Source organism: Helianthus annuus, chromosome 9 (genome assembly GCF_002127325.2).
Source record: "Helianthus annuus cultivar XRQ/B chromosome 9, HanXRQr2.0-SUNRISE, whole genome shotgun sequence".
Classification (NCBI taxonomy): domain Eukaryota; kingdom Viridiplantae; phylum Streptophyta; class Magnoliopsida; order Asterales; family Asteraceae; genus Helianthus; species Helianthus annuus.
In genome coordinates, this window is record NC_035441.2 from 151,421,269 (window position 1) to 151,493,357 (window position 72,089).

A 72,089-nucleotide genomic window follows, 5' to 3' on the forward strand; every position below is an offset into this window, starting at 1 on the left:
TTTCCACGATAGCCACCCTGTTGTTGAGCGCCCTTGTTGTTTTCGGTTTTCCTTTGCTGTGCTGGGGCCTGAGTGGGGTTAGCATCCTTGCTTGGATTTCCTTCCCACTTACGTTTGTTGTCACTAGAAGTTCCGACGGTAGCATTGATCCTTTTGGGCAACCGGCCCTCTTCTACGGCCTGATCAGTAAGTTTGTGAGCAAGTCGAACAATCGGCTGAATGGTAGTGTGGTTGGCTGAAGTGACATGGCTTCGAATCTCTGGAGCCAAACCTTTGATATACAGTTCGATCCTTCGGTACATTGGTCGGGACATGTTCGGGCAGAGAGCAGCATAGTCATTGGACAACTTGGTGTAGGTTTCAATCTCTGACCCAACCATCTTGAGCTCATAGTACTCGTTCTCAAGCTTGTGGATGTCATCCCGGTGACAGTATTCATCCTTAATCATATCCTTGAAATCCTCCCATGCCGTAGCATTAGCAGTTTCCAACCCAAACATCTGAATCTGCGCCTTCCACCAAGAAAGCGCGCTTCCTTCAAGCGTAGCAGTAGCAAATTTCACCCAATTTGCAGGAGGACACTCGCAAACGGCAAAAACAGCTTCAATTTTCTCAATCCAATGCAGAAGACCTATGGCACCCTCAGTGCCGTTGAAAGGGAGAGGCTTGCAATCCATGAAAGTTTTGAAAGTACACACTGGTGGTTGCGCCGGTGCATGCTGACCTGTTCGTGAGAAGCGAAGCGTATAGGTTTAGAGGCGAAAAGTCGATGTGGCGGTAGGATCTAAACATCCTAAAACAACGAGCTTACCTATGGGGTGGGCTGCAAAAGCCGCAGCCACTGTGTTGAGCAGGTTAGTGAACTGAGCCTGCGTCATGTTAATGTTTCCTCTTCCGCGTCCACTCATTGTCTTCATAACCAGAAAACACAGTATGAGTGTGATGTCGTAGTGTAGCGAGAATGAGATAGAAGAGAGAGGTGTATCTATCTAGTTTAGGCACACTAGTACGTATATCATAACAGGAAACATAAAGCAAACAAGTAAACACTGGTCCGAGCTATGAGGTCAAATGTGTCGAGCCTTGCACTTGGAGTGTAGTGTCGTCGCGAGTCACGGGTTATAGTCTGGTTTTCTCCAAAAAGATTTTTCCCCCTTTTTAAAACCAAGTTCACTATAACCAATGGCTCTGATACCAATCTGTCACACCCCCAAAATCCACCTGCGGATAACACCCGCTTCGGGGGCGTGACCGACCAGGATCCAGCCACCAATTATACTGAATACTTATGTTGATAACAAAAGTAATACTTACTAATCATAAGCTTAGCAAATATTAAGTTCAGAGTTTAAAGTGTTAAGTTCAAAACAGTAATAAATAGCGGAAGCATAAGTAAGGTAGTTTAAAACAAAGTTCATGATTCAAAATAAGGTAACACCCAACACAAGGGTGAACAGACACTACACGTTCCCAAGCTGCAAGCTCCTTCGTCACTGGTTACCTGCAAAGCATGCAGTAAGGGGTCAACAATAATGCTGAGTGAGTTCACTAGTTGTCCAGTTTTAATTACCAAAAACTTTGTTTCACCGGTTAATTTATCCGTTTATACATGCCCTGGGGAGCTACCCCAAAAGTTAGCGACTAAACTGTTTTTCCAATACCGAACACTAGGTAACCGTTGCGTATCCGCAGGATGCCCCGATGTCAATGTTCTATCATCATTGACGAATATCTGAGTACATTAGTTCACGCCCGTCCCAGACCAGGGCACGGTGTGAGGCTGGTAAACACCTAAATAGCGCTATCAACTAATAACCCGTTCGCCTAACCCGGCGACTAATCGGTATTTGTAGTAGGGACTTGAGTGATAGAGTTTCGTTTAGTGCCGTTAGTTGCAATCCGTATAAACAGTAATTAACCAAAAGGTTTCCCAATACCCGGGAAGAAAAAGTAGGTTTTGTTCCCAATAACTAGGGAAGGTATGTAAATGGTATCCCCTTTTACCAGGGGATAGGGTTGTTAGTCTCGTGTCCCAAACCACCGGGACGCATGCTTTTAAGTTGTGAACTCACCTTGGGTTGCTCGGTAGGTTTAGGTTACTTGTCAATCACGTTGGTCACCACGTCCTAACATGGTTACCGGTATAGGTCAGGTTCGGTGCACAATCATTCACGTAAAACACATATAGGCACGTATCAAGCATATAAGTAAACAGTCATTGGGTTATTGGGCCGGCCTAAACATTTAAACAGTCAACCGCATCACATAGTCCATTTAACAGATAGTCCAAGTTAACACAGAATGGCCCAATAACCAAAATGGACAGCCCACTCGCAACCAGCTTGTCTCGAGTCGCAACCAGGTGGTCTCGGCTTGTCTCGTTATGGTTGCGAGTCGCAATCGTGGTCTCGAGTTGTCACGTGTTGGTTGCGAGTCGCAACCGTCGTAGTCTCGAGTCGAAATCTCGTGGTTTCGACTTGTCATGCTTTGGTTGCGAGTCGCAACCGTGTGGTTTCGAGTCGTAATGCCGTCGTTGCGAGTCGGAATGCTGTCGTTGCGAGTCGGAATGCTGTCGTTGCGAGTCGTAATCTGTCACTTTCATATACACGTGATGATGCAGAAAAGACAGTCCAAATTGTACATATGAAATCAGACCCATATTTGGAAACAGCCAATAGGGTTTCTACAAACACTTTTCCTAATTTTGACCATATACAACAATAGATCAAACATTACCATTTTAAAATCTTCAAACTATCTTCAACAAGTTCATCAAGTTCATAGTTTTTCTAGGGTTTTCATGCCAACATAATCACACATTTTGGACCGAAAATCACCTATTTCTAACAAGATTAATATGCAAGAACAAGTAAAACATACACTTAGTGGCATTAACATAACTCGGTTGGCCCTAAACATCCTTAAACCATTATTCCATAACCATTTAAGCATGTTAGCAAGTATCATACATAGGGTTTAACACACATAGTCAAAACTTCACAATCTTCCTAAAAATCATGCATAGTATTTCTAACCAAGCATAATATTTCTAGTTCATTTAACCCACATAAATCTTATACACAAAAGATACACAAAGATAACACTAACCGGTTATGAAAGGAGGAGCCGAAAACAAAGAAAAGAGAACCGAGAAGATGGAGTGTCCGAATTGGTCTTGACCGAGTTTCCTTGTCCGAGATCCTTGAGCTTGAACCGAAAGTTTGGAAGAGTTTGGATGTTGTTGGCTTGGGGTTTTTAGTTGAGAGAAAATAGAAGAGGTGTGTGTTTGTTTGGTGTAACAAATGAAGGAAATGAGGAGGAGGTGGGATATATATTCATAGGGTGTTTCGGGTTGGGCTTGGGGGTTTCGACCCAAACCGGTTACGGCCCAAAGGCCCACTCGCAACCGAGTGACCCACTCGCAACCGCCCGGTTGCGAGTCATGGTCTCGGGTCGTGGTTTCGGCTCTCATATTTACATATATAATACATACATACGTCACATATCCAGTAAAAATCACGTTTTCATTTACTAATATATATATATACACAAAATATTACAAGGTGATCGTTCGGAAAAACCTCGAGTGTCACATTTTAGGGTTAGAACTTCATAGTTACAATTTCTCTAGAGAGAGAGGCAGAGGATTCGATTGGTGGTGTGTCAACTTGTACCAGACGTTTTGCTTTCATAGTAATAGAACGTGTGCAAGTTGAAAGTGATTCGGTATTGTGTTCTTCGTATTTTCTGTTTCTCGTGTTTTAATCTTGAATCATCTTGTGATTGGATTCCGCACTCTCACAAGATTAGGTTTGATATCATTGAAAGATCCGGTTAAACGGGACTTACAAGTGGTATCAGAGCCTTTAGAACCTGTTTCTAGGCTCGGTTTGATATCAAAATATTCAAGATATTCGTTGTTTTTGGTTTGGTGTTCTTCGCGTTCTTCGGTGTTCTTCATTGTGTTCATCCGAATTTTATTGAAAATTCCTATATTTTGGATTTTGATTTGTTTTGAAAGTTGTTACTAGATAAACGATTTTTTTAAATCTTTTAAATATTCGGTATTATCTTTCCAAGCTTATCAAAATCCCAAATTTTCGAAATTGATATTTGACTTTGGAAAGTTTCAACTGGTCTCGGTCCCATCATCTCCACGATCTCGGGATTCTGGTTTTCCAACTTTCATTATCAGAAAGCTAATTCCAAGTCGCAACCTCCAAGGTCTCGACTCATCATTCTTGTGTCGCAACAAATCTGCAAGATCTCGAGTCCTCTTATTCAAGTCGCAACCGAATTCAAGTCGCTACCTGCATCTGTCATCACCTTCAGCAGGTTTCGAGTCCTTCTTCTCCACCGACAACGAGTCGCAACCGACATCAATTCTGAGGTCTCGACTCCAACTGTTATCACCATTGTCTCGACTCATCAAGTATCGATATCTTCACTGGTCTCGACACAACTCACTGCCGTTCTCGACTCATCAACATTCCAGTCGCAACCATTGTCTCGACTCGCACCGTATCCGACTCGTAATCTCGAGTCGCAACCGCGGTTTCTACTTGCAACTCAGTTTCGACATCATCTGCTGGTTATCATCGTTCACCATCTTCATCCTTCACGGTCTCGAGTACGAAAGCATATCCTTCACGGTCTCGAGTTCCCTTTGATCAACAGGTCTGCTTCCGACTCGCAACGTCTACATCTTTACATCTACCAACGTCTGACTCGCAATCATCTTTTGTGGTTTCGACATCACAGCATCTTGAGTCGCAACCGTCGTTCCGAGTTGCAACCGTCAAAACCTGCAACTCATCAACTCCGGTCTCGAGTCACTCTCTGACTCGCAACCACGGTTCCGAGTCCAGCCGTTTTGACTCGCAACCATTGATTTCGAGTTCCTGTCGCAATCTCAGCCTCTCGTTCCATCATCATCTCTGCAACTATCTTCTTCCCGTCTCCGACAAACTTTTCCGATCACTCACCTCTGATCGTACATCATTCACCACCTTTGTCCGCCGTCATCATTCTCTGTTCTTCGTTCATCTTCGTCTCCGTTCATACTCCAACCACCGTAGTCTCACAACCGTTCACCTTCATCGTCTTGCTCGTCTATAGATTTGGCGGTTACAGATTGATATTAGAGTTCCGTTGGGTCTTTTTTGTAACGAAGAAGAACAGTTGGTTCTTTTTGTTTGAATTAGTTTTTAATTTTAGTAATAATAATTATAATAATCATAACATAATCATTTAGTAATTATTACATGATCATTGATTTTTAATAATAATAATAATAAATAGTTTTCTTATATATTAATTAAAAAAAACAAAAAAAATAATAAATTATAAAAAAAAAGGTTGTTTGTTTGGTTGTGATAACGGTTTTGACAGATTGTTGAGGTACGGTTCAGAAATCGGGTTCATTCGCGTGCAAAGGGTTTCAGTTAGCGAGTGCACGGGATCTCGCTTTGAGATTGTGTTGAGGGAATAGTTAAAAGATCATATTTTTTGGGATCATATCTTAAAAATGTCTTCTAAAAGAGAGATGCTTGAGCAGAAATTCGAAGGATTCAGTTACTCATACGGTGAATCTATAGATGCAGTGATTGGCCGGTTTGTTGAACTGCTTTCTGAAATGGAGAAGGCAGAAATGGTGGTGTCTACTCGCATAAGCAACAGAAAGCTTCTGGAGGCTATAAAAGGGATTCCAGATCAGGCGAACTGTAGTTGGTTTATGAATGTTAATCAGATAATAGTGACAACCGACGGCAACTGTTACAAAATGAAGTCAGATGAGCTGATCTCCCTCATCAAATCCTATGGCAATGCTGACTCATCACAAAATTCAGCATTTATGTTTAACAAACCCATGGCTCAAGAAGTTACTCGTGATCGTGAAGAGATACTTTCTGTATTTTGCACTCCTGAGTGTAGAAAAAGAAATGAGGCATATCGATTACACAACGCTGAGTTAATTCAAGATTACAAAGATATTAAAAATAAAAACTTTACTTTGGCCAAAAATGAAAAACTTTACAAAGAAAAAATTGAGGCCCAAAGAAAAGATATCGTTCAGTTAAAAGAAGATCTCAGCGCCAAGAATTGTAATTTTTTAGATGCTCTAGCAGCAATTAGTGACTTGACCAAAGAACTAGAAGACTTAAAGGTCAAATATCAGGTAAATGAAATTAATATTAAAAAATTTGACACTTCTAGTAATTTGGTCAAGAACATTTGTGACATACAACTAGAGTACAAAGAAAAGAAAGGGGCTGGTTTGGGATACACTAAAACTCCTCCTCCATACAATCATAATTATACTTATATGCCTTTCATGGAAGAGGAGTTAATTAATGAGGGCAAGATGACTTACGGTCCAAAAACCGATAAGTCATCAATCAACAGCAAATTTGTTGATAATAAACGACCAGCTCCTTCAATGAATTTTGTCTCAAAAGGCACCGTTGATCCTAACAGTTCGGTTGCATGTGCAGATGAAATAAAAGACTCAAAGTGTGAAGATAGTCTTGGGGATGAACAAGCATCAGAGTCTGATTCATTTGAAAATTCAATAAATGAACCTAATCCAGACTCTATTTTGGCGTGTAGTATTTTTAACTCGGTTTTTAGCTCTGTGTTTAATTTTAGACCTAATGGTTTGGGCGAAAATGTTGATGCTTGTGTAACAGCGACTGAATCGGCAGATGAAACGAATGAGCCAGCTGAACCATCTGATTCCAAATGTGATTCATTTGAAGCAACTGATTCTGAGAAATTGGAATCAGTTGATTCTAGTGGATTCAGCTCAAAGGTGTCATGTGCAGAACCGTCTTGTGCTGAAAGTTCGTCAAATGTTTCAGCAGAAGTTTCTACTAAAGTTTCTGGTGTTTCATCTGACAAACCAGATCTCTCCGATTTTGTCAAAGTTGATGACATGAAGGATGACGAGAAGACTGATGTGAATAAGGCTCCAAGTACGCAAGCTGAACAATCTGAACCTTCTGTTAGTAATGAAAAGGTTCAGATTAAGCAACAAGAGCTGAAGCAAGCAAGTAAAGGACGCGGAAAGAAGAAGCCTAAACATCAAAGACAAGCAGGCTCTCCACAGTCCTCAACGGGCAGCAATAGTCCTCAAAAGGCCCGTGATGTGAGAAATGCTTTTGTTAAGCCAGTCAGTAATGGCAAATGTGATAAATATGCATTTGACTGTGCTAACAAAGCTTTCGGAAAGACTGGTGAGATTTCCGAACAAGACTTGCAGTCTAAGCAAAGCAAGAAGAATCAAAAGCAATCTCCACCACAGAAGACCTCTGCAAACGACAAGTACAGACATCCCAATTCATCATCGTTTGCAAGGAATGTGCAACAAAATCAAGCACAGAAAGGACCTGTTCGTCCTTCAGGGCCTGCAAGAGCTACACAAGCTGATCAGAATGCCTTCTACGTGAAGAGACAAACATGCTTCAATTGCGGCATTGCTGGTCACATTGCTCGGAACTGCACAAATCGTCCCTATGTACCTATTATATGCAAAATCGGAGGGTTACACCTAAGGATAACTACCATTCTAAGCCAATGAAGGTTTCTTCACCTAAGGCAATGAAGAGTGTGAATCCCAAGGTTAAACCTTCTGATGGAGATTGGAACGCTGCTAAAAACAAACGCAAAGCTGTTCAGGAACAAAAATCTGTTTTCAAAACTAACAAACCTGAACCAATTAAAGTTGCTCAACCAAAGGCAACAAACACGTTTGTTAAACCGAAACAGATTTGGAAACCCAAATCTAAAGCAGCAACGTCTCCAATCTTTGAGACAAAAGGGGACTTGTGTTTGAAAGAAGTGTCTTATTTTGATGCTTCAGGAAATCCCAGGACCACGATGGCCTGGGTACCAATGTCTTACTAATCTCCTTACTTTTCAGGAACAACCAAGGAGGAGCTGTTGACAATCTCTGGAATGTTGATAGCGGTTGTTCCAGAGATAAAAACGGGTAACATTTCACTGTTGCAAAAAGTTCAATTTTTTTTACAGATGATATGTTTCCTTTGGAGGAGATAAAAGGAGTAAGAAATGATCAGCAAAAGGTACCGTTTAAATTCAGTACTTTGATATGATTTTGATTAGTCTTCAATCTGATGATAGAACGGTTAAGCAAAAATATTTTTTTCTCTTTTTCTTAGTTTATAACTTTGTATATAAAGTGTCCTTTCTCTAGTAAATGGTAAATTTGCACAAAAAATCCAAGATTTATGCACAAATTTAGGGGGAGAGAGAGACATATATAGAGTTTAGGGGGAGAAAACTAAGAAAATACAAAAAGAGTTTACTGTAAATAGGAGAAAATGAGAAAAACACAAAAACATTAGAAAAATGAAAAAGCCAAAAAGAAAGATTGCATGATATGGGAAGTGAAATAAATGTTCGTGTTAAAGGGTTTGACTAACACATGTAAGGTGCCATAGCTGAAAAGACTAGGATCTACTGCGATATGTCGATAGGCTTGACGCTCAACATGATAAAAGATACTAAGTGATATAAACATAACGAACTATGTACCATGTGGGTAACATACCAACGGCGTATGATTTCATGGTCTTCAATCTTGCGTTGATAGATAGCCAACATCTGAGGTTTCGGGTCTTTATATTGTTGAATCATCCGGGGATATCTTGGTTGTCCTTCTGCTTAGAACTAAAATTGTACATGACCCCAGGAAAGAAAGTCACTTGGAATTAGCTCATTTCTATTTGAATGTCTATATGTTTTCCCGATACACACAATTTTGATCTGATTCTGAAATCTTATCTGAAAAAAGTCGTTTTCCTCCTCTGCTGCATCCAGATACATGCTGACCTGGAGGTGCTAGGCAACGACAGCTTCTGCTGCATCCAGATACATGCTGACCTAGCTGTACGTTGTCGCGCTGTAGATCTATACACCCGAAAGAGGCCCTCTAGTGCCCAAAAGAAACCCCAATAAACCAATATCAAATTGAGAAAAACTCATTTGATCTGTATATTATACCATCTATGCAAAAGATCTATTCTGTTCTCTTCTCAACCTACTCCCAGTTAAGATTTCAGAGATCTGTATTGGACTTGTGAAATATGTGGTAGGGAAGCTACACACATGATAGAGTGTGTTGTTTATATTTCCGGGATTTGATTAGTATTTATTTGGGTGTTCATTGTTAAGAAATCAAAACATGATAAAACAGATTATATGCAGACCTAGACACAGTCAGGATATCTTAAAGGATGACATCAGTATACTCACCTGCTACGATGAATCGTTGTGCTTACCTTGATCGCGGGGGTATGCCTTGGAATGGGACACACGGGTATAATAGTATAATATTACCTTAAGCATATCACGAAGTTGAAAAATTGAAAGTTGAACGTTAAAGTTTAAGTGGACAAACATATTGACAATCGCATAGACCAGTTTGATTAGGCTCGTGCTGAAAAGCGTTCCTTAGTCGGCCTGAGAACGAATTTTGATCCCATTGCAATTGTAATTGTACATTATGGTAGTTGTTTATATTTTGAGTTTTTATTTGTTTTAGTTCTCAAAAATTAAAAATTAAAAAATTAGAAAAATCCAAAAATAGTGTGTTTATTTATTTCTCTTAAAAATTAAAAATGTAACCGTTCTTGAAGATTTGACTGATTATCAAAGGTTAAAAGAATTTAAATTGTGAAATTTCATGTACCTAGTGTTCATGTGGTACTCTCCCTGTTGCATAAGAAATGTTTGCTTATGAGTTTGTGAGCATGTGCAGAACTTGATTTCAATCAAGAACAGGGGTTGATGAAGAATGAGATGCTGTTAGTTGCTGAAGAAGCCTACAGAATCACAACAACAAGATGTGCCTGAGTCAGAAGAACCGGATACGAGACGCCGTCTGACAGTGAAAGTACATTTGAAGAAGTACCGTGAACCTGCTTGAAAGACAAAGATTGAAGAAGAAAAGAGCTGCTGAGAATCCTCCTCTCACATTCTTTTTGACAAAGATATTTCAAGCAAATGCTGATCGAGATACTGATATAAAGCTAACCACAGAATCTGAAGAAAGAGAGCCAGTGCTGAGAGTTCAGAAGTCAAGAACTTCCACAACATCTGCAGCATAGCGACAACCATAGATTTCGTTGAAGACGTTGCTGAATTCAAGTTATGAAGACAATTTGATGGCATCAGTCTAGGGGGAGATTGTTAGGCCCTAAAGTGTGAGACTGACGCATCAAATTAATACAACGGACTATGGTTACGAACTGAGCTTTACCGGGTTAGTTTATATTAGGTTGTGGACCTTTACAGGTCACTTGGGCTAAGCTTTAGGCCATGTGGGCCAAGCAGGCCCAAGGGGAGCCCATGTGGGAAGTGGGCTTGCCTAGGTATATAAACAAGTTTTCTACTTGTTTTAGGGTTAGAACTTCATAGTTACAATTTCTCTAGAGAGAGAGGCAGAGGATTCGATTGGTGGTGTGTCAACTTGTACCAGACGTTTTGCTTTCATAGTAATAGAACGTGTGCAAGTTGAAAGTGATTCGGTATTGTGTTCTTCGTATTTTCTGTTTCTCGTGTTTTAATCTTGAATCATCTTGTGATTGGATTCCGCACTCTCACAAGATTAGGTTTGATATCATTGAAAGATCCGGTTAAACGGGACTTACACTGAATGACCTTTTAACGAACCCAAAAACATTATAAAAATTATATATTTTGCTCTCAAGAATATCGGATATTAATTTTGTGGAGTTTCGAAGAAAACAAGACTTTCCGGGTGATCGTACAACTAACCGGGAGCTTAACGGAGTTAGTTTGTGACCCAAGGTCCTTAATAGTTAACTATAGGGGTCCTTAATGCAACAAATAGAAGTTAAATGAACCTAATTTGGACCAGGGACCGAAAATGCAAAGTCTGAAAGTTGTTTTCCGGTTAAGAAGGAGCCACGCGGCCCGCGTAGACTCCTTAAGAGTCTTACGTGGCCCGCATGAAAGTGTCAGATGCAGAAAACATGCACAGTTGCAGGTTCAGTCAGTTCCACCGCCTTTGCATGCCTCAAATAAATACCAGGGTCTGAGCCAACAGTTTTTCATGCACCAGGGACACCTGGTAACATCTGGGATCAATGTAGGGGCATGTGGAGTGATCTTATGAAGTGAAAAATCCTATATAAGGGCCTTTTGTTTGCACTAGTTCACTTGCAGATTTGAAATCACTTCATATTTCTTTCTCTGGAGCTTCCTGGAGTTCAAGAAAGCTTCCTTCAGTTCTAAACTCGTGCTAAGGACACTAGTAAGTATTCTTAGCTTCCTAAGTTCAAGTTTTATTAGTTTAATGACCAAAAGTCAAAGCTATCGTAATTAAGCTTTGACTTAGTGATTAATCACTAATGGTCCAGCCATTATTCGTTTTAAAAGTGGCTGTGAGTTGGTAATTATGTGGGTAAGAAACCCTTAAAAGGGCACTTACTGATTTTCACTCTAACTTGGTCAATTGTCGGGTCAAACTTATTATTAAAAAGTCAACAGAATCCATTTTTGCAAATAAATTCAAAACTGATAATGTAGAAGTTATGGAACATGTTTAAACATTAAAATAACTTGGTAAATAATGTAAGAACATGTTTAGGCATGTTCAACCCGACAATTCTGAGTTTAGGCTCGGTTCGCAACCGAAAGTCGCAAAAGTAGACTTTTGCTTTGACTTTCAGTTCTGACCTGATTTAGCTTAGTTTAGATATGCCTTAGGGTTCCTTTAGGACCATATTACAAGTTAGTATAACCCTCTGAGATTATACTATATGGTTCCTATTAAATCTGATTCATATGCATGTTTCCGTTAATTGCTTAATAGTTGACCATTATGCCCTTTTGATATAAAAATTAGATTTTTGAAAATGTGAGAGGACAAAAACCTTTATTACTAATTTATAAGCATGTCCTAAAATTTTGACATCAGTTTATGGTCTAAATTAGGAGTTATGCTCAATATCGTAAATTGAAAGCTTTTTATTAAGAGTAAACTGCCATTTTGATCCCTGTGGTTTGCTCATTTTTGCCACTTTAGTCCAAAACTCAAACTTTTTGCATCTGGGTCCCTGTGGTTTCAGTTTTATTGCCATTTTGGTCCAAAAATGAAATCAGGTCATATTTGTCTTTTAAAATCCTGCTATTTTGTCCTTTTTCGCAAGGGCAAAATGATCATTTCTTTTTTATAAATAAATACCATATTTTATAAGACAAATATGACCTAATTTGCCCCTGAGGAAAATGAAAAAATTGCAAGATTTTATGAGACAAATATGACATGATTTCATTTTTGGACCAAAATGGCAATAAAACTGAAACCACAGGGACCCAGATACAAAAGGTTTGAGTTTTGGACTAAAGTGGCAAAAATGACCAAACCTCAGGGACCAAAATGGCAGTTTACTCTTTTATTAATTAAACGGCATTTTCGCCATAAAACCTATTTAAACCCAAATTTTGACACCAAACTTTCTACCCACTGATGTAATATAATATTTAGGGATTTTTGGAAATTTTTATTAAATTTTAAACTGATCATAACATAGGGTTCTTGCATCGACTCGGTAATTGACGGTTATGCCCTTTTTGCTAATAAAATGAGTTTCACACATCCTTTACACATCAAACCTTTTTCTACTGATTTTATACATTAAATAAGTTATATTAAATAGTAGAGGCTGATCGAAATCTCAGATTTTCTTAATCAACCCGAATACCGGCAAATACCGACTTTTATTCGATTTAGGCGCATAGTATGGTTTAAAACCATATTTGGCACCTAAGGCTTGTTATCTACTGATGTTATGAATAAATTTTTATACTTTAACAGTAAGTAAAAGTTTTGAACTTAGATTTCCAAATTTAGCCCTTTTAGCAAATGTGAAATGACCAAAATGCCCCTACGGTGCATAGTTTGGCCATAAATGATAAATTTCACATATATGCAATATCTTACTGATGTAACTTATAAAAATAAATATTTTTTACTGATCATTTTTGGCCTGAATCTCAGATTACTATTTAACCTCTTTTATAATCTTTAAAATGACCAAAATACCCCTATGGGGCTTAAATTGATTTTAAATTCGTTTTGGACATAATGGAAGGTATCCTACTGATATCATAACACATTTTAAGCATATTAACCTAGGGAACCTATTCATGACTCGTTGGTTACCCGTTATGCATTTTTCGCGTTCGGTACGGTTTATGTAACTAGTTTGCATGAATTAACCGAAACGAGTCAAACCTTATCATTTTCACTTCAAAATCCAAAATGTGTTTAGTTTACCCATATTATACAAGTCTTCATACTTGTCGGGTCTAAATCACATTCTAATTGGGTCTTCGCTTAATCTTGCGTTTTGAACCGTAAACCTTTCATTAAAACTAACCGGTCTAAGTTTAAACTTAAGTAAGACCCGTTAGGAATCTAATAGGTTATTAAAACCTTCGTTCTAGATTTAGGAGCCCAGTAAAAGCTATTTGCACTTGCTGATTGTTATACGGCTGAGATTAAATTATATTTTGCTCAGGTAAATACTTTTGACTTATTTTCCCTTATACGGGCTTGGGGTACGGTATTTAATAATACCGCTTGGTCGGGTATTGAGTCTTTAATCGAATAATGGTTAAATCATTGAGATAACCCATTTAATCTGTTTTTGTTTGTTTTAAGCCTTTGGGGGGTTAATGACGATGTCCTGGATATCCTCAGCTCATTCATTGAAATGGCCACGACTTAAGCACGGGGTGTAGGCATACACCTGCCGGTGCGTATGTAAAAAGATATACCCGCTTGTTGAGAATAACTCGTCGTGGGTTTATATTATGTGGTGTGTCTATTAATCTTTAACCCGGTACTTCTAACCCGGGCTACTGAATGTATGACAAACATATGATTCTTTTACAAGATTATTTTTAAATAATTATCCCAAGTTATAAAAGAATATTTGTGCCTTGTGCATTTAAATCAATTTTTCTTAAATATTTTCAAAAGAGTCGGTTAATTGTATTTACCAGTGTAAACTGACGTATTTTCCAATAAGGTTAAATGCAGGTACTAAGCGAAATGGGCTGGCTACTCCTAGTATCAAATAAAGGGTCTTGCAAGCTTTTGATGCTTAAACCTGTTGAACAATATTTCTTTTATTTTAGATCCTCCTGTGGATCCTTTTACAATCCGTTGTGTAATACTTTATGTTACTTTCGAATCGGTTTGTAATATTATTACTTTTAGACTTCCGCTGTGCATTGAACTGTGATAAATTGACTATGATTACTTTTAGACTTCCGCTGTGCATTGAACTGTGATAAATTGACTATGATGATGTCAACTACGTCACGATACTCCCCACCGGGCCCACCGGTAATACGTGGAAACATCGGGGAGTGACACGATCGATGATCACCCAAATACTGTCATGACCTGAAAAACTACGAGGAAGCTTAGTAATAAAATCCATAGCAATACTCTTCCATTTCCAGAAAGGAATTTTTGGTTGTCCGAATAAGCTAGAGGGACGTTGATGTTCAGCTTTGACCTTAGAGCAGGTGAGACACTTAGAAACGAAGATGGCAATATCTTTCTTCATGCCAGGCCACCAATAGGACGTACGCATGGTACATATTATCAGCACCAGGATGAATAGAATATCGAGACTTGTGTGCCTCCTTCATTAGAAGTTCTCGAAGGTCATCACGATTAGGAACCCAGACTTGATTGAGATAGTAAAATATACAATCGGATTTGGTTACAATACTTTCTTCATCACCACATTGCATCTCGTTGTAGAGGTTACCCTCATTAACTGATGAGTATTGAGCTTCTCGAATGTGGTTTCAAAGATAGTCGACCAGTTGGAAGCAACGAACACTTTTAACATGAGTTTTAAGACTAAGAGCGTCGGCCACTACATTCACTTTGCTTGGATGGTAGCGAATTTCGCAGTCGTAGTCGTTTAATAACTCTACCCAGCGACGCTGACGCATGTTGAGTTCTTTTTTATTGAAAATTTGTTGAAGGCTCTTATGGTCGGTGAAGACTACACACTTAGTACCATAAAGGTAGTGTCGCCATATCTTCAATGCAAAAACAACTGCACCAAGTTCAAGATCGTGCGTAGTGTAGTTCTTCTCATGAATTTTGAGTTGCCTCGACGCGTAAACAATAACCTTGTCCCGTCGCATAAGAACACAACCAAGTCCTTGGTTTGATGCATCGCAATACATGACGAATTCATTGTTACCATCATGAAGAGCAAGGATAGGAGCATCACAAAGCATGTCCTAGAGGGTTTGGAAAGACTCCTCTTGCTCGGGACCCCAAACAAAAGGTTTATCCTTTTGAGTCAAGGAAGTGAGAGGAACAACGATTTTAGAAAAGTTCGAAATGAAACGACTATAATAACCAGCTAGACCAAGAAAGGAACGAATTTCAGACGGAGACTTAGGTGCAATCCAATTCTTTACAGCTTCGACTTTCGCGGGGTCAACGTGAATACCAAGTTCGTTGATAGTGTGACCAAGAAATTGAACTTCTTTCAACCAAAATTCACACTTGGAGAATTTGGCGTAAAGTCGTTCAGTACACAAAAGCTGAAGGATAAGACGCAAGTGTCGCTCGTGCTCTTCTTGAGTCTTGGAGTAGATGAGGATATCGTCGATGAGGACGATCACAAAACGGTCGAGGTAAGGCTTGCACACACGGTCCATCAAATCCATAAAGACCGCAGGTGTGTTGGTTAAACCAAAAGGTATAACAACGAACTCGTAGTGACCATAACGTGTACGAAACGCGCTTTTGGGTATATCTTCTTCGAGGACTCGAAGTTGATGATAACCAGAATGGAGATCAATCTTCTTCGAGAATCTACCAAAGGTATGTGGTAGATTCTTATTTAGTGAGATTTTGGTGTTAAAGAATTCATGATACATTGTACGTCTAGCTTGAATTCCTAGAAATTAGGTGTTGTTTCATGTTACAATCGAGTTATCTTATTAAACAAAATATATAATAGAATAAACTGTAATTTGTCTCCCTGTGGTTTGATGGCGCTTATATAATGCCCCCTAAATGTAACACCCCGAAAATATAAAGTATATTATTTTCTTAAGTTAGCATTTAACTGGAATTATGTAACTAGGAAAAGATTTAACCTAGTTAATTAATATGCTTTATGATAATAGAATATGCAAGAGATGCCCAAACTAAATAACTCACTAAACCTAAGGGGCTAAAGTTCGACAAAGGAGAAGTAGAATGATTAAAAGGCTAAAACTAATAAAAATACACACACTTGTGTTGTGTGTGTTCTGGTCGACGAATAAGAGAGGGAGAACACCAAAACCTAATTTGAAGAATCTAGTTAAATCAAAGTTAAATCTAAATGTTTGGCTTGCATGTTTAAAATTTCAAGTCCCTAACATCATCCAAACCAAAGGTATGTGGTAGATTTCATATGGTGAGATTTTGGTGTTAAAGGATTCATGATAGATTGTAAGTCTAGTTTGAATTCCTAGAAATTGGGTGTTTCATGTTATAATAGAGTTATAACATATTTAGTTACTTGATTCTGTGAAGAAATTGGGTAATTTAGAGAATTAAGTATAAATTCATACATAATAGGATGTTATGAAGTGGGTTTTGGACAAAGATGTGAGAACCTCATTATAGTATGATTAATTGATAACTTGCTTTGATAAATTGAAGTTTGTGTTAATTTGATACCATAACATGTATGGGATATTTGGTTGTGAATGATGTGGTGATTATGTAGGAAAATTAAGCTAATATGATGACTTGTAGGTAATGCACACCAAATGTTTGATAATATGTAAGTGAGATCTAATTGCTTTTAACTCATGAAAACCTTGGTGAAATCATTAAGAATGTGAAAGTGATCCTTGATGAAAGGGCTATAAGTGATTATGTGTTCTAGTAATTACTTGGGTTAAAATTTAGGCAAGTCAAGTGAGGCTTTGGGAAGCCAAGTTGGGAAAGTGTTACGTTGTTATTAATTAACTTATTTTGATGTTACTAACTTGAAATACTAAATGAGTTTATTGGTGAATCTCATTTTGGGATAAGTGAAGAAAGTTATTTTTTAAACAAACCGTATACATGGAATGTAAAACCAAAGTATAAATGATCCACGGGTTCAAAGAAAAGGAGGTGTTGCCTAACGGAGTTAAAAGTGGTCATGGAACGTGGTGAAAATGAATAAGAACAATAAAGAAGGTGGTTGTCGTTCATGGATTATGAAAATCCACAAGGGCAAACCAAACGAGTCGTTTGTGGTTTAAAGGGGGCCATAAACTAATTAGCGGACATGTAAAACCAAGGCATAAATGACTCACGGGTTCGTAGAAATTGAGGTGTTGTCCAAGTTACCAACCATGAACTTTGAATGAGGTTGGGAAACGATAAGAAACTTTGATGAAAGAGTGTGGACGAATTAAGCGAAAGTGCTTAAATTCCCATAACGGGTTGTTTTGGATACAAGCCAAATTTAAAGATGATACAAGAATATGTAAGGATTTTCTCAAAGTATATAACCATAATCAAGGTTGTGGTTGGGGAAGAATGGGCAAAACTATGACCAGAAAATAGGAAGTATGGATAGAGATGCTAAAACGCCACCTAACGGGTCAGTTTGGGTAATAAACACCAAACCGAAGGAATGAAGTGAAAACTTGAAGAATTCGGGTTGGAGAAAGGGTTATTGGTTAAAATCATAATAAAAGAGTTCTAAACAAAAGAATTGGGTTAGGAATAATCCGGGTACATTTTAGGTGAAAAAGGCAAAATTTGGCCAAGAGTGGAAAAATTACTAGCTCTGAAACATTTTGGAAAAATGGTGTGACTGTGTCATGCGGGAGAGACAGTTGGCCCCTCCGCGATGCACGGGGCGCTGGTCAAACGTCGTGTCCAATTAGGCCACTTCGTTCCATGCGGGGGCTTTCTGAACCAGCGAAATCGTTTCGTTTCATGTTTTAACGCTTTGATTCAGTTTAAGTGTTTACTAAACGTTTGAATGAAAATATTTTGATAGGAAATGTCAAAATTTAAGCTCCGGGTGAAGATCAAGTCGCGATTAGAATAGAACCGAACATTGTTTCAGTGCCCACTTCTCTTCTTTTGTTAATGTTACTTGAAATAACTTATAAGTGTGATCTTGTATTTTGAATCAATCCGATGTCACTTTTCTTTGACTTCGATCCCAAATATGAAACCTTTTGTCATAATCACTTATATATATTGCGAAATTTTATATATCTTTAATGTGGGTCTTGCACTAAACTTCGTTTTTTGCAATATGCCTCCCTCTGGTTACAATACCTCACACTATGCTTTCCTATCGACAGAAGACTATTAGTTGACCATTTGTTTAAGGGCTATCGGGGTAATTTTGCCTCCTAACATGTCCACCACTCTTCATCACCTCTCTTAACTTATCCACATCACATTATGCCTCCCTAACTTAACTCTTCACTTCACCCACCACCACCATTATCCACCAAAACCGCCTCAACCACCGTGAACCATCACCTCCCATCATCTAAACCCACGTTGACAAAACGAGCTTAACGGTTGATTAAACGGATACTTTGTTTGAATTTGTGCAACGCATTCTTAACGTTTAGTTCATATATCTTCTGAGTACTACTAGTTCACCACCAACAAAATCTCCGGCCACCTATATAACAATCTCTATACGACCACCAATTCACCACCACAAAAACCAATGAGACCTCTCTACGCCCACCTTCTCGGACGACATCTGCAGATGGAATAGGGAATAGAAAAATAACGAGGTACTCAATAATTACTAGCACATATGTATTCTCGCATCCATGATAATTTAGAAAAAAAAAAAAGAACCCTTAAAATATGTGCTAGACAATTCCATCACACAATTCGTTCGTGCATAGCTACAGTGACGGATTCAGGATTATTTTCCACAGGGTTCCTTTTGATAGATTCTCACAAATTAACACTATTTTTTTTCCAAATCATACAAAGTTTCCACTAACTTTTTCATTTTTTCCAAACCGAGGGGGTTCCTAGGAACCCAGGATCCTCCTGGATCTGCCACTGCAAAGCTAACATTTTCTTCCCCTCCTTAAAAAACCGTCGCAAATCCTTTAGCAACAAAATTGTGGCGGTTATTATCGTCTCTAAGGCTCAAGGGTGTGGGGGGCATTGGTTGGGTCATTAATTGCCACGTAGGACCATTAGTGGATCGCTACACCACCCTCTTGTTTCATCCATCATGGTTCGCGTGGATTAATACATGACAACCACGAGCTTCCTTTTCCTTTTTTCAATATTTCTTCTTTTCTTTAGACAAAAACAAATTAAAATAAGAGAATAGTGACTGGATCATGATAGTTATGAGAGTTATGACCACTCCCTGTAGCTTAATAGTTTCGTCTCACTCATTGTATTCTTACAATAATGCATGATTAAGATGATATCACGTGTGTGTAATATGTATGTGCGTGAGTGGGTGGTTACCATGTCTTGATAAATAAAAAGGAGAAAATGAAAGGGATAGAACCAAATATATGTTTTTTCATGTAACATAAAACTTTCTCCTTCAAGCCATGCTCCAATTATTGTACCTTTTAATCCCAAAATTTGAATTTTCACCATGACAATTAATACAATCACTTGTGACTGTATTCTATTATTTTTATTTATAATATTCATAACATTATATTTGTTACACATATTGCACCAAATAATCGTTATAGAATTGAATTTAATAAATAAACAATGCATGAATGGACCCTATTATGAAGCGGGTCATTTACAATCATTCAAAGTTTCCAGTAAAAAGACCAAATTATTATCCTCATAATTCTTTCTGTTTTTGAGAGGCAATCGTGCTCATGATTATGCTATAAAAGTGACAAGATATAGCAACAAAATTATCATTGACTGAATAAAAACAAAAAAATGGAGAAAAAGTATCATAATTTTTTGTGTGTACCAAATTGAATTTATTTTATTGTTACAAAAAGATTACTTGAGCACTAGCTAGTCCGTGTGAAAACTATAGTATATAGTATACACATCACCAATTAGCATATAACTAACGAATGTACGTATATTTTAACAGTGAGTTAATATTCGCATATCCCTACTCTCTATCTCTCTATACATACATACATATATATAGATAGAGATAGAGTAAAAAAGAACATTTAAATAAAATACATATATATGAAAATAGTGAGAGCCTTTTAATATATCATACGTAATTCTTGAAAAAGGTTATTAAACCTGTTTAATCTATGTTGGTTAGTGAGATCTTATATAAAGCCGACTTCGGTATGATATTGACGAACTCACAAATATGTTAGTGATATTTAACAGTAATAATACTCATTCTACACCTAAGGATTAAATCTAAGTTAGACGATTAAATTATTAGAAGAATTACAAAGTAATAATATTAAAATAATAATTTCATTAATATTCTTTATCATTAGTATACTAGTGTTGTGATGATTTTCCAATACGTGTGCATAAATCGTAGAGGCCATGTTAATCATTGTATTCGTTGTAGTGATTATTAGAGAATTCCTGAGAGCACGTAATGGACTACTAAATTATTATTACTCTCTTTATCTAAAGACACACACAGACACATTGGCGAAGCTTGAATTTTTCGGTCAGGGGGCGAAAACGTATATACCCAAAAATTTCTATAGAACCGGGGGGCGAAAACGTATATACCCACAAATTTCTATACGAAAACTACATATATAACACTAATGAGCGAAAAATTCGGGGGGGCGGGCGCCCCTCCCCGCCCCTCTTATCCTTCGCCCCTGCACAGACAGTTTCTAATCAAAGTTAAATATAGATTTAACGTTGTTAATTTATTTTTAATTTATCACTTTATGATATTGAAATACATTATTTTGTGAATTTGTTGGTGATATTGAGGTAATTCTTTTTGCAGAAGCGAATTTTAGCCTACATACATTATGTTATTGACGTTTCTAGAATATTTTTAAAAAGGAAGATCGATATATAATCCATCAAATTATTTTAATTACAAATATGAAATAAGTAACTTTCTTTAGAAGATTATATTACGTGGCTAATAATAAGCCTTCAAATTCAAGACTGCGCTTACTTCAAACAAAGAATTGATTAGTCTTCATTCAAATTATTACAAAAAAAATAAAAAATAAAAGTTATATGCATTTCTAGTTAAAATCTTCTAATTATTTTTTAGTCCTAAAATAATTTGTGTCAAATTTTTATTTTCTCTCTGTATTTATTGAACTGATTTTACCACTTGTCGTATCTTCTAATTAAAACGATATATCATTACTTTATTATAAATTAATATAAATATTTTCGTAATGCAACGTTATGAAAAAAAATCTTAAATTTGTCAATGTTTGGGATTAAAAAAGATGAAGAGTTAAAAAAAAAAAAAAAACATAATCGGAGAAATAAAAAACATTTATTTATTTTGTTAGCCACCACCAATATTAGCTTAATTTGGTAGAGGCATATGCCCTTTATAAGATAGATTTTAGGTTCAAATATGAATAAAGGAGAGTAGATTTTAGGTTCAAATATGAATAAAGGAGATTTTAGGTTCAAGAATCATTCGGTTTCACAAACATCATTTCAATTCATGTTACTACAAGTCCTTATTACTAAAATGTCATTCAGAGTAACCACAATGAATCCCCCCGTCAAAGTTGGAACACCAACTATTATTCCTGGCACACTTCAGGCCTACTATTCAAATATGTAGAGACATTAAAGAAGGAACCCATCTCCAATCTAGTGGGGTTGTCGAGTGGAGGTTAGCAAGTTCAAACGGGTTTATCAAGTATTGAAATGTGAGCTCGGCTACTTCATTCTCACTGTATTTGTAGGGTTTCACCCTCGATTTGCCCTAAGTCTTGAATGTAACATCCCGTGTTTCGAAAGTCAAAGTCAACATTAGAGTCAAAGGAAGAAAAGATTGCTAATTGCGATCTGTCACTCCTTGCTCAATTGCTGTTTTGACTTCTTTGACTCGTAGATAGTCTAATTTATGCTTAATGTTAGTTTTATTATTTGGAGTACTTTATTAATAATCGAGGTTTAATCGATATTTATCGCTATTCATCGCATATGTTATCATGTATCGCTTACCGCAATCGCACTCGCAACTCGAGCTACGCATTTTGGTTATTGCTATACGTGTGTGTGCCTTTTATGTGTTACTTGTGCATGTTTATTTATGTTGTGTTGTGGTGATCAATCGAAACGCAATCGAAACTCAATCGCAATCGAATCGCAAACGCTAAACGCAAGTGAAATAGGATGATTGTATGTTAGATATAGTAGTTGGGATTAAAAGTAATTTGAATAGGAAACTCTATCGCATCGCAATGCTCGCAATCGCAATCGAAACAGCAAAACTCGTTGCACCGAACACTCGAACTAACTGGCCAATCGACCAAGTGACCAGTCGACCAAGCTGCCACCCGATCGACCAGCTCCTTTCTACTTTGGGAAACCCTATAAATACCCCCTGTCACCATCACAACTTACCACTTTTGGCACTCTCTGCTCGAACCAGCCGCACTCAAGCTTCTTTTCTCCGATTTCTCTCAAATCTTGTAAGTTTTCGACCTAATCTTTGTACTTCTTTGATCTACACTTGATTCTACACCTTTCTATCTTTTAAATCTTAACTTTTAACCGTGAAATCACGAGATTTGAGGTGTTCTAGGATGATGTCATCATGGTGTTCTTGAGAACTTCATGTTTTGGCCTCAATCCACCGAGAACAACTTAGATCTAACCAATTTCCACACAAATAAACAAAGATCTTTCATAGATCTAGACATATTCACAGTAAAAAGGATTGAAATATGGATTTTCCAACTTTCTTTCAACTCTTTTACACTCAATGCACTCAAAACCAATAGAATTGGACCTTGTACCGACTTGCTACTCATTCTTGTGGTTGTGTTGGTTCAAGATCTGGATTCTATCCGTGAGACCATCGATTTCGGGTTAACCAAGAACAACCGTCTTGAACCGGTTAACTGGTTGAACTTGGGTGATTCCTGTTCAAACAGGTCACTAGGGTCAAGATAGGGTTCTGTTGATTAACACGTTATCAAAATGTCTCGATAAAACGACAAACTATCAAAACAACCAAGTGTAAGACAAACAGAACGACCAGGACGGAATGACGTCCGATCGGACTACCATCCGATCGGATTGTCATCCGGTCGGGTTGGCACCCGATCGACTTACCCCTTGGCCCCACACTCAAATTCTATTTTCAAACTTTGAAGGATGAACATTGAACGAAGTATCGACCGATCGGGTTACCATTCGATTGGACTACCACTCGACCATGTAATGTTCAAACTTCAATACTTAAACAGTTTTCAACATGTTCAATCTCAAAGGATTGCCACCCGATCGGACTACTATCCGATCGAATGGCAAACTGCGGTGAACTTGTTCTCACTAAAGTGTCCAACCAACCGGGTGGCCGTCGGATCGAACGACCTTCGTTCGACCGACCTGAAAGGTAGGGATACTTCTATGTTTTCGAAATGCTACAACGAAAACTTTAAAAGTCAAGCCATCATATACAAACACATTCTTCCCAAAGGAAGAAACAATCCACTCGAAAGGTCACCGATTGGATGACCCTCCGAGCGGACTGTCACTCGAACGACCCTCCGAGCGGACTACCATCCGATCGAACTGTCGTCCGACCCACTAACACTTGTATCGTTATACGTGTCGCTTATCGTTATGCTATCATTCGGATCAGGCTAACCCTACTCTCTAGCGCTCCCTTCAAACCATCAATCGTTGTGAGTATACTCGAACCCTTTTTGCTTTATGCACTTTTGGGTGTTACATACGCTACTTATTCTAAATCACATCAAACACACTACGCAATACTTTAAACGCTAACCGTTATTGCATGTTATACATGACTTAATGAATGCTTGTTTGTTATGTTTACACATGGAATGTTGTCTACCTGCCATAGCAACGATAGTACTATAGTTTGGACTCAGCACCTGTTCACTCAGGGGTTGTTAAGGACAATTAGTTACATGGCTCACAGTGGTGAGTGTGTATCGCGAACTGCCTTGGGCAGTCAACCCGCAGTCACTGGTATCGATAGGTTCATGTCAATAACTAACATGCCTCATTTCACACTATGTACGTGTTGGTTATGCGTAATCGATTTCGAACTCTATTATATCTATTAAACTTGTATGCTCACCCTTACACTATGTGTATTGACTTTTATTTTAACGTACATGACAGGTGCTTAGGATGCTTATTTGCTTACTTTGCTGTGAAATCGAGGCTAGGAAAGACCTAGGTCAACAATAAACAATTGTCTGTAATAAAAATCTGAGTTGTCGGAACAGAACAATTTGACTAGATCTTTTCTATAATAATTGCATTATCATTTATGACATAGTATGGGACGTGTTGCTTTAAATATTTGGTAAATATAATTGCTATGGAAACTTCTGGACAATCTGTTTCGCTCAGTGTCGCGCCCCGATGGTTCCGCCATCGGTTGGGGTGTGCCAGATTGGTATCAGAGCCATAACTATAGGGAATTAGGTAAGACTCGACCTAGTCCAGGCCGATGTCTTAGAAACAACCTAGTCTATAGTTAGGTACCAACAGACCGACTTGTGCATATCCTGTAGGGATTAGGCACAAGCTTACCTGCTATCACTCGCTCACGCTACACTATCACTGCACTCTATTATTTCAAAATGAACGAATGATTAGGTCAAGATTAGGTGTGAAAACCGCAAACTCTCGACCAAATTGTTTGTTCAACCCGCATTTTATCTATAAACACGAGAATTTGCGTTGAATCAGGAGTGAAATCCGTACTTTAACGCAGATTTTCGTCTCCATTTTATCAAAACAGGAATTGAGTTGTTAAGTCAGGGGTGAAACCCGAACCTTGACGACTAGTTCCGATCTCATTTTGGTTTTACAAAACTCTCACCAAAGTCTCGACGGACTCCAACGACTTGAAGTCACGCTGAAACTGGAGGGATGCGTGCCGATCGCCCAAATTCGAGGCGAGAGCACAGTCCTGAAGGCTAAAGTGTGTATGAAAAGTCCTTGTGAATAGTCGAACCACTTTGGATAGTCGATGTCTATCTAGCCGCAGACAATCTAATGCTCGATTTTTATGTGTTTCTTTTCTGAGTTCGCTACAGCCGACTCTGATAATTGTCAATTTTATGTGGATTTTATGTGTTTACATGGTTTTATGCTTATTTGTTAGCGTTTTGAGGCACTACTGGTTTCGATTTAACTCCTTTTACTTCCGCTGATCACGCGACAGTCACTACGCCACGCTGACAAATCGCTACTACATGAGAAACGACCTTACGCCCTATTGTTTGCTAAGATATCCGAATATACAGTACTACTCGCTATATTATTCGCGATCGCTATTCTCGAACACGCGCAGGCTTTGAATGATAGGTGTCTGTATTCTGACTGCTTTCTGTGATTTCATGTTTATGCGCTTCTGTGTTTCTGTGCCGTACGTGCTTATGTGCTTCCGTGCTTATGTGCTTCTGTGATTATGTGCCTATATGACTATGTGGTTCAGTAACTATACGTGTTCCGAGCTCTAGTCGTATTAGGATTGTGAGGTGAGATTCGATTATATTGTGTTGAGTCCTGTGGCGATGTCTGTTGCAGACAATGTCGTCATCTGGATCTCGCGCTACCCGAGATGCTCGCCGAAAGCAAGCAGACAAACGCCTCGCTTCCATGATTACTAAGCAAATGGCAAAGATCGTACCCCAAGTTGTCAGTGAACTGTACGAGAACATGAGCAAATCGTTTGAGGAATCCAGAGCTGAAACTCCCAATGTTGCTTTCAGCTTCAAACAGTTCAAGGCATGCGAACCGAAAGAGTTTACCGGCGAAGAAGGACCTACAACTTTGTTTCAATGGTTCGACTCGATCGAAGTCACTTTACGTCAGAGTGGATTTCCTGACAATCTCCGCTCACTGAATGTGACCGGCGTCTTCCAGTCCCGCGCTCTAGACTGGTGGACTGCCGAGAGAAACAAGCGCGGAAATGATGCGGCCTATGGTCTGTCATGGGACGAGTTGAAGAACGTTATGCTCGAAGAGTTCTGCCCTCCCCATGAGCGCCAAAAGCTGGAGGACGAGTTCTGGCATATCAAGCAGAAAGATGGTGACAACGCTGCCCTGACTGCTCGCTTCAAACAGCTCAGTATCATCTGCCCCGATCAAGTGAAGACCCCCGACATGGCAATCAAGAAAGATATCCGCGCTCTGCCGGATTGTGTTGCCGATTTTGTGCAAGCTTCAAAACAATTGTCTGTAATAAAAATCTGAGTTGTCGGAACAGAACAATTTGACTAGATCTTTTCTATAATAATTGTATTATCATTTATGACATGGTATGGGACGTGTTGCTTTAAATATTTGGTAAATATAGTTGTTATGGAAACTTCTGGACAATTCGTTTCGCTCAGTGTCGCACCCCGATGATTCCGCCATCGGTTGGGTGTGACATTGAAAATGTGAGATTCAGCATGTTTTAGATGGGATGTGCATGGTATGATGTTTTACGAAGGTTCTTATGCTTTTTGAACTATAAAGTTAGGTTCTTGACGTGAAACAACCAAAAGAAGACAAAGCTGCCATTGGAGAAGCTTACTAGGTACTTTTCGCATGAACTCTTTCATTGATAACTTGTACGAGAACTAGTAGCTTTTGTACGGTAGTTCTCGCATGAATACGCACACGAGAACTCCAGATTTCGCACGGACTCTCGACAAAAGAATGGTACGAGAACTTGGTTCTCATATGGATCACCTATACGAGGACTTATGTTCTCGCATGTTGATTGATACGAAAACTTCTAATTCTTGCATGATTCTCATTTAAAAATGATGTTGTCATCCAATTAATGATCGTGCAAGAAGTTGATCATTTAACATGTGAACCCTTGACCAGGATTAACTTAGATGCCCGAGTATTTTGCATGGGTTAAAACCATCAAATTCATAGCATCCTTAGCTGCTTTCCACATATGAGATTCTAGACACCTTTGTCTTATATTTTTTGGGTGATGTGCATACTCGGTAAAGAATTATAAGAAAGGAATAAATGCTAAAGAAAAGTAATGCCATGAAATGAAATGGTTTTGGCTTCTAGCCACAATGATATCAGGATACATTTTCAATTAATTGATGTAACGTGCAGAGAGGATAGTTTAATTTAAACACGACATGATATATGTAAAGAGAGATAAAGTTAAAGTTTCGATAAAAGCAAACAGTCAGTTAACTCCGGGATGTTGGGTCCTACTCATGGTCCAAAATCGTGAACCTTGGTACAGTGTAAGCGTATAATAGGGTGGTTACTTCTAGGGCTGCTAAGTCTTATTTCATTCTGAGCACTCAATAGGGTAGTGACATCCGGGGCTACCAATAGATGTATAGAGACATGAGAAGAGTGATCTAGATCATTCATGAGGTGAATGTCACCTCATGAACTTATATTATGGTGAACTTATATGTATTGCTAATTTTTAAAATGTTTTATAAAAACAAGATCCACTTAGCATAACTGACTTTTAGTATACACATCATGTTAAAGTTAGATTGTTCGTGAGCTCGTGAGGATGGTTGTGGCATCGGAGTGAGTGATACCCCACTTCCCATGATTGGCATCTTGTTTCACTTGATCTTAATTGATTGGGTCTGCCACGTGTGTAAGAACCATCTTTGGTAGCAAACTATGTGTTAATCCACAAATTTCTACCCTATATCAACTTGATATTCTCATCCCTATTACACAAATAGTGACTATTTCAAGTACTTGTAGAGTAAATTTCATTCTTTATTTATATACCTATGTGTATGTTTACTATACACTGGATGTCCTTGAACTAAGGGGATTGGAACACTTTATTTCATTTCTCTCAACTAGCATTAGAATTTTCAGTCTAATCCATGTTGAAAGATATGCCCTTTATAACTAACATTAAAGACATCTATTTCACTCCTCTTCTACTTCGGCCAAAAGATAGTCGCCGACCACCTGCACAAACCCTCCCCCTTGTCCATATCACCATCGTTTGGCCAACCCATTTTCGTGATGGATAATTAGATATTCATGTATCACAACATTTCTGCTCCAATTTTGGATTGGCTTTGTAGATCTTAACTCGTCATACTTTCAAGGGTTTATATAGCTCACATATTTTGATGATGATGCCCCCAAAATTCAACACCCATTTTTCTATGAATCAAAACTTTAATTTGAGTTTCTTTACATACGTTGAGAATATGTCAACATACTTGTTTCCAAACACCCATTATCAACATTATGAGGTACTACAACAATCATTAGAGGTGATGACAAATTTCTTGTTGCCTGGGTGCATCCAACAAAACATAAAATTGACTGTATCCTGGCAAGGTAATTTCCAAAGGTTTTGTGGTAGAAATTGGTATTTCTACCTTTGGAGTAGTCGTGGTGTTTGCAAGGATCACGGTTTTTTCCTCTTTGTTTTGATTATTAATATATCTAAGTTATCAGGAAATCGTATACAACTTTATCCAGACAAATAAATACAAATGTATATAAGACAATTTTAACTCTTGTTTTTAACTCCATGTTGTGATTTGATTTAGATTTGGGGGTTTGACTTGATAAACTTGTTTTACGAATTACTTATTATAACACATCTGAGAGACGTCCTTCAAAATCTAAGGGTCAGTAAGCAGTAAGTTGGCCTAGTCTCTCGCCCAGCCTTCGCCTAATTCCAATACAATAGGGGTCTCCTCAATGAGCGTAGATTGATAGAGATGGCTTTTGTGCCGGTCAATGTTCTTTTATGATTTCATTTTTAAGTAAAAACTACATGAATGCATCTACCGATTTCTTTTACTATATTGTGTTTAAAAAATCAGATAAATGCGTTATATTGTGTTTGATTAAGTTAATGAGGAGGTTTTTGATAGGAGGTCCTCTCTCTTGTCATTTGACTCTGATCAATTATAAGTTGATTATCAACTATGGCGGTGTTGGTGCTTCTCAGTGTGTGAAAGTATGAGAATGTGATGATATAATGAACAGTGATAAAAAAATAGAGTTTATGGATCTGATCTGTATCTTAGCTAGGCAATGTAGCATTTAGAGGTGCACAAACATGATTATTTTTAAAATCAATTCGGATATGTTTAACAATATCAAGATTAGATTAAAGCTAAACCAGTTTTAAAAAGAATTGTTGTCTGTGAAGTTTGCTATTCACTTGTAACTACGATTGCAACCGTGTCAGATATGGGCAAAAACAAGTTCCATTGCTTTCATTGGATTGGGTGTTGCCGGAAAAAAAATATAAAATACACACAAAAGGAAGGGAATATTGATCATTAATGTGGATTTAGCTAAAAATTTTAAATCTAGTTAGTGTAAAGGACATAAAATGTTACAAAACTCTTTAGTATAAAAGATGTATAATGTAATTAATAAAGATTAAGACTCAACATGCAAGAAAGTATATATAAATAATGAAATCTGTAACTTACTCTACCTTTTAATGAAATAAAAAAATGACTTAAGTTCGGGAACTAAAACCAGATATTACAAAGATCACGTAATAATTACTAGCAATCAAAATGAAGAAATCATGGTGCTAATTACTCCTTCAAACCAAATATTTAACATTCAAACACCTTTTGGTTTTTAATTATTAGAGTGTTTGGTTTAATACCATCAGAATTCATAAATGGTAATGGGAATAGATTTTTAAAGAGCCAATGAGGCCTAGATCAATTGAGGCCTAGATCAATTGTTTTGGGAGGTAACTTCATGACCTTTTAATGTGGAGGTTATGGGGGTTGGAGTCCGACTTGGTGCAATTTGCTTTCAATTTGTTTTAGGTGGGCTAGGGGTTTAATCATAGAGGCCTTCGGGCGGTGGGTTTCCCCTGTAATAATGAGCGGGCTTGGTCAACAGCACTGTCTATGTACGTAGGGTGTGGATGACCTTTCCCCAATGAGTTTACCCAGGTGACCGGGTTTGTGTAGCATTCGCTAACCGTTCAAAAAAATATAGATTTATAACACATGTATTTAATAGGCGTACATATGTTCAAATTTATGGGTTTAATTCCCATTTTAAAACCCCTAACTTATTAACCAAAGGACTCCTTCATAGTGATTAACCAAACATTATCCATATGTTTTTTTAACATCAAACAAAGTCCGGCCTCCCGGTTATACCCATGGTAAAAGGTCACCCACGCTCGCGATCGTAAAGAACGTTGTTGACCTGGCCCGTCATCAATTTCAGAGGAACCCTACCGCCTGAAAGACCACTGTGGTAAAATCTCGGCTCACACATAATATTTTACCATGAACGAGACTTCAATCGACGACCTCCCTAGAAAAAGTCACTGGATACCGCTAAAGCACTACCGATTATAACATTGCTTTTTTTATAAAGGTATGATTATAACATTGCTATTTTTGCTAATTTATACATTTTTTTTAAAGGCCAACAAACACTTTATATTATATACAAGCTAACATTGTGTTAGCATCCAAGTTACAGCCACCAAAAAACATACAGACACCACATAATACAGTTAGACTTCCAAACTAGATAAGCTAAAGTTGTTCCAATCTTCCCAGTTAAGCCCCTGTCCTTTTGCTAATTTATACATATTATACGTGAATTGTGATGGATGAAAGTGGTGTTGTTTGGAAGAATGATTGCTAGGAGCGGGCACAGCACGTGTAGGTACGTGTAAAGTTGTATGATTATGAACAACCCTCCACCCCGCGGAACTTGTGCCTTAAATCTTGCCCTTCTATTTATCTCGTTCCATAAATCTCTCTCTTTTTTTTTCTTCAAACATTATTATTATTATGGGTTTTTTCTTCAAACATTATTATTATTATGGGTTAATAACAAACTCACCTTTAGTTTGTTGACAGTTGTATTTTTTGTATGAAGTTTTAAGAGATTAGGTTTTTATTCTAGAAAATATTAATGTGAAAAATAGATCTTGTTTGAACGTGAGAGTTTAATTTTTGTTAGTTAACTAGCTTTTGAATAGAGTCAAAGCTTTGATAAATTAATTTAACTAAATACCTTTAATTAGTTATGTAACTTGTGTTTTTATCTGAGGTTTTCATTCTATCTTTTTATTGTTAATTTTATATTATTTAGTAATATCTAATGGTGCATTTCTGTCATGACTTAGAGTTTAATAAAGAATTACGAGTTTGAATTTAGTCTGAATGAAATAGGGTTATTTTTGGGTTAAATTTGTAAACATGCTTAGCTTAACGGGATGTGTTTGGGTCGGATCAAAGTATCAAACTACAAAGCGTAAGAGGTATTATGGGTCATTGATTGAACTAATTTAATGGTCAAGACTGACTAAATGGCTTGTAGTCTAGCGGTATCAATGTGTATAGTTAATATGTTCATCCTCAAGTGGTTGACGGCTCTAATCTCATTGTGGGCATTGTTGAAGATCTTGTAGGAATCCGTTCGTGTAAAAATAAATAAAATTCTTTTATTAACTTGAATTACAAAGTAGAACAGAATGATACTGAAAATAAATTACAAAAACAACTGAAAATGGAAATGGAAAAAACAAGAACAGAAATTCGAACAGAAAAACTGTTCTTGGCTGAGGATCGTGTTAGACACGGGTCCCTTAAAACAAATTCCGCGTCTCCTAGGAGAACACGTTTTTTTTTTCAGGATACAACAGCCGCAAGCAGTTGCACTGCCGGTCTTGACTCCAACCCGAAGGTGTACCTTGAACTCTTGAAGAAGATGAAGAATTTCTGTAGAGAGATTGTAGAGAAGTGTGTTTCGGTGTGTTTGATCTGCCAAAGGATGCACCTATTTATAGTTGCAGGTCTTGAAGAAACTGAAAATTGAATTAAATGGGTGAATTAAACTACATTAAACGTCTTTAATGCACTTTAATTCGTCACTTAATTCTCAGTCAAACGCATTAACTTCGTCAGTTTCGAAAGCTGAAACGTAACTGCACAGCATTAACTGCTGCTAGAAGCTTCTGCGCGCGCGCGCAGGTCTGCACCCTTGATATTCGCTAATTTACACATATTTTAGTCCCCCATTTTATCCCCATTTTATGCGTTTTCGGCCGTAAAACCGTCATGCGGATACTTAATCATGTATACTTTTGTTTACAGGCCTAAAACAACATACCAGACAAGATGATAGTGAAAACGAGGATTTTCCGGGCGAAACGAATGAACTGCGAACATTCTGTGGAAAATTCTGACCTGGGCAAGTTGCACCCCCGTGCGACTGGTGGCACCCCCGTGCGGATGCGACAATAAGGCTCAGCTCGGCGTTGCACCCCCATGCAACTGGTGGCACCCCCGTGCGGATGCGACAACAAAGCTCAGTTCAGCGTTGCACACCCAGTGCGATCAGGAGTGCAACGAAATCCCGGCAACGCACCCCCGTGCGACTGGTTGCACCCCCGTGCGACTGGTTGCACCCCCATGCGGATTCGATGACCAGCCCCGATCCCGGATATGCACGCCCGTGCCAATTGAAGAACGGCCGTGCGTGTCCGAAGACCAGTCAACGATCTGTGACGTCACGCAGTATGGTGGACCACCACCAATAATTGCTTAAAGTGCACGGTCGTGCAATCGGAGAACGACCGTGCGACGTCGAAAAAGCATAAAAACAGAACAGAACCATTCTATTAGTAACTCTGGACATTTTGGGAGCTCTGCAGGCGATTTTGAGGCTCCGAAGGCTGCTGCTTTCACTCGGATTCAAGCCACATTGCCCGGTTTTGCTCATTTACTATCCAGATTCTCATTCTTATGCTTGTTTATGGTTTGGTTTCTCAAATCTTTCCATACTTTTGTTACATTTCAAGCATTTAGACTGATTATTATGTATTAATGTAAGCCTTTGGGCAAAAACACAACAATCCCTTGCTTGATTAGTATGTTAATCTATGTTTGTAATGACATTTTGAAGTATTTTCTATGACTATCTTTGATGATTAGTTTGCAACCTTGTTATTGATATTGATTTCTTGATTATAAGTAATTGTGTTGGATGATTGGTGCTTGGTTAGGTAAGATAGTTGCAAAATGAAGCTTATTTAATCATGTATTAGTAAACTTTTAATTTGGTTAACTAGTTTAACTTGGTTAAAATGTAGGCACCATGATACTCTAACGGGTTAGTGGTTTAATAAAATGCAATTATTATTAATCAAGAGAGCTTGCCCTCACGGAAGGACTCTAACGGGTTAGATGGTGTTGTTATGAATTCTTGCCATGATTTGTTAGCTTAGTTAGTAGTTTCGGCCAAAATTGCTATCTTGGTGAATTTATGTGTAAGATTTGTAAAATGAACTCGGTTGTGATTTAATCTAGTTTATGCTTGTCTCGGTGGCTGCATTGTGTTTATCGGTGTTGCTTTCCTTGATTAAGTGAGGTTAGAAAACTCCTAACGGATGACTAACTTATTTTTAGGAGATTTTTGTAGACATTAATCAATCGCACGTTAAAGAACAATTTTAGGTGGTTAAAGTGTGTTTATCGTTTTAACTTTCCGAATGATTGTCATGTTAGGATTCCCGAAAGGGATACTAATTGTCTCAAAATGGAAAATTGACCGAATGCTTCTAAATGCCAAAACTGACTTAGTTGACATGCTGCGGTTGTGTATTAAGCAAGGCTATTTATATACTATGATTTATAAGTATTTATTTATGCTTACTTTAGTTTAATTAAAAAACCAAAACAAATTATGTTTTTACCGGTAATTTAGTGATAAAGGTCTAGTATTATTTCTCCGCCCATTTCCGTGGATCGATACTTGGTTCTTACCGATACTTTACTACATATATGACGGGGTACACTTGCCTCTTTCGTGTGTGTTTTGATGTAAAAGTAATAATCACTTTTATAAATTTAAAACCAATTCGTGTGTAATTTCATTGTAAAAATATGTATAGTCACGCACGTACCAAGTTTTTGGCGCCGTTGCCGGGGAAGTGGCGAGTTTTAGGAACGACCCGAGTCATTGTGTTATCGGTGTATATACTTGTTAATATTTGTGTTTATTTTCATGATTATTTATTTGTTGATTTATTTGTTAATATTTCTAGCTTTTAATTCAATTTATTCATTTTCGTGATTCTTTTGTACACTTGTAAATTTTTTATTCTATTTATTTGTTCAAATCCGGATTTATTTATTCATTTATTCTTTGAGTTTTCGGCTCTTAAAAATCATTTTCATACTAGTCGATTCGATTATTTTCGTTGCTTTAATTTTTATAAAAATTTCGGCCCATTTTCGGATTTTTATAAATTTTACAGCCCATATTTATAATATTCTGTTTCTTTTTAGCAAAAAAAAAAAAAAAAAAAAACCTTATTTTAATAATATAATATTCTTGTCGAGCAATTTTTCGTGTCCTCAACCCCTGCTCCCGACGCTGCTGAGCCTTCAGACGAACCCGAGCGTGAACTGAGGAGACGTCTTCATTAGAGATCCCGTGCGGTTGCGCTGCAACTCGCAGCAGCTGTGGACGAGCAGGTGGTATCCGCTGAGACAGAGGGCCCAGCCGACGAAGGGCACATCATCATGGCTAACGACAAGAAGCGTGTTTACGAAAAAGCTTCATTCACGTTGGACAGGACCATACACAGTAAAAGAGGTATTTCCTTATGGGACTGTTGCAATAGAGAACGCGGACGGCGTTATTTTCAAGGTAAATGGGCATCGGTTGAAGGTTTACGTTGGAGGGCCGATCGAGTCGGCGGTGGAGGTTATCAAGCTCCACACCCCGCATACAGCTTAAGTGTGGGGACATGAGTCTTGCTATCGACTCGCCAACAAAAATTTAGCATGAGTCTTGCTATCGACTCGCCGACAAAAATTTAGCATGAGTCTTGCTATCGACTCGCCAACAAAAATTTAGCATGAGTCTTGCTATCGACTCGCCGACAAAAATTTAGCATGAGTCTTGCTATCGACTCGCCGACAAAAATTTAGCATGAGTCTTGCTATCGACTCGCCGACAAAAATTTAGCATGAGTCTACGCTACTGACTCGCGGATTAAAAATGTAGCAAGAGCGTCAAAAGCGCTTTAGGGGTAAAATCGTCATTTTATGTGTTTTTCTAGTTTTAGCGTAATTTAGGAGTGTTTGGTAGTTTCCGTTTGTTTGTACAGTTTTTATACGTGCCGAGTGAAGGGTCTACGTGGGAATATTGTTAAAACATGTTGCGGATGGTAAAAATGGCGAAAAATGGCCAAAAAGAGTGCTGAAACTGGTTTCTGCAGCAAACAGACACATCTGCAGATTTGGCATGACCGTGCCATGGGTCGCACGCCCGTGCGATTTCGGGCTGGCCTGCACCTCGAGTCGCACCCCCGTGCATTACCGAGGTCAAAGTGCAAGAATGGGTCAACATCGGATCCGCACCCCCGTGCGAAAATCCGCACCCCCGTGCGAAAATCCGCACGACCATGCGCATGGTCAGGGGCATTTTGTCATTGTTCCAAATAAAAGCCCTCATCTGCATCCACTTCTCACATTCGCGAAACCCTACTGCACTCTCGTTCCTGGTCGATTTTTCCCCAAAATCGCACCATTTTTCGCACGGTTTCTCAGATCTTCTCGCACGGTTTGTTTTTTTTTTCTTGTCGATTTCCTGTTTTTATCGCTTTCTAGGGTTAGATTCTCCGATTTCTTCAAGGCTTTTTAGGGTTCCCTTCATAAACAAATCGAAACCCTAGCCCTTGCAAGAACTTCACAAATCATGAACACCCGACTGATTTCCTAACCCCCTGTCACTAGAAACTTGAAAAATTTCGAAAAGATTTGACTGTTCTGATTCGGGGTTAAGAATCTGCAGAAAACGGGATCGCACTGTCGTTCTGTACATGGAATGGTCGTGCGTACGCGGGTCGTTCATGATTTTTAACTGTGGTGCCGGATGTGCACGGTGATGCGACCAGTCGCATGTCCGTGCAATCCCGTCATGTTCCGATAATCAAGACCGCACTACCACTGATCTCGGTGACGCATGACCATGCGTCCATTCGCACGCCCGTGCGAAACACCCAGATCAGTTTGACAGAATCTTCATAACTGTGTGTTCGGCTGACCATGAAGAGGAGGAGCAGAATCAGCCACCATCCACACCACCACACCAGCAGTTCCAGCAGCACCAAGACTGGCCACCCGGCATCCCATCTTTCACGAGAGACGATGACGGTGAAGACGAGTAGGAGTTGGTGGTGATGTTCGTTGGTGGTTTTTGTTATTATTTTAGTACTTGTTATTTCGGGTGTTCTTTTTGCTTAGTATGTCGAACACCCTCGGATTGTATTGTATTTTCAAACACTTTACTTTCTGTTATGTCTTTGTTTGGACTAGTAGTATTTATGTACATTATGGTTTATTTGTGTTTATTCTATTACTGTTCTGTTTTGCTGTGCCATATGACATACTTGCAGATTTTGGCTATCAAGTCTTTGACCGGAGCATATGACAGACGCAGCTTTGGAGGTCTCGATTCATCAGATATCATCTTGAGGGGAGTACTATTATCCTTTTTCTCTATATTTCGGGTTTCGCATTGGGGACAATGCGAAGTTCAAGTGTGGGGAGGGGGTTAACTTTGTTAAACTTTGTTTGTCCTCATATTTAAATAAAAAAAAAAAACCAGAAAAATCATTCAAAAATATCAGTTTTTTTTGTACGTATTTTAGTAAATAAACTGGTTGGTTGTGTTTTAGAAAGCTTCGGACATGATAAAAACTCGACAAGCAAAATATTTTTGAAAAAGGAAACCGGAAAGCGTGACAAACAAAGAAAGACTTACATGATAGTTTTCACACTTTTACCCATTCCTTCCGTTACGTGAGCATATTTGAGCCTTGATATTGTCATGTATTTGTTCATTAGGAGTAGGAGTGAGCCGGATGTCATGTGTAATTTAGAACTTGTCACTAGAATGCTTGTTAAAACCATGAACTTGTGGATTTGTGTAAAAGTGATAGAGGCACTTAGATTACCCCTTTGTTGTAAACCTTGTTCTTTGTGTTGTGCTCCCCGTAAACCTTACATTACCCTTTAGGATTAACCATGTCGAGCCTTCCCGTTTACCTTTGTTTACCCAACATAATCGCCCACTTAGCCAAATTTAGCCTTTTTATGTTTTAAACCTTTTAGTGTTGAAACTCGGTCAAAATAATCGTTTAACTAGCGCTTGTTATAGTTTATTATTCATTGTATAAATCCATTAGTTTGCAAAAAAAAAAAAAAAAAAAAAAAAAAAAACACAAAAAAAAACAAAAACAAAAAAAAAACAAAAAAAAACAGAAAATAAAACACCCTAAAATAGGGTGAAGTTGATAAGAATCGAGCAAATTTTGAATGCTTAAATGTTAAAATTTCGTTGATAAGCTCGATTGCGCAATAGTCGCCTCTTTAAGGCATTTGTATGTAAAGTTGTATACTTTGTTGCTAGTTAAACGCTAATACCGAGTTTTAACCATTTTCGCCACTTTATATGTCTACTTCCATACCCTTCGCCCAAGCCTAACGTTACAACCCGTAAAGACCTCTTGATTTACACTTATTCGCATGTTAGTTGGTGGAGACGAGATCTTATGACAAGCTTATGATATTGCATATTTCATTGACGTGGCATTGAGTGTTTGCACATACACATTTTATGTATGTTTCATAAATAAAACCGAGTGTGTGTCAATATTGTGAGTCGTGTGAAGATTAACATGTTGAGTCAATTAAATGTGAAGTCACGGCTTTTTGGTTGTCGCTATTATAATCGCATATGCTTGTTGGGTTTGAGTCTTTTGATGTTGTCTTTCGACAAACCGGCTAACCGTTTATAGTAGTTTTCAATAAAATAGTGTGTAAATTATCGTTCTTGTTTTGTTCCGTCTTTTATTGCTTTTTAGTTCAGCTTGCTTGAGGACAAGCAAGGTTCAAGTGTGGGGAGATTTGATATTCGCTAATTTACACATATTTTAGTCCCCCATTTTATCCCCATTTTATGCGTTTTCGGCCGTAAAACCGTCATGCGGATACTTAATCATGTATACTTTTGTTTACAGGCCTAAAACAACATACCAGACAAGATGATAGTGAAAACGAGGATTTTCCGGGCGAAACGAATGAACTGCGAACATTCTGTGGAAAATTCTGACCTGGGCAAGTTGCACCCCCGTGCGACTGGTGGCACCCCCGTGCGGATGCGACAATAAGGCTCAGCGCGGCGTTGCACCCCCATGCAACTGGTGGCACCCCCGTGCGGATGCGACAACAAAGCTCAGTTCAGCGTTGCACACCCAGTGCGATCAGGAGTGCAACGAAATCCCGGCAACGCACCCCCGTGCGACTGGTTGCACCCCCGTGCGACTGGTTGCACCCCCATGCGGATTCGATGACCAGCCCCGATCCCGGATATGCACGCCCGTGCCAATTGAAGAACGGCCGTGCGTGTCCGAAGACCAGTCAACGATCTGTGACGTCACGCAGTATGGTGGACCACCACCAATAATTGCTTAAAGTGCACGGTCGTGCAATCGGAGAACGACCGTGCGACGTCGAAAAAGCATAAAAACAGAACAGAACCATTCTATTAGTAACTCTGGACATTTTGGGAGCTCTGCAGGCGATTTTGAGGCTCCGAAGGCTGCTGCTTTCACTCGGATTCAAGCCACATTGCCCGGTTTTGCTCATTTACTATCCAGATTCTCATTCTTATGCTTGTTTATGGTTTGGTTTCTCAAATCTTTCCATACTTTTGTTACATTTCAAGCATTTAGACTGATTATTATGTATTAATGTAAGCCTTTGGGCAAAAACACAACAATCCCTTGCTTGATTAGTATGTTAATCTATGTTTGTAATGACATTTTGAAGTATTTTCTATGACTATCTTTGATGATTAGTTTGCAACCTTGTTATTGATATTGATTTCTTGATTATAAGTAATTGTGTTGGATGATTGGTGCTTGGTTAGGTAAGATAGTTGCAAAATGAAGCTTATTTAATCATGTATTAGTAAACTTTTAATTTGGTTAACTAGTTTAACTTGGTTAAAATGTAGGCACCATGATACTCTAACGGGTTAGTGGTTTAATAAAATGCAATTATTATTAATCAAGAGAGCTTGCCCTCACGGAAGGACTCTAACGGGTTAGATGGTGTTGTTATGAATTCTTGCCATGATTTGTTAGCTTAGTTAGTAGTTTCGGCCAAAATTGCTATCTTGGTGAATTTATGTGTAAGATTTGTAAAATGAACTCGGTTGTGATTTAATCTAGTTTATGCTTGTCTCGGTGGCTGCATTGTGTTTATCGGTGTTGCTTTCCTTGATTAAGTGAGGTTAGAAAACTCCTAACGGATGACTAACTTATTTTTAGGAGATTTTTGTAGACATTAATCAATCGCACGTTAAAGAACAATTTTAGGTGGTTAAAGTGTGTTTATCGTTTTAACTTTCCGAATGATTGTCATGTTAGGATTCCCGAAAGGGATACTAATTGTCTCAAAATGGAAAATTGACCGAATGCTTCTAAATGCCAAAACTGACTTAGTTGACATGCTGCGGTTGTGTATTAAGCAAGGCTATTTATATACTATGATTTATAAGTATTTATTTATGCTTACTTTAGTTTAATTAAAAAACCAAAACAAATTATGTTTTTACCGGTAATTTAGTGATAAAGGTCTAGTATTATTTCTCCGCCCATTTCCGTGGATCGATACTTGGTTCTTACCGATACTTTACTACATATATGACGGGGTACACTTGCCTCTTTCGTGTGTGTTTTGATGTAAAAGTAATAATCACTTTTATAAATTTAAAACCAATTCGTGTGTAATTTCATTGTAAAAATATGTATAGTCACGCACGTACCAACCCTCATGCGCGGTGCGTCCATTTGGCTCACTACCATGCGCGCGTGCGCCTTAGTCCCATGTGCACCTGCGCGCGTGCGCCACGTCACCTGTAAGCCTCTACGAGCACGCCATACAGTCGCGCCGTTTTGGCCACCTGTGTGCCATCAAAGCGCCACATTGCGCCTCATCGCCCACGCCACGCGCGCGCGCGTGTGCGAGTGCGAGTGCAAGTTAGGGTGCTCCGCACCCTTCGCGAGTACACTAGTGTGTGCTTCCATGAAACAATTAGGATGGAGAGTTCCCACTTAAATACCCCTTTAAGTTTCATCTCTCATCCGATGTGGGACAAGGTGCCACTTTCCCACATTTTCAGTATTCAAGTTTCAAACACCAAACTTTGAGCATCGATATCTCATTCATCTTAGCTCCGTTTTGGACGTGGTTTAGTTTGTTGCAAATCCCTTCCAACGTAGAACACAAACCCACAAATAAATATATAAAACCCTCTCATTTTATTATATTTATTTCTAGTCCAAAATAGGAAAAAATCATTTTCCTATATTTGTGAGAAAGCTATTTCCACAAATTTCCAACAATCCCCCACATGAATAGAAATCGATCTATCAAGTTTCAACGATACACGTTCAACAGTTGAGTATTGTAAGATAGGTAGGTGTAACCTTTGAACCTTCTTTTATGAAGCATACTTAGCCTCCTAGGGTCTTGTAGACGCGGTGTCTTTGAACAATCCCCTCATTTATGTAGGCGACAACATACATTCACACAATACTCCCCAAGTCGAGTCAAGTCCTCATGGTTGTGTCCGTTTATGGTCATGGAACACGTTCCTGGTTCTGCGAGAGCTCTAGGATTTGCGCCTCCCCACAAATCCATTCGAAGCGACCCCACTTCTCTCTTACATAGGTGATTTCTCTGAATCATTAAAAACATCATGGTTTGTAGCAACTCTCACCAAAACTATTAAGTTATTAATTTATTTAGGAAACCCTAATTAAGACCCACAAGTAATCCTGCATAAACCCTAAAATTTTCAAAATAATCAGAATCAGGATCAGGGCCCCTAAAACTCAAGGGGGGTAAACCATAATTGACGATTATCATCATAACTCGCTGTCGAAATCGAATTTTCATGAAACGTCGACTCAGTAGGCCTAGGCTGGTGATCAAGCAAGCCTACCCTATTTGGCCTTCCCCCGCGATACGCGACAGGTGCAGAGGATCCTGTCGCGACACGTGGGCGGGTCCAAATTAGGGTATAAATACAGGGGCTTGGGACTTGAAGTTTGGCGCTATTTCGATGTTAAAACTCGCTTCGTACACTGAGTTATATGCTGTTTACTTCAAAACACACACACACACCGCACAAAACGCCGCCACGACGACAGGGTAATAACTCGATCGCTGCTACGATTCAATATCCGATCGATTGAAACTATCCAATGGATGTTTAAGTGTTGCCCACATTAGGGTTATATTTTGTCATTCGTCGTGAATTCGATGGATGTTTAGTATTGCACTTTGTCATTCGTTGTGAGGGTTGTATCTCGTGAGTTATCGTAAATGTTGTATTAGTTACTAACCTAGTTCGTGTGCATTGTTGTTTAAATTAGGTTATCAGGCTTATCAGTAGGCTAAACTCTGCCCGTATAAATCTGCAATGTGAGTCATTCTCTTTTTACCAAATTTGCTTTCAAAATCATGTTTGGTTTTAAAGTTATAATTACAGGGATTAAGTTTTTGTAATCTTCAATTACTGTCGGTATGTGGGGTTTTGTATACATTACTTGATACCCGTCACCATTGGACAATAAGTTAGCCAATGGGTGATCTGACCATAGTCACAGATACAGTCGAGTGACAAATACCGATTTGGGGTAATTGGTTGATAGAAGCATTGTAATCTCCCTTAATACTGTGGATTATAACAATGTGTCGTTTTGTGCAACTTAAATGACTCGCCAGTATTTCTTGCTGATAAAACCTTTTTAAAACATGTTTCATGTGATCTGCTGTGAATTAAGGAAAAAGTGTTGTGGAGCACTAGCAAGCTTGAAGTAGTGGCTTAATAAAATAAATAAACATGTTTTGTAAACCATGGGTTTCTCGGTGAAATTCCCTTATTGTAAATTATGGGTTTTATCCCGAATTATGAAATAAAATAATCGGGCATTTCAAGTTTTAAAAGATCCTGTTAAAATTTCCGCTACCATAATAAACAATACCACGGGTTTCTGTCCCACGGCTCTTGGACCAGGTCAAACCGGGTCGGGGTCGTGACAGAAAAAGGTGGTATCAGAGCCACTGGTTTAAGCCGATTAAGTATTTAGAAATACTTAATTTATCTGATTGCCATTCTGTGATTTTGTGAATTTTTTAGTTTACAAAATTTTAACTTAGGATGTGTGCGTCTTCGTGTGCTAACAGCATGAACAAACTATCAGAAGCCCTTCAGAATTTTTCTATCCATAGCACAGATATGGATACCACTGGTACTGTCACTGGATACCAGGCAGATGTCGAGGAGCCTATGGTGTTCAAAGCCCAACCACAGGAGAAACCAAAAGTAGTGAAAAAGAGGCATAGGTGGGTAGGTTGGAGGCGTGTACGCAGGAAAAAGCCAGCAACACAGAAAACTATGAAAAAGGAAGACCCAAAAGATAAGAGAAAAGGAATAGAGACTGGGGAGAGTTCCAGGCAAAACCAGGAAATACTATCTTGGGAAGAAGAGTTGGACCGTAAATTGGCACTTGGCGACATCATCGGACCAGCCAATGAAACTCTCTTTAACTACCCAACTGAAGCCCTACTTCCTGTTAACCTAGAACCTGCCATTCCAGATCCCATTGTTCACCTTAGACCTCTACCAGGAGCACTGGAGGAATGGTGGACTACCGACTGGCAATTTCAGAACCTTATGAATAGCCCTAACACCTTTTTCCCTCAATTCGACCCGGAACCTGCACCGAACCCACCAATGAGCAACGAAAACTTAGCTGAACTCCGCCGCTATGGCGAGGAACTGGTGGATGCCGGAAATAGAATTAGGGAGGTAGGAGAGCAGATCTCCTGGAAGTACGACGAGAGGGAACGTCGCTTCTGAAATGCCACCTAACAGGGATAGTAGTGGGTTGTGTGGTTGTAGCTGTATAATAATAATAATAGTAAAAATAGAAATCTTGTAAAATAGCTTAAAAATAAAACGTTGTAAGATACAAGGTGTGTACGAATGCATAATATAATATATAAAAATCGAATAGTCGCAAGATCGACAATTTTGGCTATACGTGTTAGTTTGAATATGTGTGTTTTTGTGTTATTTGACTATTTATTAATTTACAGAATGGGTAAGCAAAAGCTTTCGGACATTTATCGCCAACTAGATAGTGCCCAAAAGGATAAAGGAACCTCATCTCAATCAAATTCCTCAAGATATTCAGTAAATACTAATGAAGGAATATTTATTCGTAAGGCACAGTATGAGAACCCACTTACTACCAAGAAAAGAAATTGGATTATTAGAAAAAGCCACGAGAAAATAGGGACGTCCAATTCAAAAGAAGTGATAGTTAATAAGGAGACTCAGGAAATAGGCAAAAACCCGTCGTGGGAAGACGAATTAGATAAAAAAAAATGGGCAGATCTCTATATGTTAGCCATTACAGCAGTGAATCTTGATCCTTAATTAAGATAAACTGCCAAACCTAGACCAAGCCTGGAAGATAAACAAATAAATAAGAGGCAATAAACTAAATGCGGAGCATAATCATCATAGCCAAATTAGATAACAGTATTTCAGTTGTAAGTTGTAATAGATATATAAGATTGCTGTGTTTGCTATTTTAAATAAAGTTTGGTTGTACAGTATACCAAAATGTTTATACTAAATAATAGTTGTGATTGATAAACATTCAGATGGAACACGCGGTTAATGAACCAGTTAATGAAGTTAATCAATCGGAACACAATAACGAGGATCACTTCCTAAACCGGCAAGACATAGAAAACATCGTCGCTCAAGGAATAGTTAATGCTATTCCAGCCATCGTCGCTGCGGTAAAAAGTCCTGTTGAGCCTTCACAAGCTCACCCTAGTAAACGCACGCACGACGATACCTCCAGTAATAGTATTAATGGAGGAGGTAACAATAACAATGGGATGCAAGCCCCAATATACAAAAGAATGAAAGCTGCAACACCTGGTTGCACTTATAAAGAGTTCCTTGCCTGTAAACCTGTTGAGTTCGCAGGCAATGAAGGGGCGACTGTGGCACTACGTTGGCTAGAGAAAACCGAGGCAGTAATCAAAATAAGTAAATGTGCCGAGGAGGATAAAGTCATGTACGCTTCTCACCTTTTTAAAGAAGAAGCATTAGAATGGTGGAATACGGTATTGCAAGCTAAGGGAAGTAACATGGCCTACGCCATGAGTTGGGAGGAATTTAAGCGTCTGGTGGAAAGGAAATTCTGCCCTGAATACGAAAAAGAGCAGATGGCGAATAAGTTTCTGAGCCATCGGATGGTGAATGTTGACTGTCGAGGGTATACTGCAAAATTCTTCGAGTATGCTCGAATTGTACCTACTCTGGCTTCGCCAGAACCGGTACTTATCTCTCGCTACATTTGGGGTTTAATTAGCGAAATCCGTGATATTGTCAAGGCTGCGAGACCCCACACGATCGATAATGCAGTGGAGTTAGCCAATACTCTGACTGACGGGCTAGTGCGTACGCGGGAGGAAAATAGGAAGAAGGAATTGGCTCAGAAAATTACCCAGGGGTTCCGTGGGGGTAATAATAGTAATTTCAAGAAAAGGGGAACTGGACAATCCTCCATTCCGCCACTTTGCAGGAACTGTAAAAAGAAGCATTTTGGAAGGTGTAATGAAACCTGCAACTTTTGCAAAGCTGTAGGACATCGTGAAGAAAATTGCCGGAAGAAAACAAAAGTTTGCTTCAACTGTGGAGAAGCTGGGCATTTCCGACCAAAATGCCCTAAATTGGTTAAACCAGTAGACAATAAGGCTAAACCTGTAGAAGGAACTACTAAGAAAAACGCAAGAGCCTTTCAATTGACTACGCGGGAAGCTGAACTAATTCCTGACGTCATAGCTGGTACGTTCTTAGTTCATAACGTCTATGCGAAAGTATTATTTGACTCTGGTGCAAACCAGAGTTTTATCAATACTTCGTTCTGCCAAGCTCTTAATTTACCTTTAACCAACCTTAGGCAGATTTTTACGGTCGAAACGGCAGAGGGGAATTCTGTTAACATAGATAAGGTTTTGCAGAAGAAAAAAATAGAACTCTTAGGCCATAAATTTTCTGCAAACCTGTTACCTATGAATTTAGCTGGATTCGATGTGGTGTTAGGAATGGATTGGTTAGTAGTCAACCATGCTCGAATTCTCTGTGATAAAAATTCCATAGATATCCATACACCCACAGGAGAATTAGTAATGATTACAGGGGATAAGCCACAAAAGCCACTAAAATTTATTTCAGTAATAAAGTTGGCCAGTTATTCAAGAAAACAATGAATAGTATATATGGTTTCAGTAGTTGCTAATACCAAAAGTAAGGAACTTAAGGACATTTCCATAGTATCAGAATACCCGGATATCTTTCCAGAAGACCTACCAGGTTTACCACCCGATAGAGAAGTAGAATTCAGAATTCATCTAATTCCAGGAACTATACCGATAGCCAAGGCACCTTATCGGTTGGCACCCACTGAAATGCTAGAATTAAAGAAACAGTTAGATGAATTACTAAGAAAGGGTTTATACAACCAAGTTCCTCTCCGTGGGGAGCTCCAGTATTGCTTGTAAAGAAGAAGGATGGGTCAATGAGAATGTGTATCGATTATAGGGAATTAAATAAGGTTACAATTAAGAATCGATACCCATTACCTAGGATTGATGATCTTTTTTATCAGTTGCAAGGAGCTAGATATTTTTCTAAGATAGATTTGCGCTCTGGATATCATCAATTGAAGGTACAAGAAGAAGACATACCTAAAACCGCTTTCAGAACTAGGTATGGACACTACGAGTTTACAGTCATGCCCTTCGGGCTAACAAATGCTCCAGCAGCATTCATGGACATGATGAATAGAATCTATAAACCGTATTTGGATAAATTTGTAATCGTTTTCATCGACGATATACTTATTTACTCCAAAAGTCAGGAGGAACATTGTGAGCACCTGCATGCACTCTTAACTTTGTTAAGAAAGGAAAAGCTTTACGCCAAATTCTCGAAGTGTGAATTTTGGCTACAAGAAGTGCAATTTTTAGGTCATATGGTGAATCACAAAGGTATTCATGTAGATCCCTCTAAAATCGAAGCGATCACCAAATGGAAGGCCCCGCAATCGGCTACGGAAGTTAGAAGTTTTCTAGGATTAGCTGGATACTATAGACGATTTATTAAAGATTTTTTCTAAAATAGCAGTTCCATTAACTAAGCTAATCTGTAAAGCCGTAAAATTTGAATGGGGACCCAGACAGGAGGAGGCTTTTAGGATTTTAAAGCAAAAGTTAACAAACGCCCAAATCTTAGCATTGCCGGAAAGAACAGAAGATTTTGAAGTATACCGCGATGCTTCTAAGCTAGGATTAGGATGTGTGTTAATGCAACGCAAAAAGGTAATTGCGTATACCTCAAGGCAATTGAAAAAGCACGCGGAAAACTATATGACTCACGACTTAGAATTGGGAGCGGTAATTTTTGCCCTAAAAATTTGGAGACATTATCTGTATGGAAGTAAGTTTACCGTTTATACAGATCATAAAAGCTTAAGGTACATATTTGGGCAAAAAGAACTAAACATGAAGCAAAGAAGATGGATGGAAATTTTAAGCGATTACGACTGTGATATTCAGTATCACGAAGGAAAAGCAAATGTAGTCGCAGATGCCTTAAGTCGTAGGTATCATGAAAAGCAAAAGCGAGTTCGTGCACTTAGATTAAATCTACAGTTAGATTTAATGGAACAATTGAAGAATTTTCAAGCAATAGCAATCAAGGATGATGTTGAAGAAATGAAAGGACGAATAAAAGAATTGGAGCAAGGAGCTGATGGAATTTGGAGATTCCATAAGAAAAGAATTTGGGTACCTAAGCAGGGAGATTTAAGAAGTAAGATTTTAGAGGAAGCTCATAAATCTAGGTATACCTTGCACCCTGGAAATAATAAGATGTACCAAGATTTAAAAAATAATTTCTGGTGGATAGGAATGAAAAAGGACATAGCTAGTTATGTATCTAAATGTCTTACTTGTTCACAAGTTAAGGCAGAACATCAGAAACCTTCAGGGTTACTTCAACAGTTAGAAATGCCTGTTTGGAAATGGGAACTAATAACCATGGATTTTATTACTAAGTTGCCCAAAACCAGAAAAGGTAATGATGCGATTTGGGTAATTGTGGATCGATTAACCAAGTCAGCTCATTTTCTACCCATGAAAGAAACTTTCAGCATGGAAAGGTTAGCCAAATTATACGTAGACGAAGTAGTATCCTTACATGGAGTTCCACTCTCCATTGTATCTGATAGGGATAGTCGTTTCACTTCACATTTCTGGACAAGTTTCTAAGAAGCCATGGGTACACGATTAAATTTAAGTACAGCTTATCATCCTCAAACAGACTGACAAAGTGAAAGGACAATTCAAACTTTAGAAGACATGCTCAGGGCATGTGTAATAGATTTTGGTGGAAACTGGGATGATCATCTACCCCTAATTGAATTCTCCTATAACAATAGTTATCATTCAAGCATTGAAGCTGCCCCGTTCGAAGCACTGTATGGACGAAAGTGTAGAACTCCAGTTCGTTGGGCAGAAATAGGAGAAAGTCAATTATCAGGTCCTGAGATTGTGCAAGAGACCACTGACAAGATAACTCAAATTAAAGAAAGATTAAAAATGGCTCGAGATCGCCAGAAGAATTATGCAGACAATCGACGCAAGCCACTAGAATTCCAGGTCAGTGACAAAGTACTCTTGAAAGTTTCTCCCTGGAAAGGAATAGTTCGATTTGGTAAGAAGGGAAAGCTAAGTCCAAGATATGCAGGACCATTCCCAGTAATCCACCAAATAGGGCCAGTTGCCTATCACTTACAACTACCAGAAGAATTAGCCGGAGTACACGATGTGTTTCATGTATCCAACCTCAAGAAATGTTTATCTGACGAATCCCTGGTAGTACTTCTTCAAGATGTAGAGGTAAATGAAAAGTTAAAATTTGTGGAAAAAACCATTGCAGATTGAGGACAGAAAGGTCAAGTTTCTCAAACACAAACGACTAGTACTAGTCAAAATCAAGTGGGATTCGAAGAGAACACCGGAGTGCACTTGGGAACTAGAATCAGAAATGAAGCGGAAATATCCTCATCTATTCCACTAAATCTCGAGAACAAGATTTTTTATTAAGGTGGGGAGGATGTAACAACTCTTACCAAAACTATTAAGTTATTATTTTATTTAGGAAACCCTAATTAAGACCCCCAAGTAATCCTGCAAAACCCTAAAATTTTCAAAATAATCAGAATCAGGATCAGGGCCCCTAAAACTCAAGGGGGTAAACCCTAATTGACGATTATCATCACAACTTGCTGTCGAAATCAAATTTTCATGAAACGTCGACTCAGCAGGCCTAGGCTGGTGATCAAGCAAGCCTACCCTATTTGGCCTTCCCCCGCGATATGTGACAGGTGCAGAGGATCCTGTCGCGACACGCGGGCGGGTCCAAATTAGGGTATAAATACAGGTGCTTGGGACTTGAAGTTTGGCGCTATTTCGATGTTAAAACTCGCTTCGTACACTGAGTTATACGCTGTTTACTTCAAAACACACACACCGCACAAAACGCCGCCACAACGACAGGGTAATAACTCGATCGCTGCTACGATTCAATATCCGATCGATTGAAACTATCCAATGGATGTTTAAGTGCTGCCCACATTAGGGTTATACTTTGTCATTCGTTGTGAATTCGATGGATGTTTAGTATTGCACTTTGTCATTCGTTGTGAGGGTTGTATCTCGTGAGTTATCGTAAATGTTGTATTAGTTACTAACCTAGTTCGTGTGCATTGTTGTTTAAATTAGGTTATCAGGCTTATCAGTAGGCTAAACTCTGCCCGTATAAATCTGCAATGTGAGTTATTCTCTTTTTACCAAATTTGCTTTCAAAATCATGTTTGGTTTTAAAGTTATAATTACAGGGATTAAGTTTTTGTAATCTTCAATTACTGCCGGTATGTGGGGTTTTGTATACATTACTTGATACCCGTCACCATTGGACAACGAGTTAGCCAATGGGTGATCTGACCATAGTCACAGATACAGTCGAGTAACAAATACCGATTTGGGGTAATTGGTTGATAGAAGCATTGTAATCTCCCTTAATACTGTGGATTATAACAATGTGTCGTTTTGTGCAACTTAAATGACTCGCCAGTATTTCTTGCTGATAAAACCTTTTTAAAACATGTTTCAGGTGATCTGCTGTGAATTAAGGAAAAAGTGTTGTGGAGCACTAGCAAGCTTGAAGTAGTGGCTTAATAAAATAAATAAACATGTTTTGTAAACCAGGGGTTTCTCGGTGAAATTCCCTTATTGTAAATTATGGGTTTTATCCCGAATTGTGAAATAAAATAATCGGGCATTACAAGTTTTAAAAGATCCTGTTAAAATTTCCGCTGCCATAATAAACAATACCACGGGTTTCTGTCCCGCGGCTCCTGGACCGGGTCAAAACGGGTCGGGGGCCGTGACATTGTTAATCTTGGATTTCCTCTAAATCCTTAACCTCAACATGCTTTCAATCATACATTTTCAACACAGAATCAAATGATTAAATTTATTTCAAACTTTGATTACCTTGCATGTATGATTCGCAAACTCCCCCTCAGCCCGAGCTCAGTGTTTGTTCGTGCAGGAAGAAGATGGTGAATGAGCTAAACAGAACAGTATAGAGTACTGTTCTATTTATAGGCACTTGCAAACCACTGAGCATCTAAGCTGACGTCACCATGAAAGTGACATCTAACCTCCTAACAAACTCTAACCTCTGATCTATACAAACACTGCTATGCTAACTACTGATATTACATTTTAATACACAAAACAAACATAAACTGTTGCTGCATCCTTCCACTGCTGTGAACCCAGCAGTACTTGTCATGATCTGCAGTGCTTGAACCAAGGCAGTAGATTGAGCAGCAGAGCTTTAGTTCTTCAACAGACTTTGACTTGATCAGCAGTTGTAGGTCAGCAGATTGCATGATCAGCAGATAGGAGGTCAGCAGATGTTGAAACCACTTTCAAGGGGAGAGACTTGCAACCAAATATCAGCTTATTCTGGATCCACTACTCTGATCCAGTTTTGGCTTTCATTATCTGTTCCTTTGGCAGGGTTCAATCCCAACAATCTCCCCCTGGAACAGATAATGCCAAAACTCTTCATTATTATAGATCTTTATTGCCTCATCAGCAGTTCCCTTATTTGCCCTTTGAGTTGTAATTCAAAGGTTAAGGCATCTGTATCATCATCATCCCTACTAAGTGGAAGATCAAGGAGATCCTGTAAATCTTCAAGACTCTGGCCAAGAGCTTCTTCCCTTGTTAATTTCTTCACTTCTCCACTAGACTTGAACACTGTCAGTACGTGGGTCTGTTTATCAGTTTTCCACTTTAGTACTTTTGAGCCAGGTGGGTTTCTTGGGAGATTTTTCTTTGATGAGGTGTTTGGTGATGCTGGCCTATTAATGACTGGCTGAGTAGTACTTGCAGATTGTTCCAGTTCAGATTCTTTTTTCATCATTAACATAATGCCCTCTTTTACAAGGTCACTTCCAGCAATTAGATCTTGAACTGTTTCAGCACCAAACTGGTTTTGACTCCTTCTTTTGTAGATGGCAGCACCAGTAGGAGCAGTGGTTCTTTTGGCTTGCAGCTTTGGTGGTCGTTTTGAGACCTCTGCTTTGGAGTAGTCAGGTTTTTGTGGAGCTGTTGGATCTTTCTTCCTAAGTTCCTCCAACCTTTTATTGGTGGCCCTGACTCTCGCTTCTCCCCACTTTGACACAGAATTCTTTGACCCATAATCAGCTGTTACTAGCTCCTCTTTCATTCTCTTCAACTCTAAGGCCTTGTCTGCTTCAACTTGTTTGAATTTTTCAGGAGGAAACTGCTTGACCTTATTTTTTATCATTTCATGAATCCTGGCTACTTCTTTTTCAAGCTCAGGAATGGTCCAGTTTTTGTACATATGTTTCCCCCCCTTGTATTCCTTGTAGGTCATGATATTTTCAATGTAGTCTTTTCTCAGGGACTCATCTGCCCTTTCAGAGATTTGCTGACATACATTTTTGGCAAACTGCTCCATAGATCTGACATGTGTGAGTAGAAACTGATAGTTTTGTTGGAATTCTCTATCAGATTTCCCATGTTTATTTTTGATTGAGATATCCTCTACCTGCTTGGCCTTGATTTTCAAGTATTCTTCAATATTATCTGGCCTGGGATATCCTTCAATTGATGGTAAACTCCTTTTGGCAGGGTCATCCTCATAGTAGAAAGATTTGATCTCTTCCCTTACTGCTATGAGTTCCAAAGGAAATAAAACACCTGCAGGAGGTAATGGCTTTTGGATTTGAGCTGAAGAGAGAGGAATGGGTTTTGGAATTGTGACAAGTGCTTGGGATTTTGAAGCTGTTGGTGGTGGTGATGGAGAATCATCATCTGGTATGATCACCCTTCTCCGTTTTATTTTAGGAGAGGCAGTGGTTTGTGATTGACTAACAGTTGTTGAAACAACTGGTGTTTCAACCACTGTTGTCATTACAACAGATGTTGTAACATCTGCTGTCTTCTGCTTTTTGGCAGGATGTGATGGTGGAGATGTTGTTTTAAGTGGTGATAGGGCAGTGATAGTGGTGTGTGATGAAGTGGTGTGTGTTGAAGTGAGACCAGTTGTTGTAACAACTGAAGTATCAGTAGATGTTGGTACAACAGAGGTTGCAACAGCTGTTTGGGTGGAGGTTTGATGTTGGTGGCTTTTGGATAGTGGTTTTGAAGTATGCTTTGGAAGACTGGATGGTGTGGATTTGGGTTTCCTTACTTTTCTAGTAAGATTTATTTTTGGAACAGGAATATGATCATCCTTTTCACCAGAACAACCCTGCGCATTCAGCTTCATGAAAGCTCTTTTCTCCTCATTCCACCTTGATAAATCCTTTGCCGCTCTATCCCTTTTTACACTTATGACAGCATCATCAAGTGCATTCTGGGTAACATCAACCTTCTTACTACCATCTGGCAAGGGAATATTTCTAAGCATTGCATCCTTTTCTGGATCAAGATACAACCCATTATCAATCCCTTTCTTTGTCCACTCCTTAATTTTCTCCCCCTATCTGGAGGGAATTCATCAATATAAAGAACAGTCGGAGGAGCAGTGCCAGTGGTTGTCAATAGATGGGCCTTGATAGCCTTGATGTCAGCTTTTGTATCCTTGAACCTAGTCTCCATTGTATTTTTCAGATCTTGAACATGTTTTTCATGTTGTTGTTCAGCCAGTTGATGTTGTTGTTGGAGAAAAGGTTGAAAAAGGGTCCAGAGCTCATTTGTAACATCTGCTGAAGGAGGAGCAAGTGCTTGAGGTGGAACAGCAGTGGATTGTACCATTTGAACTGTCAACAACTGATGCAGCATGTCTTTGATTTCTCAACAGTGGTATCCAGTTTTTCAACTCTGTCCGTCAAATCCTGGTACTTTAAACCATCACCCAACTGAATGGGATCATCTGATTTCCCACTAGCAGTGGTTTTATCAGAGGTTGAAGTAGGGAGTATACTCCTAATATCAACAACTGATGCCCCTTTTTCTTGGTACTGCGGTCTTCTTCCTTCAACACTTGATAATCTTTTAATTGAACCAGTGGTTAATACAAACTCACTAGCAGATAACAGATGGAAGGAATTGCCTCCAAGGAAGTCTTATTGGTGTAACCACTGTCCAAGTGTAAACCTGTAGGTTCAACACTTGTAGTGGCTGCTTCACTTGGATTACCACCAAGAGTTACTTGTAACTCAAGGGGTGTAACCTCCTCAGGTTGTGTTGGTGGGTTAGCAAAGATTGATACATCAAGCCCAGTCTCATGTTGAGGTATATTCTCATGAACAGGTGAGTGAGAAGGACTGGTTTGTGCTAGGTTCAGATCAATTGCATCCAACAGTAGTTTGGTGTTTGGGGGAATTGGGGATGTGAGTTTGGGTGTAGAAAGAGGAGTTGCCCCGGGTATTGGGTTGTGGATGATGGAAACGAGTGCTTCCAGAGCATCATGATGTGGTGACCCTTGTTGTACAACCTGTTCTTTTTGTGAAGAGACAGGAGGAGTTTCAGCTATGGGTTGAGATATTATTACCAACTGCTGTGAGGAAGTAGCAGCAGTGGTTTGTTGTGACTTTTGTGCTGTCACAGGCAGTTGCTCTGGTATCTCATCCTCCAGAGTTGCCTTTTTGATGGGTTTGGGGGGTTTTTGATTTTTCTTTTTCTGTGGCTTTTTGGTGATTTTACGTGTGGGTTTCAAGGCAGTTGTTTGGCTACCTTGATCACCTTGAGTAGTGGGCTCAGCAGCAGATACCTAAGGAGCAGTGTTTGCTACTAAAGTCTGCTCAGGCATCTCCGCTTGTGTTTTGCAAGGTGTTGAAATTCTTGTAAATGTTTCAGCAGTTAAGCTGTTTATCTGAAAAGAGTCACTTTGGTTTATTACCGCAATATCATATTTACTGAATTTTTTTCTCAAAATAATAACTCAAAAATCTTGGAAACAGTAAAAATGATTTTGTTTCAACATTTTTAACCAAATCATTGAAGATTACCTGGGAATAATTAAAGTTTTCCTCTTGAAGAATAGCATATCCCAGGTTTTGAATCTTCATTGGTATTTCATTAAAAGAAGTGGTTTTATTTGAAACACACATGAGGAGGGTATGGAATAAAAATCGTGTTGCCGAAGGGAAGAAACCTTTTTGTAAGGTATCCCTCTTCATCATCGTGTCTGCATACCCTCGCTCAATGAAGTCAATTTTTAACTCGTTTTTAGGGAAAGAAATTGTACCTTCCTGATCATCGAGCTGAAAGACCTCTGATATGGATTGCGGTGTGATTCGGACTGCTTTCTTCTGCAGAGTAGAGTTAATGGCTATGACATCTTCTCCTTGTGTTTCAAGGGTACATTTTTTTCCAAAACTCTCTCTGAGTTTGCAGGTAAATGGGTGCATCAGCGGTTAACAAAGTTTTGTACTTTGATGCATTGAGCATATCGAGGATGGAATCAAATGTATCGATGGTGCCGGGTTTTGTGAGAAGACCCAGAAGATTATGAGATGGTTTGTGTGGGATTTCTGTAGAGGTAGCCTTTTGAGAGGCCCCTTTAGAAGATTTTGCGGATGATTTTGATTTTGTCATTTTGACGATGAGAATCGAAAATGAGATTGTGAAGAAACTTGATGAAATGTGATGGAAACTGTTTTGAGAAGAGAACTTTTAAGAATTCAATTCGACAGTGAAACTTTGTTTGGGGTTTGAAAGGGGGTTTTATGGAGAAAAAGTGAATGCTGACGTGGCAGCGGTTACATAAGGTCTGACCACTAAGTACTATCCGCATGCCATCCCCTGGTGAAGTGAAGGACAGTACTTTTGAACAGTACTTTTTGTGACAACAACTGATGAAGGCAGTAGTTGTAACGGACATGGAGACCAGTGGCTGCTTTTAACTATCAGTAGATAGCACAGCAGTGGATACAACACTGATTTTGAATATCAGTGCTTATCAGAGGAAAATGAGAACATGGGATGACTTTCAGCAGAGGACAAACTTTTGGAGTAGAGTAGACTTTTGAACCCATCAGTGGTTATGGCAGACTTTTAGGATATTTAATGAAAGATTCATTTTTAGCTATTTTTAAGGATGGATTTTTTATTTTCTGAAAACATTTTAATGCTTTTATTCATAGAAAAACAGGATTTTGCCTGCTATTCCATCTTTAGCATGCCAATCCTAAAGATCAAGCTTTCAAAGGTAGATGTGTCTAATGCTTTGGTTAGCACATCTGCCATCTGATCTTTAGTTGGAACATGATGCAGAGAAATCAAACCTTTTTCATAGCAATCCCTCACAAAGTGATGTCTGATGTCGATGTGTTTGGTGGTTGAGTGGGAAACTGGATTTTTGATGATATTTTCTGCTGCCTGACTGTCCAACATGAGTGGTGTCTTCAAGGCAGTGATACCAAAATCCAGTAACTGATTCTGAAGCCAGAGCAGTTGGGCTGTACAGCTTGCAGCAGCTATATATTCTGCCTCAGCAGTGGATGTGGAAACAGCTGCTTGCTTTTTGCTTTGCCAAGACACTAAGCAGTTGCCTAGGAATTGGCACCCTCCTGAAATGGACTTCCTTGTTTTATCACATCCAGCAAAGTCACTATCTGAGAAACCTGAAAGCTCATTTTTACCATCAGCTGGATACCAGATACCAAGTGTGGGAGCACCTTTTAGGTATCTGAATATCCTTTTTACAGCAATAAGGTTTGACTTTCTAGGGGCTGATTGGGATCTTGCACAGACACATGTTGCAAACATGATATCTGGTCTAGATGCAGTTAGGTACAATAAAGACCCAATCATGCTTCTATATAAGGTTTGATCAACCAAATCATCCTTTTCTTTAGACATGACCAATTTATTGGTTGCAATGGGTGTACTACATGGCTTGCAATCATCCATATCAAATTTCTTTGGAAGTTCTTTGGCATATTTGCCTTGATGGATGAAAGTACCATTTTGCAGCTGCCTTACTTGGAGACCAAGAAAGCACTGGAGTTCACCCATTGCACTCATTTCAAACTCAGCTGTCATGAGTTGCCTGACCTCTTCACACATTTTATTACATGTGCTTCCAAAAATGATGTCATCCACATAAATTTGGACAATCATCAAATCCTTCCCTCTCCATTTTAAAAACAGTGTTTTATCAATCCTGCCTTTGGTGAAACCAATGGAAAGTAAAAAGGTGGAAAGAGTTTCATACCAGGCTCTTGGTGCTTGTTTCAAGCCATAAAAAGCTTTATTTAGCTTGTAGATATGATCTGGATAAAATGGATCCTCAAAACCTGGAGGTTGACAGACATATACCTGTTCTTGAATCTTACCATAGAGGAATGCACATTTAATATCCATTTGGTACACCTTGATATTGTGATTGACAGCAAAGGCCGGAAAGAGTCTGATAGCTTCAAGTCTTGCTACAGGAGCAAATGTTTCATCATAATCAATACCCTCTTCTTGTCTGTAACCTTGAACCACAAGCCTGGCTTTATTCTTGACAACAATGCCCCTTTCATCAGTTTTGTTTTTGAAGACCCACTTTGTGCCAATAGGACTTACATTCTCTGGCAGTGGTACAAGCTCCCATACTTGTTGTCTTCTGAACTGTTGGAGCTCTTCTTGCATGGCTTCTACCCAGCTATTGTCTTTCAGTGCCTCTTGGTACTTGACTGGCTGATGGAGTGATAGAAAGCCAGCAAAAAGACAAATGTTTTGGGATTGCTTTCTTGTAAGAACCCCTTCATTGATGTTGCCAATGATTTGATCTGGTGGATGAGATTTCAAGAAGATGAGCTCTCCTTGGTATGGAATAATGGCATTGAGTGGTGAGGGCTGCAGATGTGTATCATCTGAGCTAACCACTGCTGGTGACTTTGATGACCCAACAGTGGCTTCAAAAGGTGGTGGTATTGGAGGTAAAGGTGTGGACATCTGCTGACTTTGATCCACTGTTTGAGGACTTTTGTCAGCAGTGTTTGATGAGGTAGAAGCATGGGTTAAGGGCTACTTTGGTCAACAACTGTTGAGGTAGCAGTGGGAGAGCTTTGACAACTGTTTTGAACACCTGATGCTCTTCCCATTGAAGTAGACTTTTGAGGAATGATGATCTCATATCCATAGTCTGGTGATGAATCCTCTGATAACCCTTCACTGTTAGTCTTGACAACAGTATTTTCAAAAGTGAATTTATCAAGAACAAAGAAATCAACAGGATTTGCTGGGATTTTCATTGATGAAAGTTCATTAAACTTTACATTCAAAGTCTCCTTCACTGCCTTGGTCCGTGTATTAAACACTTTGTAAGCCTTAGCAGTGGTTGAGTATCCCAGGTGATAACCACAATCTACCTTAGCTGCAAATTTTGAGATGGAATCTTTTAAATTCAAGATAAAACATGGGCAGCCAAATACTTTAAAGTATGAGATCCGTGGTTTGATTTTATACAGAATTTCATAAGCAGTCTTTTTGTGCCTGGGGTTGATTAAAACTCTGTTTTGGACATAGCAAATAGTATTTACTGCCTCTGCCTAAAAAGTTAATGGCAAACCTGAATCTGCAAGCATGGTTCTGGCAGCCTCAATCAATGTTCTGTTCTTCCTTTCAACAACCCCATTTTGCTCTGGTGTTCTAGGGATGCTGTACTGCCTTACAATCCCTTTCCTCACACAGAAGACATCCAACTCCTTATTATTGAATTCTGTGCCATTGTCACTCCTGAAGACTTTTACTGGAAGGTCAAATTGCTTTTCAACCTGTGTCACAAAGTCTTGCAAAATGCCTGCAGTTTCATCTTTTGAGTGCAAAAAGAAAGTCCATGTAAACCTAGAAAAGTCATCAATAACAACCAGACAATATCTCTTCTTTTTGAGACTCATGACTTGAACTGAGCCAAACAAATCCATGTGCAGCATTTGCAAACACTGGGTTGTTTTGGACTCTTCAATGGACTTGAAAGAGCATTTGTGCAGTTTTCCTTTTAAACAGGAAATGCAGTGCTCAGGACATGAAAACATTTTTTGTGGTAGACCTCTTACAAGGCCATTTTTTGAGATTTCAGTGATGGTCTTAAGATTTGTGTGCCCCAGTCTTCTGTGCCAAAGTTCTGTCTCTTTGTTAGAGGCAGCTGAGAACAGACAGGCATCAGCTCTGGGACACTCTTTTGACATGTCAACAACATAAACATTGCCACTTCTTTGAGCAACAAGTTTAGTTGTGCCTTTCTTGATTATTGCTCCAATCTTACTAACCATTTCCGGTCCAACAATCCTACAACAATCCTTTGTGAAGAATGAGCCAAACCCTTTATCACTCATTTGAGACACACTCAGGAGGTTGAATTTTAGATTGTCTATAAGATTAACATTTTCAAATTTTACATTTCCAGACTTTACTGTACCAGACCCCAGAACTTTTCCTTTACTATTATTACCAAAGGATATATCACCCCCTCCATGAATTTTGAAATCTTGAAGAAGGGCTTTACATCCTGTCATATGCCTGGAGCCTCCACTATCTACATACCAAAGACTATCTAAGCATGCAGAAGCTCCCTGCACATGAAGTAAAAGGATTAGTTCATAAAGGTCTCCAAAGCCAACAGGGCTTTGGATGGGGTCTCAACAGTGTCTGGGATGGATGCAGATGTATGGACAGTGGTTAGCACAGGGGTTTGAACATTTTTGAGAATGTTTTTCTCTAACCACTGTTGGGGGTCTAGACCCATCATCTGTTGATAACCAAAAGGATGCCTCTTCACTCTTGGTTTAGAGGGCTTTTTGTAAGCCTCATAAACGTGTGGAATCCTTTGGTATGATGCTTTCTCCTTGCCTTTTCTGAAATGATTGGCTGGAAGTGTTTCAGTCAACTGTACATCCCTTTGAACAGATGTTTGGTTCAGCTGTTTTGTGACAGCAGTTTGGACAGGGACAAGCAGTGGTTGTTTCTTGGTGAATTTAACAGATGATACTGATGAACTTAAGGATGTTTTTGCAGTGTATTCTTTCTTCTTCTCATCAAAGTTTTTGAGATACACACATTCCTTAGTTTTGTGATTATTTTTACCACAGATGGTGCAGCTTTCAGCAGGAACAATGACATTTGTTTTGTTTAGATCATGTGCTTTTAGATGAAAACAATCTTTTGTTAGATGATTCTTCTTTTCACAAAAATCACAAAACAGGTTTTTAATCTTTTCTCTTTTCTTCCTTTTCTCAGATTCCTTTGCAACAGAGTTTTGAACCTCTATTGGGATATCTTTGATAGGAATGACCCTTGCTTTTGGAGCTTTTACACCATCAGTGGTTGTGAAATCCATTGGTTTGAAATTTTCCAGGATGTCACACTCATCAGACCATGTGGGTTTAAATTGGTATTTCTCAATCTCTTCAAAAGTTGAAGATCCCACAGATCTTTCCAGAGTAATTTTGTTACCAAGTTTGTCAGTCATTTTAACTTCTTGGCCACTTTTGTTGGTTGGTATGATTTCAGAAGAAACAGCTTGTATTGCAGCAGTGTTTACAAGATCATCATATTTTCTAGGTCCTATACCAAACTTGACATTGCTTTTAAGCTGTTTCTCAAGCATAACCTCATACCCTTTACAAGATTCCACCCATCTTTCACAGGTGATCTGGGTAGATTCCAACTCCTTTTTGCAAACTTGGTATTTTTCTACCATAGTTTGGAGTTGAGTTTTGGTTATGCTTTGCTCTTCTTTTAAACTACTGATCTCTTTATCTTTTTCAGCCAATTTGTTTCTAAGTTCTTTTAATGACTTTTCAAATTTGACTTCATCAGACAAGATTTTATTCCTAAGGTTTTCATTTACCTCTTTGATGTTAGCAAATGCAATGATACATTTGTCTGAACACAGTTTTTCAAGAACTTGAGGTGATACCTTAGCAGCAGCCATCATGGCACAGTCACATTGATGATCATTATCTTCATCAGCTCTCCCTTCTTCCTCACCAGCTTTCTTCAATTCTTCTTTCTCTTTGTCATCTTTGGACCAAAGGTCGGTCAGTGGTTCAATCAGGGTTTCTGAATTTTCTCCCAGCAGTAGTTCACCAGCAACTGTAGTAACCACTGCTTCAGCAACTTCATCCACTGTTTCAGCACTTAGCTGTTCACTTTCAGTTTCAACCCCTTCTGGTATTGACTCTAATGCCATAAAAAAAAATTCATCATCAAAAGTATCATTAGTAGCATAGAGAGCAAAATTCTCATCACCAAGTTCATCAGGCATGCTGCTCCAATCAACAAAGCCTTGTGTGAAAAAGCTTTGCTGACCTGGTTGTGTTACTGTTGAAGCAGCTTGTTGAGGTGCAACAGGTTGCACTTGTGCCTGAGGAACAGGGGCTTGAACATACTGAATTTGTGGAACAGTGGTTTGAACATAATGCACAGGCACAGGGGTTGCAGCATAATGAGCAGTGTTAACATGTGTTGCAGGGGCATATTGGGTATAGTGCACAGTGTTTTGTTGTTGTGGTCTAGGGTTTGAACCAGGGTGAGTGATTATGGGACCAGTGGTTTGACTCCTATATTCCCTAGCAAAATGACCTAGCCTATTACACTTGTAACACTTGATTTTTGATTTATCCAAACCAACCCTCAAATTCCCATGAAGCCCTGGAAATTTTCTCCCTATCTCTTTTGTAGAATTTGCTTGTTCTAACACTAAGCAAAGACAATTGATGCAAAATGTCCATCTGTTCTAAGTCAGTGGGATCAAAATGTTGCAAATCATTTAGTTCAAAGCATAAGTTATCTGACATCTGGTTTTCAGTATTTGCAGTGAAAGCATAATTTGCAGAGTGAGAATCAGAGTTGTTAAAATTACCACCAGCAGTTATGTCAATAAAATGATCATAGCTCTGATCCTTACTGCTGCTACCAGATTCTTCCTGACCAAGTAGAGCTGTGCTGCCAAATGAATAGTCATCAGCAACTTTTCCAGACTCTTGTAACTTCCTTTTCTGGTTTAACTCCCTTTCATAGGTCAGGAGTCTACCATGGAGTTGGGTCAGGCTCAGATCTTTGAACTCAGCTGAATTTCTGGTGACAAAAGCAATTGTGTCCCATTTTTCGGGCAATGATCTAAGGAACCTGCTATTTTGAGTTGCATTTGGAAATGTAACTTTAACAAGCCTTAGTTCACTGATGAGACAACTGAACCGTTCAAATTGTTGGGTTAGTGACTCCCCTTTGATGTGACAAAATGTTTCATACTGCTGATTCAGAATTTCCCTGTTGTTTTCAATGACCTCTTCCGTTCCCCCAAACTGTTCCTTCAATGCATCCCACAATTCTTTGGCACTGTTACAATGTAATAGCCCAGCATAGATTTCGTTGGGAAGTGCAGAGGCTATGATGCTAAATGCTTTGGCATCAAGTTCGAACTTCTGAAAATCAGATTCAGTGTAATTTTCAGTTGGTTTAGGAACGAACTTCTTGGTGTCCTCAGCACTTGGCACCATAGGAACATGAGGACCGAAAACAACAGACCTCCAACATCCAGTGTTTTGTTGAGCAAGAATGTGACACATCCTTTGCTCCCTGATGTTGTATTCATTTCTTTTAAGCATAGGAGGTTTAAAAAGCGAGCCAAGGTTATTTTTATCATCTTGAGACTGTGACGACATCCTGGTTGTTTTACAGGCACTGATTAATCAACTTTATCAGTGATTAACCCTTGCTCTGTTTTTCAACAAGACGAACAAACGACCAGTATCAACTATTTTGAGCTGAACTATTTACGCCAAAATGATTGTTAAATCAAATTTGACTGTCCTAGCTCTGATACCAATTGTTAGGATCTGAGTTTGCATTGATTGTGATTTGTGTTTGAATTAAGATGGAATTATGAGTGAGTTGTGTAGCGGAAATTAAATGGAAGCAAACTCTTCACAATCAAACAGAAGAAATGCTTTCAATCATACATTTTCAACACAGAATCAAATGATTAAATTTATTTCAAACTTTGATTACAATGCATGTATGATTCGCAAACTCCCCCTCAGCCCGAGCTCAGTGTTTGTTCGTGCAGGAAGAAGATGGTGAATGAGCTAAACAGAACAGTACAGAGTACTGTTCTATTTATAGGCACTTGCAAACCACTGAGCATCTAAGCTAACGTCACCATGAAATGGACATCTAACCTCCTAACAAACTCTAACCTCTGATCTATACAAACACTGCTATGCTAACTACTGATGTTACATTTTAATACACAAAACAAACATAAACTGCTGCTGCATCCTTCCACTGTTGTGAACCCAGCAGTACTTGTCATGATCAGCAGTGCTTGAACCAAAGGCAGCAGATTGAGCAGCAGAGCTTTAGTTCTTCAATAGACTTTGACTTGATCAGCAGTTGTAGGTCAGCAGATTGCATGATCAGCAGATAGGAGGTCAGCAGATGTTAAAACCACTTTCAAGGGGAGAGACTTGCAACCAAACATCAGCTTATTCTGGATCCACTGCTCTGATCCAGTTTTGGCTTTCATTATATGTTCCTTTGGCAGGGTTCAATCCCAACATTAACCTTTCATTCACGTCACTAAATGGAATAGACTAGGAAGTATACAACTCCCTTCATTAATTTTGGGGCACCCCCCACAGTGACTCCCTTTGGGTTTATGATTAAGTTTGCCTATTGAACCTAGATCTTGGGGTCTCCAGTCAACTAGGTTAGGTTTCCCTCATATTCCCTTCATATATGGGCCTTAGTCCCATTCCTCTTGACGACTTATACACCTTATCTTTGCTTAAGCCTTCTGTTAATGGGTCCGCAATGTTCTCCTTTGACCTAACAAAGTCAACTGAGATAACACCCGTTGAGATAAGTTGTCGTACCGTGTTGTATCTACGTCGAATGTGCCTTGATCTGCCATTGTACATCGCGCTTTGTGCTCTAACAAGCGTTGATTGATTGTCACAATGTATGCAAATCGCCATCAACGGCTTTGGACATCTTGGAATATCTTCCACAAATTGACGTAGCCACTCCGCCGCTTTCCCGCTTTTATCAAAAGCGATGAATTCGGATTCCGTCGTGGATCTAGCTATAATCGTTTACTTGGAAGACTTCCAAGCTATAGCTGCTTTTGCAAGTGTAAACACATATCCACTTGTCGATCTATGATCCTTTATATCCGATATCCAGTTCGCGTCAGTGTATCCTTCGATCACTGCTAGATGACGAGTATAATGCAATCCATAGTCTCTCGTGTATCTTATGTATCTGAGTGATAGCTTTCCAATGTTCTGCGCACGGATTACTGGTGTATCTACTTAGCCTGCTCACAGCATACGCTAAGTCGGGTCTAGTACATGTCATTAGATACATGAGACTACCAATGATCCTTGAGTACTCTAACTGAGCAACACTCTCGCCTCTATTCTTCCTTAGGCGTTGGATATTATCAATTGGAGTTCGAGCTATACTCGTATCGTCCGAATTGAATTTCCCAAGGATCTTGTCCACGTAGTGAGATTGACTCAACACAAGACCATTTTGGGTTCTAGTGATTTTTACTCCAAGAATCACATCCGCGAGACCCATGTCTTTCATGTCAAACCTCGCTTTCAACATGTCTTTTGTTGAGTTGATCATGTTATCATCACTCCCAATGATAAGCATATCATCTACATAAAGACATAAAATTACATAACCTCTTGGTGTGTCTTTAAAATAAACACACTTGTCGCACTCATTTATTTGAAACCATTGTCAATCATGACATGATCAAAATTTTGGTGCCATTGTTTTGGAGCTTGCTTCAAGCCATATAAAGACTTGACCAATTTACATACTTTGCCCTCGTTTCCTGGGGCAGAAAAACCCTCTGGTTGTTCCATGTAAATTTCTTCTTCTAAATCGCCATTTAGAAATGCGGTCTTTACATCCATTTGGTGAACCTCCAAATTTCTTAGAGCCGCAATTGCAAGAACCAAACGTATAGAGGTTATTCGCATCACAGGCGAGTAAGTATCAAAGTAATCTAGACCCTCCTTTTGTCTAAATCCTTTGATTACTAACCTTGCCTTGTATTTATCAATACTTTCGTCGGCTTTCATCTTCCTTTTGAATATCCAACGATATCCAAGTGGTTTGCAACCAGGTGGAAGATCTACTAACTCCCAAGTATGATTTTGCAATATAGAATCAATTTCATTCTTAATTGCTTCTTGCCATTGAGGTCCTTCTGCGGAGGTAACCGCCTCGCGGTAGGTATTGGGCTCACCCTCAACCATATAGCTCATGAAGTCTGGACCAAAGGATTTTTCAACCCTTTGTCGTTTACTTCATCTAAGCTCACCCTCCTCGACCTCAGGTCGTTCATGAGTTTCATCTAACCTCGTAGACGAACTCGAACCTGCTTTATCTACCCATGTAGATGAACTTGGACCTGGTTCATCTAACCATGTAGATGAACTTGGACTTGCTTCATTAGCCGCTGTTGATGAAGTCGCATGTGTTTGTCCTAACAATGGAAACACATTTTCAAAATACGATACGATGTTAGGATTTGCCTCCATGATAGTGTGTTTGTGTACATCGGGATTCTGGGACTCATGTACAAGAAAACGATGCGCACTACTTTGATGTGCATATCCAATGAAAATGCAATCAACAGTTTTGGGTCCTGTCCTAAGAGCCTTATGAGGTGGTACAATCACCATAGCTAGGCACCCCTACACTTTCAAGTATTTGTATGAGGCTTCCTTTTTCTCCATAACTCATATGGAGTTTCGTCCCTATTTTTCAAAGGTATCTTGTTCAAAAGATAGTTTGCTGAGAGAATGGCGTCCCCCCACATTTCTCGGTTCACTCCCAAGCTTATCAACATGGCGTTCATCATTTCTTTCAATGTGCGGTTCTTTCGTTCTGCCACGCCATTTGATTGTGGAGAATAAGGAGGTGTACACTCGTGTATAATGCCACTTTTTGCGCATAAGTCCGCAAAAGGTGCAACATATTCACCTCCCCGATCGCTTCTCACAGCTTTTATCTTCTTTTTAAGTTGATTCTCAACTTCATTTTTGTACAAGATAAACTTCTCTATTGCTTTGTCTTTACTTTTAAGTAAATACACATAGCAATATTTAGTACAATCATCAATAAACGTGATGAAGTACTTATTTCCTCCATGCATGGGTACCGCTTTTAAATCACACACATCGGTATGAATTAAATCAAGGGGTTCGGTTATTCGTTCAACCGATTTAAACGATGATCTCGTTAGTTTGGATTCAACACATGTCTCGGATTTGTTATCGGAATCAATATGGAATGTTGGTATCAAATTTAATTTAATTAAACGTCGTAATGAATTAAAATTTACATGTCCTAGTCTACCATGTCAAACATTTGAAGACTCAATCATGTAAGTAGAAGAAACATTTTCATTCATATTTTTGTTGTTTTTCACAACCATTACAGACATTTTAAACATCCATTTTGGGCATAGCCCTTTCCAACAAACATACCACGTCTAGAAAGAACAAAATTGTGCGATTCAAACACTAGACGAAATCCAAACTTGTTGAGCATCCTTCCCGACACGAGATTCTTCCTTATCTCTGGGACATAAAGCACATTGGTCAAAGTAAGCTCCTTGCCAGACGTCATCTTCAGGATGACAGTGCCTTCCCCCTTGATGCTTGCGGTAGCTTTATTTCCCATATAAAGCTTTTCTTCACCCGACGCTTCCTTGAATGTAGAGAAAAGAGCCTTGTCTCCACAAACATGGCAGGTTGCACCCGTGTCAACGAACCATCCTTTTGGGCTTTCACCCAACGCGTTGACTTCTTCAATCATAGCCGCTTCCTCGGTTATCATTGCGCACGCTCACGCTTAGGTTTCTTGCATTGGTTAGCACGATGCCCCGTCTCGTTACAATTGTAACAAGTACCTTGGAAAGGTGCAGACTTCTTATTCACAGCCCCCTTTTTAGGTCCAAGGTTGTTAACCTTTGCTTTCCCTTTGTTGTTGTTTTTACCCTTGCCTTTATTACCCTTTGAGCATTCCCCAATTTCCACCATGTTTGCCTTAGCCGAAGCTTGCAAAATGGTGCCTTTTTGGGCCACCCTGTTGTCCTCTTCTATACGAAGACGGACGACAAGTTCCTCAATCGTCATTTCCTTTCGCTTGTGTTTAAGATAATTTTTAAAATCCAACCAAGCATGAGGTAATTTCTCAATCATGGCTGCCACTTGAAACGTCTCGCTAAGTACCATTCCCTCAGCATGGATGTCATGTAGTATAATTTGCAACTCTTGGACTTGGTTCATAACAGTCTTGTTATCAACCATTTTGAAGTCCAAGAAACGTGCGACAACAAATTTCTTTGTTCCCGCATCCTCCGTTTTGTACTTTTTATCCGACGACTCCCATAATTCTTTGGAAGTCTTGATATTATAGTACACATTATACAGTGCATCCGAGAGACCGTTGAGTACATAGCCTCGACATATGAAATCCGAGTGCTTCCATGCCTCTACCGCGCTCAGAGCCTGAGCGTCGGTCTCCCCTTCCGCAGGTTGGGGAGCGGTTTCTGTCAAGAACCTCGCAAGGTTCATGGTGGTCAAGTAGAAAAACATCTTCTGTTGCCACCTTTTGAAGTGGAGACCCGAGAACTTCTCGGGTCTTTCAGCATGATTTGCCACTGTGGACGCTCCCACAGTGTTGGCAGGGGTTCCAACAACAATATTAGTGTTGCTCGTGTTCACATTTTCAGTCGACATTCTGAAAAGTTTCAAGAAAACAAGTTAAATTTTGTTTTCAAAATAATAAAGACGCTACTTTATTATTATTAGGAGTTCAAAAATTCAGCCGTGTAGCTTCTAAGTCCAACTTTGAAGACTACAACAGTAGGATTTTTAGAACTCAGCACAGAAAGGAGTAGAAGCAGAGTTCTGTTTTGACAAAGTCGCTACTTTGAATCAAAACAGAGAAAAGAAAAATTGTTTTTTTAAAACACAACTGTATGAATTCAAAACTGGTTCGAATTCACAGCAGAATATGTTTGATATTCTACACGAACGGTGTTTTAAAAAAAATTGTTTTAAGATTGTAGGAATCCGTTCGTGTAAAAATAAATAAAATTCTTTTATTAACTTGAATTACAAAGTAGAACAGAATGATACTGAAAATAAATTATAAAAACAACTGAAAATGGAAAAAACAAGAACAGAAACTCGATCAGAAAAACTGTTCTTGGCTGAGGATCGTGTTAGACACGGGTCCCTTAAAACAAATTTCGCGTCTCCCAGGAAAACACGTTTGTTTCCAGGTTACAACAGCCGCAAGCAGTTGCACTACCGGTCTTGACTCCAACCTGAAGGTGTACCTTGAACTCTTGAAGAAGATGAAGAATTTCTGTAGAGAGATTGTAGAGAAGTGTGTTTCGGTGTGTTTGATCTGCCAAAGGATGCTCCTATTTATAGTTGCAGGTCTTGAAGAAACTGAAAATTGAATTAAATGGGTGAATTAAACTGCATTAAACGTCTTTAATGCACTTTAATTCGTCACTTAATTCTCAGTCAAACGTATTAACTTCGTCAGTTTAGAAAGCTGAAACGTAACTGCACAACATTAACTGTTGTTGGAAGCTTCTGCGCACGTGCGCGCATGTCTGCACCCTCATGCGCGGTGCGTCTCAGTCCCATGCGCACCTGCGCGCGGACCCACCAGGGTCATGCGCATGCATGCCACGTCACCTGGTCCTTGCAGCCCTTGCTCCACCACGCGCACGCGGTCAAAAACACAAAGGCGGCTCTCGGCGATTCGAGCGTGCGAAGTGCAAAGTGCGCCATCAAAGCGCCACATTGCGCCTCATCGCCCACGCCACGCGCGCGTGCGAGGGCGTGTGTGAGTGCGAGTTAGGGTGCTCCGCACCCTTCGCGAGTACACTAGTGAGTGCTTCCATGAAACAATAAGTATGGTGAGTTCCCACTTAAATACCCCTTTAAGTTTCATCTCTCATCCGATGTGGGACAAGGTGCCACTTTCCCACATTTTCAGCATTCAAGTTTTAAACACCAAACTTTGAGCATCGATATCTCATTCATCTTAGCTCCGTTTTGGACGTGGTTTAGTTCGTTGCGAATCCCTTCCAACGTAGAACACAAACCCACAAATAAATATATAAAACCCGCTCGTTTTATTATATTTATTTCTAGTCAAAAATAGGAAAAAACCATTTTCCTATATTTGTGAAAAAGCTATTTCCACAAATTTCTAACAGATCAGGGTGTGTGTTAGTCGTTCTATAATAGAAATTATTAAAAGTTGGGAGGGGTAAAATAGAAAATTTGTCCATGTGGTGACCTTTTATTCATTAAATACTAATTTCACTAATATTTATTTATACTCAAATAACTTTTTAACTTTACTGATTCTTTTAAATAAACTATAAAATTGAGATTTTATATTCTCTTTCATATGTGTATAATATTGTTGTGTATTTTCTTTTAATAAAGCGACATTTTGTAGAAAGGTATAATGATTGTGCGAAAACTATGTTTTACCAAAATAGTTATGTTGTTTTAGAATCACAATTGTGCAGTTAAATCACGACTAATTGGTATAACAAACACAACTAGACTATATGACTGTGTTGTATCCCGTGGGCATAATTGTCCAAAAGTACCATTGGCATCACTTTGTACGCTTCTTGAAACCCACTTAGTACTGGAATCGCCCCTACACATATATACATTATGCAACATGTATAAATTATCACGTAACATTGTATACATAATAATGCAACATGTGTAAATAATCATACAACGCTTAGGATACAGGGTGTGGTATAAAGCCCCTAGGGTCTTTATCACGCCACCTCAACGGGGCGCTCAGCGCCACGTCACACACGGGGCTTTAAAGTCCCTTCCTTTAACTTGCAAGGTGTGGTTTAAACACCCCCCCCCCCCTAAACTATAGCGCCCCCCTTTAAACCAAACTCACCTCGATTCTCTCAATTCTGCTCGTTAGCGTGTGGTCCATGGCGCCCCAGGGCGCTAAAATCGCTGAGGTGGCGGGGTGACGTTAAGCCACACCCCCTGGGCTTAATACTTAATAATGGAATATGTAATTGTTTGGGTGGATTTTAAAACACTTTAACCCACTCGCCAATCTTCAATTGAGATTTTTTCACCTCTTCAAATCTCACCAACTATAGTGATCACCAACTCGTCAAACTAGTTTTAGTAATAATTAACTAGTTGCCTATTCATCTCACTTATGCGTCCATGAATTCCTTGCTTTATCTTTCTTGCTATTGTCATATAACACTATTGTTGGATCAGTTCTCTTTAATCATAATGGAAAACATGAAAACATACCTATTACAGCAGACAGTACAGTGGAGAATCCAGTGATAGATGATGCCATCGAGTTCGACATAGTTGTCAGTGTGATCTGGTTCCTCCTTAGGGTGCTAACTAATGATGGTGACTGATTAAACCGAAAAGGGTATCGGCTATAGGAGAAGAGGTCGATTGTGATGTTATGCTTATTAGGTTATGTCTAAGTATGTAACCCTTTAACCTCTACATAATTCTCCTTATATAAGCACCCAAGAGGAAACCTAATTAGTTGATAAGGGTAATATGGTCCATCAACAATTACCAACTAGTTATTTAATAGGTTGTTATATACTTTGATCTATATAATGTAAATGATTATAATGGCTACTAGATTAAATATTAAACATAATATATTTAATCTTACATTCTCCCACTTAGCCGAGTAATCATTTACTATGAGTATTAGATAAGCCTGATCAGGAGTTAACACTCATTTTAGCCTTAAACAAGTATTATAGCAGAGAAATACAGCCGTTGAATCATTATGCGATTCAGGACCCCCATTAGTCATACTATAGCCTTAATTTAAAACCTAATCGTTGTGATCAAAATACGCATAAGCCCTTTGTTTGATTTGTAACTTTATTTGTCTATTTGCCATTATACCGGTTGAACATATTCTAAGAGACATACAAAATCAAACTGAGGAAATTTCATTAATCATAAAACATAAGCTAGTACAATATGCTTAAATAAGGTCTTTACTAAATCCCATATTCCGAACATGTTCTTCGTAAACCTTAGGAGGGAGACCTTTAGTCAACAGATCCGCAAGCATATCTTTAGTACTAATATACTCAATACAAAGACTATTTTCCTCAACTCGTTCACGTACGAACAAATATTTTGTATCGAGATATAAACCAGCTCCAGTCGAACTGTTCCTGTTCGAGAAACTAACGGCAGCTGAATTATCACAGTAAAGCTTCAATGGTCTAGAAATGGAATTAACGATTTTGAGTCCAGTGATCAGATTTCTAAGCAACATTCCATGATAGGTTGCGTTATAAACAGCAATGTGCTCTGCCATCATTGTGGAAGTTGTGGTCAACTGTTGTTTATGACTCTTCCAAGAGATAGGGTCGCCTGCTAACATAAAGATATAGCCCGAAGTGGATTTCTTGTCATCTTTGCATTTGGCAAAGTCAGAATCAGAATAGCCCACCACTTCTAAATGATCACTTCTTCTATAGGTCAGTTTATAGTCTTTCGTCCCTTGCAGATATCGAAGAACCTTCTTAGCTGCTTTCCAGTGATCTAGGCCAGGATTAGTCTGGTAACGGCCTAGCATTCCAGCAATATAAGCGATATCGGGACGAGTACAGACTTGAGCATACAGACTACTGACGCGTAAGGTATCTGGCTCATTTGCTCCTTCTCAACCTCTGTCGTCGGACACTGGAATGAACCGAAAACATCTCCTTTAACTACTGGAGCGACGGAGGGATTGCACTGTTGCATATTGTAACGTGTAAGGACACGATCTATGTAAGCCCTTTGGGACAATCCTAAGATCCCTCTGTGTCTATCTCGGTGAATTTCGATGCCAATGACGTAAGAAGCATCTCCGAGATCCTTCATGTCGAAGTTATGCGAGAGTAACCGCTTCGACTCATGCAACATGTCTAAACTATTACTTGCCAATAGAATATCATCTTCGTAAAGGATAAGTATAGTAAAGTTGCTCCCACTCATCTTGAGGTAGGTGCATTGATCCACTTGATTCTTCATAAAACCTTGTTTCTTCATGACTTCATCAAACTTGAGGTACCACTGACGTGATGCTTGTTTTAACCCGTAAATGGATTTCTTCAACTTACAGACTAGATGCTCCTGACCTTCAGGTTTAAAGCCTTCAGGTTGTTTCATGTAAACATCTTCGTCCAAGTCTCCGTTAAGGAAAGCGGTTTTAACGTCCATCTGATGCAGCTCTAAATCAAAATGAGCTACTAGGGCCATGACGATCCTTAATGAATCTTTACGACAGAGAGGTGAAAACGTCTCTTGATAATCAATTCCCTCTTTCTGAGTGTATCCCTTTGTAACCAATCTCGCTTTGTAGCGTTCAACGTTCCCATTCGGATCCAGTTTTGTTTTGAACACCCATTTACATCCTACGGGTTAAACACCGTTGGGTAATTCTACCAAATCCCAAACGTCATTTTTTCTTCATGGAATCAAGCTCATCAATCATTGCTTTGTTCCATTCAGAAGACTGATCACTGCTTATGGCTTCATTGTAAGAAATAGGATCGTTGAGCTTTCCGGGATCCATTTCAGTCAGGTAGGTAACATAATCATCCCAATTAGTAGGCCTTCTTTGCTTAGATGACCTCCTGAGTGGATTATCGGGTTCAGCGTTGTCTTGGTTATGAGCGTTTGATGTGCCTTCGTCATGAGGTATAATGGGTTCTGATTGTAGAGGTGAATTTGAAGTTGGTGCAGTAGCTTCAGGTGCAGTAGTTGCATTGGGTACAAGAGGAGTAATCGGACTAATGGTAAGCAACGAGTCTCCCCCCCCCCCCCCCCGCGTCTTGTACTTCTTGCAATTCTTCGTAAGGGTTGGTACTGCTCCCACTGACCTTGAAATCCTCCAGGAACGCAGCACGCTTGGTTTCAACAATACGGGTGACATGGGAAGGACAACAAAAACGATAACCCTTAGAATTATCAGGATACCCGATAAAGAAACAGGTAATTGTTTTAGGGTCAAGTTTCCTTAGGAAAGGATTGTAAAGTTTTGCTTCAGCA